Here is a 72,089-nt window from a genome sequence, read left to right as displayed (position 1 = left end):
AGCATAAAGCATCAAGTAGGAAGGGTCATTGTTGAGAGCTTAATCGAAAAAATTGATTTAATTGGTCCCAACTATGAGCGCTCTGACAAAAACAGTCTCAACTATTGTTTTTTATTGTTCAGTCCCAACTTTAGAGGATATTTTACAATACTAATCCCAACAGATAAACTTGCCAAAAAAAAATTCCCTTCTTTTTCTTTCTTCTTCCTCCTCTTTCCTCCCTCCTCCTCCTCTCCCCTGCCACCTGACCCCCTCCCCTTTCCACCCCACTACCCCATCACCTACCTCCCCTAACTGTCACCACTCTCCACCACCCTCTCTACCATACCCAAAACCCCTTTCTCTCCCTATCTTCCCATGCGTTCATCTTCATCACCCACCCCCTGCTTCATCTTCTTCGTGACTTTATCTCTTTTAGCCACATATTGCTTGGGCTCCATTGATTATCAAGGTATACAAATTGAAGTATAGTTCCTCACTCAATTAAAATCAAAACCCAAAATCCCCCTAAGAACCCCAAACCCCGTCGCTCTCTTTTTTCCCGATGTTGTTTCCTCCTACCGTCGATGTTGCCTCGGACCACTTGCTCCGCCATTGTTCGTCCAGTCGCCGGTGATGCGCGTTGATGCCGATACCGCTCTTGGTGTTTGACGTTGCTTCCCCTATTTTCTCTCCCTCGTGTTCGACTTGTTGTTGGTGTCGTGAGTGGTGTTGCTGCCACCATACCGGTTTCGTCTTCGCCAGTCGTGGATCTTCGGTGTGCTAAATCCCTTGCCTCGTCCTTCCCTCACCTCGTTTTATGGTGTTTTGCGTCTCTACTCGTTGCTGCTGCTTCGCGCGTTTTGTCGTCATTGCTGCCACCGTGTTTATGTTGTGCTGGTTGTGTGGGGTTGTGGGGTGGGAAGATATGTGGCAGAGCATGGTCGGGGAGGGGGAAGGGGAGGAAGGAGAGAAAAAGATGAGGTATTAAAACAGTAAAAAAAAAAAAGTAAAAATTGTTAAAAAAAATATTGACCTCTTAAACCGTTACTGATTAACCTGGACCATTATTGTAAAATTCACAAAAGTTGGGATTGAACAATAATAAATTGAAGTTGGGACTGTTTTTATCAGGCCGCTCATAGTTGGGACTGATTAAATCATTTTTTCCTAATTAATCAGGGTTATTCCTGTCGGAAAACTCGGTTTCTTGCTTCATCTTTTAAAATCAGATTGCTAATTAATTAGAGCTCGTTATGTGAATTCTTCATGCATGTGAAATTCATTAAATTTGATTAGGGATCAACACCAAACTAGAATTATTCATTGATAAATCAAAATAGTGATTATTATGGGAAGACACTCAAAGTAAGGATTTATAGTGAAAAATTTCATAGTTGCATCAAACTCTAACCAGCTTTAAAAAAACAAGAAAAAAACCCCTTTAACTAGCTTACTTACATGACGAAGTCAAATCAACCAAAAAACATGTAGCCAAAACAATTTCCATATATATATATATATATATATATATTTCCCTTATTCTATTCGAATAAAAAAGACAAACAATCCTAAAAAACACAAATTAAAGGAAAAAAAAATCTTATTCCAGTAATTCTAATAATTACATTAAATCCTTAAAGAAGTCAGGGTCTTGATTATCATCTCGCAATGGAAAAACCTTCCACACAAATCGTCTAGGAGAAAGTTGTAACATAGCAATCTTATCAACAAATCCAGTTAACACATAATTATTTTCCTTACAAAACTCCTTCCAACACTTTTCATCATCCACCTTATGTTGATCATACTGCTTCCATGTTTGCTTCATCAATGGTACAACTGGGACCCACCTTTTATCAAAATAATTATCCTTAACACCTCTTGATTCCATCTCCATGCAAAGTCTATCCCTAAATTCCCTTACGTCCCCAAGTCGGTCGAGTGGCGATAGAAACATGTGGTGTTCATCTCCCAGGTCTAAAACCGTCTCTAAGTCGAACGCTACCGGAAGAATTCCTCGTGGCGATGTTTTGTCGTCGAAAAACTCGTCGACGGTGGCGGAAACTTGAGTAGCAAGGTTGTAGTCGTGACAACCGCTAGGGCTTGACGTAGTGAAGAGTGTCATGCATGGGAGTTTGTGTATTTCAGGGAGTGTCATGGTTAAATAGTTGTCTGATGAATCGTCAGCAGATTTGTAGTAATTCATAGCGGAGGTTAATCTTTTACGAGCTTCCATGAGTTTGGCTTGTAGGGATTTGTCAAAGTAGAGCTGTACTCCATATATCACCTTTGATTTTGATACGTCCATGATTTAGCGTAAAAACTTCTTGTTGTTGAATATGGAAGAATTAAAGAGACTAAATTTTTTCTATGAGAAAGTTGATTATTTTGGGGGGTTATGATTTCTTGTTATCTCGTGAAGGTTATATATATACTATATAGGAAAGTCATGATATAACTTCCTAATGCTATTCGGATTAGACTTTTTTTTTATGACATAACTCGGATTTGATTTCTTGTAAGTTATGCATGGAACCACTAAAGCCAAACCTATTGATTTTAACCAATAACATATTTTGTAAGTCCTTCGGCAAACTTGGATAAGGAAAAAAAGAAGAAGAAAGGAATTAAATTGCTTTTACAAGGACATTCGTTTATAACCTGCACCACTTTAATTAACAAGTCAGTCACTTTCCTCAAACATATTTGACTTTTTTTTTATAGGAAATAACATATTTGACTATTATTATATCTTTAATTATTTAGGAGTAAAATATTGAAAAGTTGTTATTTTGAAAATATATGTCGAGGACTTTAGGTACAAATCTTAAAAAGTTTAACATAAAAAAATTTGTTTGTATATCATAGTCAACGTAAATTATATGAACATACACAAAATTAAAAGTCTTACTCTTGTTTACGTACTCTGAGTCTTTGACTTACAAGTTTTCATGATGGTTGACTAGTAATATTTTAAAATTGCACATAAGTAAAAGTTATTTAAATTAATTAAAATTGATATTTTAAAATTACACATTGAGATATAACTAACATATGATAATATTTTGATATTTGTATTTTACGATTAAAATTTTCAAAATGAGCAAGAAAGAAAGAGTCTGTTTTTGACGAACGGTCTCACGTTAGCGTTAACGCGAGACCAGTTGATGTCATACTGAAAATTAGTTTAGCGGTTGGACCTATTAGTTATGCTAACCTTAAATTATTTCTGGATGAATTAATTAAGCGGTGAAATATATTAGTTAAGCGTTGAATTACATTAGTTAAAGTATTAGTTATATCATAGAAACGAGATTATAAAGCATTTTACTAATAACTAATAACTAAAAACCATAACTATTAATCTTACAAATATAACCATTAATCCAGAACCATAACTATAACTAAGAACATGAAAACTATAACTAATAACGTGTAAATAATTACTAATAACTAAAAATCATAACTATTAACCTAACAAATATAATAATTTATCCACAACCATAAGTATAAGTAATAACATGAAAGACATAACTAAGAACCTATAAATAATTAGTAATAACTAAAATTCATAACTATTAACCTTACAAATATAACTATTTACCCAGTTGCATAACTATTTACCTGAAAATGATAGCTAATCATCAGAAAACCACAACTATTGACTTGAAAAAAAATGTAATTTCTACCTAAAAGTTGTTCTCCTTTTTTTTCATAGTTCTCACTTAGAATCTTGACACTATTCATACATAGAAAGAATCTTCTCAATTTTTTCAATTATAAGAAAAAATATAGTCATGTGGGGTAGAGGTGTCAAAAACTTGGTCGACCCATGGGTGAACTCGCATGCGACTCAGATCCAACCTGTTCCGAGCTGAGAGTGGTCGGTCGGAAAGCCGACCCATTCCGACTCAGCGTCCGCCCGTACCCCTTTGAACCCGTGGAATTGGTAATCCAACCTGAATTGGACCGACCCAGGTGGACCTGTGGCCAGTTGCACCCGTGAACAACGACCCAGACCCAACCTGTTTCCGACCCAAAACTAACTCGCACCCAACTTCACCCGTCAATGACCTAGTTAAACCCAACTTGTTTGCTTTTTCCCTTCTTAATAGCAATCCCAATCCTATTGGGCGATTGTCCTTTACTAAGCATAAGAACATCCTCATATTCTTTTCCTGTCTCTTTAGGGATGTTTCGCTCAGTCTGAGTTAGCATTTCATGCATCTCTTGCATCATTGCTTCCTCCCGGCCCCTTGCATGTGAAAGTCGTTAAACTTATCAGTTATGAGAACTATTCTCATTTCTCTTTCACTTGCAATGAAATGTTCAACATTCAATTTGTCCTTCGAAAGGACAGAGTGCAAATTACAAGTAGAATTGTTGGTGTTGATGTTGTTGCTACTAGACATAATTATTACTACAACAAATAGTAAAGCAGGATTCAATCAATGTTTATCAAGAAATAGGCAATTAAACAAATTTTAATTAACTATTGTCCTTTATCCAAATTGACAGCCCCCTTTTGAATAAAGAAATAACCAAGATCCCCCCACTACAATCAAACGGACTTTGGCCATGCCTTCAATTTATAGAAGTTGAGGTAAGTAAACACTTTACTAATTATAACTAATTACTAGTAGAATAAATGCTTATTGTTGTGGTCAAAAAGTGGCCCATTGCTGCGGTTTAGGGCGCGCAACAATCAAGGGGGCATCAATAGGTATTAATTATATTGCTGCGGTTTTAAACCGCAACATTATCTACAAATATTGCTGCGGTTTCCAGGCCAAAACTGTAGCAATATATATTTTTTTAATTGTACAACATATTGCTGCGGTTTTGACCAGAAACCGCAGCAATAGATACCGGTACAGGTAATTTTTTTATTTTTTTTTTGCATTATTCCATCAAATTTGAAAGATAAAAAGGCGGAAAGAAAATAAAACACTACTGATTGAAACTAATGACAAAAAATTATAATACAAATTCAAAAACATAAAAAATACAAAAATACAGATTGAAGTATATTATTACAATAAATTTAAGGCATATTATAAAAAAATCAAAATTATAATACCAAAACAACAGCAGATCTGAAAAAAAATTATAACAATTCTCTTAAAGTTCACCAACATAAGAATAAGAATGTAACTCCAAAAAGAATATTAAAAAATTTATACAACTATAATATGATAATACCACAAAATACTAAACCTGAAAATATTATAACAATTACTAAAATAAAACTAGTACAAAAATCAAACGAAAAGTCACGTCTTCCTCAAATCTAAACCCTTCATCGAAACACTAGTAGAATAATTATAAGGAAAAATGGATGAGAATACCCCCAACTTTGGCCCATCTGCTTTTAATACCCCCAACTATGGGTTATTCCTGTATAATCCCAACTATTGGGGAGGTCTGCCATAAATACACCAAGGTGACTTGCAAACTGTTAGCTAGGTAATTTTTTTTATTTCTATTTCCTTTCTCTTTTCAATTTCTACTCCCACCACAAATCCCACCCACCATAATTTCAGCCACACTCTCCCCCTCCCCTCCATCACGCAGCCCTCCTGCTAGCCCAACCCTCATCCCCATCGATTTCCGCGACAACCCCCTCCCTTCCCCCTCGATTTCCGCGATAACCCCCTGCCCTTACCCCTCCCATAATTCTCTCTCCTCCGTTCGCGTGTCTGCCACCAGTGCTGCTGCTCGTGCCCCGTGGGTTGTTGTTGTTTTTTATGCGTCGTTGTTGTTGTTCTTTTCTTTGTCTGTCGTGCACCGCTATATTGACGTTCTGCCATCGTGGTGGTGTTGTGTTTCTACCACCTTGGCTGGGTTGTTTTACCCCTATTCTTGTTGTTGATGTTGTTATGTTGTTGTTATTGTTAGAGTTTTGGTATGATGAGTTACTTTGGTGTGTTGTAGTCATAGGTAGTATGTGGTGGTTGTGTTGTGGTGTTGTGGTGCTATGGAAAGAACCCGAAACAGAGGAGAGAGAAGAAAATCACGTAGGAGAAGGGGTCTTTGGTGTGGCGGTTTTCGACGAGGTTTTAAAATGGGGGTGAGGGAGGGGGCAATGGTGGTGAGGAAGGTGGCAATGGGTGGTGAAGGAAGTGGCAGTGGATGGTAGTGGGGTGAGGAAGGTGGTAGTGGGTGGTGAGGGAGGTGCAGTGGGTGGTGGAGGGTGGCAGTGGGTGGTAGTGGGGTGAGGGAAGGGTGGGATTTAAAAAAATACAAAAATAAAATAATCATTGATAATAAGCCAATAAAAGCATGACACATAGCCTATTTACCAGTTAAATAGGTTTCCTTCAGGTCACTGTGTATTTGTGGCGGATCTACCCAATAGTTGGGATTATACAAGAATAACCCATAGATGGGGGTATTAAAAGCGGATGGGCCAAAGTTGGGGGTATTAAAAGCGGATGGGCCAAAGTTGGGGGTATTCTCATCCATTTTTCCTAATTATAATTCCTAAAACACAAAATTTGCGGATCTACAAAACGAAAAAAAAAAAGAAAAGGGAAAAAAAAGACGATATCGATGACGGAGCCTGATAATCCGCTGGTCCGATTTCGTCTGGTATTGCCGTTAAAAAGCAAATTAGCCTCTTCCCTTTCGCCTGGTATTGTCGTGAACGATGATATTGATTTCGACTCACGAACGAATTACCGCCGGTCCGATTTCGACGAACAAACGAACAACAGGATCTAGGATTTCGACTCACGAACGAATAGCCACCGGTCTAATAATATTAACGTAGGACCAACGACCGACTACAAACGAACAAAAAGGAAGAGGAGAGGGAGATTTGTGGGATGACGACGGGGTTCTACAGTAGAGAGAGGGGGAGATTTTCGGGAGCTTAGGTTTACACGAGAGAGGGAAGAGATAGAGGGAAGAGAGAGAGAGCGGCTGGGAGCTTAGGTTTACACGAGAGAGGGAGATTTGAGAGGGAGAGAGGCGCCCCAATTTATTTATATTTAGGGTTTGTAGGAGAGAGAGAGATTTGAGAAGGAGAGAGGCGCCCCACTTAAATTATATTTAGGGTTTCATTTAATGTTTTTTTGTTATAGATATATTGTTGCGGTTTCTCACAAGAATCGCAACAATATATTAAAATATTAATTTTTAATATAATTTTAATATATTACTGCGGTTCTTGTCATAAACCGCAGCAATATGTCTAGTCAAATGTCAACTTTTTTTCAATATTTTTTTTGTTGAAACCATATTGCTGCGGTTTCTGACAAGAACCGCAGCAATATGGTTATTTTATATTTTATTTTAACGTGATATATTGCTGCGTATGGGTAAAACCGCATCAATATCACCACAGCGATAAGCAATAATTCTACTAGTATAATTATAATTCTTGGTAGACAGGTTAACAACTCCTTGTTTACTCCTATCTCTTAGCTTTAAAACCCAAAACTTTGTCTGTTGATGATTTTGTTGAGTTAACTCAAACATTAACATGTAGGTTTCAAAAACCTACCCTACTATCCCAGCTGGAAATATGAACAACACCCTGCTCTGGCAAAATACATTATTCATGATCTAAGGCTTTATAGGTGTTGTTTGGAAAAACAATTAAACTCAATATTACTTTTGGGGACCTAAGTTTACTAATATGGTCAATCAATAGTGAACACATGAATCAATTAACCACAACCAAAATTAGAATCAAACATTATTTAAACAAAATAAATGCAAGAAAATTATAAAAGCAATAATTAAATGATCTATTATGGCCCCTATATATACTTAAGAAAATATCTAATCTTCATGAATGTTCCCTTGAATCTCCATGGATCGCCATCCTTGAAACTCCTTGGATCCTCACGCTTGATTACATAATTTGAATTAAATAAATAACGAAAATTTAAAGTTACAAAAATACAAACGATTCACAGTTCTTATTTAATTTATATTCAAATATAACGATTCACAAATCGTATCTTGCTATCCTAATTTGGACCATACTAGCTAGTCATAACATACAAAATATAATATCATACATATTATATTAAAATCACTCACAAGTCAACTAAAATCATAAAATTGCATAATTTACGTTATGCAAATCACTAAAATGAGGAAACTTTACAAAAACTTAAAAATTCACTTACAAACTACAACCTATGAAAAAATTGACTTGAAACAAAGTGTCCACTTTCTTTACAATTTATGAAGTATTGCACTTAATTCAAAAATCAACTAAAAAATTATAATATTATAAATCATAAATAAATTCAATAAAATTTCTATTTTGTTCATAGAATTTAACTTTGAAAAGTAAAAAAAAAAAAAAAAAAAAAAGAATGGTGAGAGACTTAAGTGACAGAAACTAAACCAATCAAATTTTGCAACTAAACGAATTTATAATTCGTATGTCTAATGTTGAAATTTTGACTCTTATGCCGAAGAAAATCGAGTTTCTATTTTGAAAAAAATTCAAAAAATTATAGTCCTATATATAATAGAAGAGTCATAGGCTAATTAGGAGAACTAATTCTCCTCTTATTTCCCTTTGGACCGGCCCAATTAAACAAGGAGTAATGGATTCAAATTATTGAACTTGTTCCCAAACCCTAAAAAAGCTTAACCAAACAAGGCCTTAGAGTGTAAACAAAAGAACACGTCTACATCTGTCATGGCAAACTCGGACTAAGCAACTTGGTGATCTGAATCCGTAGTTTGTAAGATGAGAATGAGTTTGGATGATAAGTTGCAAACTGTTGGTAGCATACTTGGGGTGCATTTTCCAAACCACAAAGTGAAAGTGATTTGCGGTGCTTACAATCATGATTAGGCAGGATTAAGGGGATGCATAAACCCTTAGCCTCGTGCATATGAACCCTAAAGGCTAATTCGTATACGTATCACATACGAGCTATATACGTGCCACCATATTACTAGTACTATTATATATAACATATTGTCATATAATGAAAGCAGCACGTGATAGCCTAGTGGTGTTGGCATCACCTTCGATCTCCAGAGACTCAGGAGGGATCCCCAATTCTCCCCCTTCCTTGCAAGAAACTTCATCTTACCCTAAAATAAAAGAAATATTGTCATACAGTGAAATTATTAAAGGTCGATCATCAAGTTAAAACCTCTATCTGAATAACGAATAAAAAAAAAAAGCATTTCATCATATTGACTTGATCAAATTGAACTGTCTAGGATCCTTAAGCTCAATCCTCCAATGCCCATCTTCAAGCTCTGCTTCTTCAGCATTGGCTCTCAATTCACGTAACCTTGCATCCGCTTCTTCTGTCATACCACAATAAGGTTGCAACTCCTTAGGCATTGCATCATACACTTGCCACCACCTTGCATTCACTTCATCACTTGCAAAATTATGATAATCTTCTCTGTTCCAATTACAATCATAATCTCTATAACATGTCCATGGTTTCATCCCTAAGAAGTGGATAGTGTATTGGTCCTCAGGAATAATTCGCGGTCCATCACCAAATTCCTTTGGAAAATACTTCATGAAGTTCAATTTCACAGTTAATCTATGCCACCAAGTTATGATCTCATTTAAGTACCCTTGATCTCCACCATTGTAAGACTTCAAAGTATATCGCTTACTCATAAGATTGTCAAAAAAACACTCTGATGGCTCTAGGATCATGATTCCGGAGTTAAAGAGCCACTTATTGTTAGGTGATGCTGAGAGTTGTGGGTAGTCGAAAAAATGATCAATGTTATGAAGTACAATGAAGTCAGAGTCGATGAACATAACCTTGTCATAATCGGTCAATTGCCACACTCTAAGCTTGCTATAGTTCCATTCATTGTAGGCATCTACCTTGGCGTTAGGACTTCTTATACGATCAATTCGCTTTACCTTCCAGCCCGCGGCTTCAAGGCCTTGTCTCGAATGCTTAGAGATGGTACGATCCGCAAGGAGGACTAGGTCCTTAGTGGTGTTAGTTTGGAGTATGCTTTGTGCTAGAGTTATTGCTCCACAAACGTAATATTGTGATGAGTGAAGAACCGTTACATAGGCTTCTCTTGACTTGTGGGGACTTAGTGAACTTGTTAGTTGAAGCTCATCAGGCAAATTATCAGCTTTGCTTTGAAACTGCTTACTACCTGTATCATGTTAGAAATGATGTTAGCAATCTATCAATTTATATTTGAAGTTTGCATTTTGGAAATGGTAAAATTCAGATAGAAATGATCAATTTTCTATACTTTGTATAAGTTTGTCTTGGTTTATAGTTGTTAGAGATTGATCTTTTGAAAAAGCTTCATATGATTAGATTTTAATAACAGAGACGAACTAGATAGAAAAAATAATAATTAGCGAGCTGATTAATTTTAGAAAAAACATTAGGCTATCATTTTCATGCATTTCTAACAACATCCTAAAATATGGAGGGTGGCAAATTAAATTAGTGCCGCCCACGAAGATTGATCATCCGATATGTTCGTTGCATTTTTCTAAAAAAAAAGTATAAGAAAAAGGGCCGAGAATACTTCTAGTAGGTATGAAAGTGAAAGGAATACTTCAGAGGGATGTTACTTGTTAGATATGTTTCCTTACAAAACCTTGTAATACTCTATTATGTTTCCTTACAAAACCTTGTAATACTCTATTTTTGTACGCAACGTACTTCATGTTCAACTTAGCCCTTATAAAGTAACTTAAACAATAAATACTATCTTGCGAAATGTTTTTTAAGAATAGGCATCTATAAGGAATTACTATTGAAGGTGGCCACAAGAAAATGAAATTCAACAAAAATAGGAAGTTTTAGCCTTTCAATCCAAAGTGAATTGTTAGAGCTCCTATCTCTATTATTGCCTTTACATATATCATGTCCTAGGCGAGCAAAAACTATGTTTTATTATTTGACCAATTTACTAAGAGAAAATTCCATATGAGGACCTGTCATATTAGCAATTTGTGAAATATAGGCCAAACTAAGTTGTTTCGAATTTCTGACTCCCAACAATCAGAACCATATTTGTGCAAAATAACATGAACCAAAGATTGAATCCTTTGGAATATATCGACAACTTTATTGTAATTTTATTTATTTTTTAGATAGGTAAGTTGAAATCTCTTGCAAGGAGGGGAAAATTGGGGATCTCTTTTGCAAAGATGAGACTCGATCCCACAAGGTGATGTCTATACCACTCGATTATCACTTGTTGAGTTGTTGCTCGATAACTTTATTTTATTGTATTTGTACTTATAATTATTTGACAAGAAGATTTCATGCCATATGTCCTCTCCTTATGATTCAAAATTTAGTTTGTGCTATATTTTACTCATGCAATCTTCTCCTCTTTGGAATTCTATGTGCTCAATTCCAATTTTTAGAAGCTTGCAGTTGCCTATCTCCCAATTTTGATCCTTACACTGTTACACATACTTCTGTAAAGATAGACTATATGTACTCTAAAACTATACTTCCCACTCTGCCACATCAGATTTCCACTAACTCAGACTCATTTCAGACTCTCTTTATTTTTATACTTTATCCCTAGACTATTATCAAGACTCACTTTTTTTTGTAGTAATCAGATTTTTTATATTTGAGCTAATATTTTAAAAAAAAAATTCCAATAGAATTGAGACATGTGACAAGGGGAGTCCTGAGTTTAGTTTTAGAAATCAAAACTCACTTTAAGACTCTATGGAGTCTTAGAGTAGTTTATTACACAGGATCCACAAAAGTCTCAAGTCAAGACTCCTTTCAAGACTTGCAATAAACTTACCTTAAACGTCGTATAAAGATTCAAAAATGTACTATTAGTAGAAAAATCAACCTCATATCATGACAAAGTTATCAAATTAAAGCAACCCAATAAATGTAATAACATGATATATCAAGAGAAGTTTATAGGGGATTGTCGTCGTTTTTCTTCCAACTTATTCACTGTTATGTATATATAGATACCCACACATTTAAAATTACCACATAATGACCTAAACATCTAACCAAAAACATGCATGTTCATTCCAAATTGTAATCCTAGCAATTCACCTAAATCAAAATGAACACAGAATATAATTATAGTAAGAAATAGAATAAGTAGAATCCGCACATACCTGAATCTTTAGTATACGAATGAGCAAGAGCACAACTTCCAACAGGCATGTTAATAATCTTTTTCAACTTCTCAACCTTAGGCTTATACACCCAATAATCCCCTCTATGCCATATCAAATCATCACAACTAAATATCTCTACCATAGGCTCACATTTGGTTATAAACACAGCATAAACATCACTATTATCTTTGCTACTTGTTCCATTATTATTCTCTACTATAACTTTAGCTGTTGCTAAGCTTAGTTGTAGCCTATGAACATCTCTAATCCCATCTTTCCAACGACTATTTGTCACCTCTTTCTGTTGATCACCCCCACAAGGCAAATGTGCGACCACTACATCTAGGCCAACATACTTCCCTAGCTCCGGCATTGGGATTTCAGGGCATGTTCCTTTAGGGTTCATCTCATTTATCCACCCAGGGAAGACATTCTTCCATGTGATATTAGGAGAGACGGCGTCGATGGTTATGGTTATGGTTATGGTTATAGACTCCGCAATCCCACCTAATTGTATTAGGTGGGATTGCTCTGGATCGTCGTCGAAATTGATCAAACCTACCCTCAAGGGCTCCTTAGGGTACATTGGGTGGATCCCTTGAATGACCTCAAGCCACTTTGGGAGTTTGACTTCTTGTGGAGTAGACACCAACCCCAAAGAGTTGTGTGTTCGGAGGAAGATGACATTGATGAGTTGATGAAAGGGGAAGATAGCATTAAGGAGGATTAAAGGGAAGAAGATGAGGAGGACTAAGACAAGACGAAATGTTAGGAGTCTTTGGTTTGATAAATAAGTACAAATGGAAGAAAAACTTGGTATGCTAGGCTTTGTTAAAGTGCTCATATCAAAACAAATTAAATGGCTAATTACATGTATGTTTAGTTTTTGTTTTGTATTTGCTAGCTATTAGCTAGCGAGCTAAGTACTAGTTGTATATGTTAAAATAATGTAAAAGTCAATGGAAAATTTTAAGGGTAAAAGGAATAAAATTTTATACAAGTTTGGGGATTATAAAATGTAATAGAACATTGTATAAGATGTGGGATGTTTGTGTTGTGTTTCTGCATGGTAGCACGTTGTATACATTGTAGTTGAAGTTGAAGGTCTTTGCTTTCATTGAGGGTACCCACTAATTTCAAGTCTCAATAACCTATGGTTTAGAATAGTAATTGAAGGGGGTACTCTATTCAACAACCTTAAATTAAATATTGAATTAGAGATATTAAACCCAAAACGGCCTGCAATTAATTAATAATAGATATCTAGTATTTTTTGATGAGTAAACAATAATAGATTTGATACATGGTGGTCGACCATGTTAAACTTTTACACCCATCAGATTTCTACCCTTAATTTGGATACTAAATCTAAATCACCAGAAAAACATCATACTTTTTTCCATTTTAAAATAAATAAAATATTATTTTATTTGATATTCTCTTCTCTTTATCTTTCTCCTCATCACATGTTTCCTCTTTTTTCGTTCTCTCTATCTCTTTTCTCGCTCTCATAAATCCTCGTGCCAAGTTTTAACGTTTCATTTAAAACAGAATGGAGAAAGTATATATTTTTTGTCCCTTAATTATATATTGAAAAACTAAACTAGGTAATATATATATATATATATATAATATATATATATATATAATATATATATATATAAGGGTAGGATCTGCTAAAAACAGCTCTTAATCTGAAAACTGAAAATAAGGGTAACTTTTAACACTTTTAGTTTTATATATTTCAAGGATAACTTTATTTATTATAAGAGTAACTATTACCACTTTTAGGGTAACTTTTACCATTTTTAGGGTAACTTTTACCATTTTTAGGGTAATTTTATATATATTTCAAGGGTAACTTTTAGCACTTTTAGGGTAACTTTATATGCTATAAGAGTAACTTCTTCCACATCTAAGATAAATATATATATTTCAAGGGTTAATGTACCATTTTGTTTTCCAATTACAAAAACTTGACACTTGATGTTGACAAATGACAAGTAACACCTCCGACAGAACAATAAAATCTTCACCAGAAAGTTTCGCAAGAAGTTCGGCTTCATCTTCGACTCCATTAACACACTTTCCGTACTGTGTGGAAGCTTCTTCATGGAGGAAATTCGAAATAAATGCAAAAAAAAAATCAAAATTTTTTTTTTTTAAAAATAATCTGATTACTTTACAGTTCTAATAACAATACTGTGTTTAATCAATGAAAAACAAAAAAAAATCGATTCAAAATAATCAGTGTTTTTGCTTGCTGTGCAGTTGAAGAGAAATAAAAAGTTAGAGAGATAAACAAAACTCTAACGAGAGCAAAATCTGGAGGAGGTGTGGTTAGCGTCGACGAGAGAACGACCGGAAAAAGATGAATAGAAGATGAAATACACCGGAAAATCAGGGGTAAATCGGGAAATCATGACGAAATTTCGCCGTAGTTTTTCTCTTTCTCTCCTACAAATTTTGATCAGACATGAATTTTGCTTTTTTTGTGGAGTTCTTTTTTTTTGGTTTTACTTGAGAGAGTATAGAGAGAGTAAAAGGAAGAACAATGTGAGAGGAAGGAGGAAGAAATGAGGAGAGAGAAAAAGGAAGAGATAGAGAGATGGTGACGTGTAATGAGTTATAAAGGGTGGGAGTATTGAACGGTCAAGATGGAATGTTTTCAGTTTTCAGCCTAGGAGTAGTTTTCACAAGATCCTATATATATATATATATATATATATATATATATATATATATAACGTACAATCTTATAGGGGTGGGATCCGCTGAAAAAAGCTCTTAATCTGAAAACTGAAAACAAGGGTAACTTTTAACCCCTTTAGGATAACTTTTAACACTTTTAAAGTAACTTTTTCCAGTTTTGAGGTAACTTTATTATATTAAGGGTAGTTCTATATATTTCAAGGATAATTTTGTTTATTATAAGAGTAACTATTACCATTTTTAGGGTAACTTTTACCATTTTTAGGGTAACTTTTAGCAATTTTAGGGTAATTTTATATATATATTAAGGGTAACTTTTAGCACTTTTAGGGTAACTGTATATGTTATAAGAGTAACTTCTTCCTCTTCTAAGGTAACTATAAAAAAATATCAAAACAACAATAACTCGATTTATCAACACTTTGCAATAACATTCAACGAATTTCGCAACAGCAAATGCTTGATAAAGAAAAAGCAAATTAACTATCAATAAAAATACAAGCAACTAATTTGGCATCGCCTGAACTGTTCCCATAAATTCTTCGGAAGGAAATTAAGCACTATATATTTTCTGTTCGATAAGCGATTGTCAAAAAAAGTTCACGCATGGATTCATCATCATTGATATAAACATATCTCTTCATTTTTGTCCAGTGCAGTCAAAATCTGCTACAATAATTCAAATAAATACATTAATTATGAAAAATGTGATAGATCTTTGAAAATCGCAAACAAAACATATCGAATTTGAACGAAAAATGAAGATCTCTTCGCAATTTCGATCGAAAATAATAGATTCAAAAATTCAGTTGAAGTTCTAATAATGATGATCAAAATGAGCTCAAAATTATCATAAAATTAGCAATTACTCATCAAATCACATAACTCTCAAACTATAAAACAGAGAAATTTAATCAAAACAGAGATAATTCTTCGTTTGAGAAGAGTACGGAGTTAGTAAAATCAAACCTAATAATATATGGAAATCCTAATTTTGTAGATTAGTAAAATCAAACCTAATTTGTAGCCATTAAAGTTGAAATCAAGCAAAAAGTAGGAAATAAAGCCCTAGTAAAAAAAATCAACTAAAACATCAATGTCGAAAATTTGCACATACAAATACAGTAAACATTTGACATAAAATTTGTGAATTAAAGTATAAATCGGGTTCGAAAAACAAGAATTTGTGAATTGAAGTAAACATTCGAAAAACATTTGACATTACCTCCTTTGTCTTTGGCGGCATTCCAAGATAGGAGAGAGAAAATTAAGCTTCAAATTGAGGAGAGAAATTAAAGCAGCAAATTAGTTGCGAATATGGAAGCTCAAGCTCGTCAAACTGAAGCGAGAGGAGACGAGAGAGAATTTCATTAGAAGTTTGTGATCCGACGCCATTGTTGACGCTATTGAGTTATATTTGTGAGAAAGGATTTGAATGGAGAGGTCAGATATGGAAGTTGAGATGAGGAGAGAGAAAATCGCCGGTGAGAGGTAGAAATGAGGGGTAAGAGAGAGAAAGGATTTGAATGGAGAGGTCAGATTTGAATGGAGAGGTAGAAATGAGGGGTGAGAGGTAGAAATCGCCGATGACCAAGCTAAGGAGAATGAAACGTGATCTGACGGTTAATAAAACCAAGCGAAATCGGACGGTCAAGATTGGATGTTTTCAGTTTTCAGCCTAAGAGTGGTTTTCACAAGATCCACTTCCCAATCTTATATCCTTATAAAAAGAAACTTAAAATAATCAGGAAAATTTGTCAAAAAATACCTTTTACGAGTTCAGTTTTGCGAAAAAAAAACCCTTATAGGGGCATTTTTTGCGAAAACAAACCAAAAAGTTAATTATTTTTGCAAAAGATAAAATCTAAGACCATTTTCCGGTGTTTACCCTTATCTTTCTGCCGTTGACCCTAGCAATTTTCCTTCTTCCTCCATAATCACCACCTAGCCACCACTACCAACACCTGCCGCTAGTGTTCCTGATTGTCTGTTGGTTGTTGCTCCGCAAAAGTATTGAGGTTGTTGAGGTTTGGGATTTGAAAATATTTTATTTATTGATATTGTACACAAGTTTAAATTATTTCCCGCTTTGGGGTTGTCCTTTTTTCAAAGGAAACTCTGCCGATTTTTCTAGTGAAATTTATTATAATAGAATCAGAGAATCAATGCTTGTTGTAATAGTTGATTTGAATTGAATAGACTTGGGAATTGAGTTCCACACACTCTCCGATATAGTTCGGTGAGATGGTAATAGTACGGATTAGCTCGACCAAGGTCTCTTCTGATGTGCTTAATCTGCTATAAGTTGGTCGTAAAAACTCGAGTTGTTACAACACATCATCATTGAAGGAGACAATCTCATGGTCATCAATTTAGTCAAAGGCGCTTGAGACTCCCCTTGGCAAATTTCACACATCATACTGGACATCCACACTCTTCTACAACAATTCTCTTCTTGGGAAATCTGCCACATCTTTCAAGAGGCAAACAGGACAGCAGACTGGATTGCTAATGTCAATCATTTAGTAGATTCTCAGTTCTTAATAGAATATTGTACACATTCTACTCTACATAATATCCTTGTAACAGATAAGGTAGGAGCTTCCCTCGTGCGGAGGGTCTCTTAACCTTTTTTTTCTTACCTTTATAAAACAAATTGACTTTGATGGAAAAGAAAAGGTCAAAGAGGTTCCTTCATAAACAAAATGATTTCTAAGTTTGGCAAAACTATTTACAAACACAACAAAGAAAAATGGTAACACAACGTAACAACCTATAAATCACCGCTTCTTTTGCAAAAAGAATTCAAATGACGTGAAATAAATGTCAAAATGACATGAGAGTCATGTCATTATTTGTATTTAAGTCATTCTTGTTGGAGTTTATGTCATTATGCATGTTACAAAATTAGTTATGGTGTAACATATACCCAAGACATTCTCAAATGGTAAAGCTACTCTTTTCAGGAATATATCTTCCCCAAAACAAAACCTCTCTAAACTTTGAACATAAATTATCAAAAAGAAAATAAAAAAGTTCCAACTTCATAGAAACCTCATCTCAAGAAAGTAATATTAAGATGGGGCCGGGGACACTATAATATGGCACATAGCAATACCCTTTGTAATTTCTATTTACACTTTACAAAGTCTTTTTGTATTCCCTCTTGCAATCAAGAGAGCGTTTTTACAATATGTGCTCTTAAAACTTATAGTGAAATTAAAGATAATACTGAGGAAGCAATGTAGTTAACATCTCCCTCCTTAAAGTGGATTGTTTTTCCTCTTTCTAACTAGTGTATTAAGCTGCATATAAACTACTATTTGTGATAGAAAAAAATCATCATAAAAATCTAAATTCACAAAAAGAAAAAGACTAACAACAAGTGGGAAATGAGGATCATATGCATGAACATAATCCACATCTCAAATTAAAGAGACTCCATTAAATCATATTGTCTAGGATCCTTAAGCTCAATCTTCCAATGTCCATCAGAAAGATCTGCCTTTTGAGCATTTGCTTTTCTATTGCGAACACCTCTATCCTGCCTCCTTGTCATCCCACAATATTTTTGCAACTTATTAGGCATTGCATCATACACTTGCCACCACCTTGCATGTGCATCATCACTTGCAAAGAGATGATAATCTTGTCTATCCCAATTACAATCATAATCTCTATAACATAGCCATGGCTTTGTCCCTAGGAAATGGACCGTGTATCGATCCTCAGGAACTAGCCTATCTCCACCTTCTTTGTCAAAAAACTTCAAGAAGTTTATCTTAAGTGTTAGCCTATGCCACCATGTTAAGACTTCATTCAAATACCCTTGATCACCACCATTGTAGGACTTAAGGGTGTAACGCTTACTCATAAGATTGTCGAAGAAGCACTCGGATGGTTCTAGGAGCATGATTCCGGAGTTAAAGAGCCAATTGTCATTAGGTGCAGCCGAGAGTTGTGGGAATTCGAAAAAATGATCAATGTTGTGAAGTACAATGAAATCAGAATCGATAAACATGAGTTTGTCATACTCGGTTAATTGCCATATCCTAAGCTTGCTATAATTCCACTTGTTATAGGCATCAATCTTGGCACTAGGACTCTTGATTCGATCAATTCGCTTAATCTTCCAACCCGCGGCTTGAAGGCCTAAGATTGAATGATAGGAAATGGTGTGGTCCGCGAGGAGAATTAGGTCCTTGGTGGTGTTAGTTTGGAGAATGCTTTGTGCTAGAGCTATGGCTCCACAAACATAGTCTTCGGATGAGTGAAGGACCGTTACATAGGCTTCTTTACGTGTATAAGTGCTTGGTGATCTTGTCAAAAGTTGAAGTTCATGAGGTAATTCATTTGTGTTGGCTTGCAATTGTCTACTACCTGTGCATGTTAATTAACATAACCATAAGTAAGTTGGTGAAAATCCAAGGACCCTTGGGTCCAATGGTATCGCTTCTTATCTATCCCACATGGGAGACCAAGGTTCGAATCTTGGTGGAAGCAAATTTCAATATTGTTGGGGAGGGGGGAGGAGGGTTGGGGATTGTTGGGCCTCTAGGTGAGTGGCCCTGTGCGAGGGCAGCCCAGAGGTAATTCATCTTACCACGAGTCCCCGAATGGGGACCAAAAAAAAAGAGTAAGTTGGTGAAAATATTGATATAGCTAGTAATACCAAAATTGTTAAATCATTCATGTATAAAGTAAAGTGTTTAGAAACCCAAAAAAAAAAAACTACATCAATTTTAGATCTTGTAATTTTTGGTTGGTGGGATCGAAGAATATAATTAAGAGACTTTTTCTAGGTGAGTTTTATATAATTGTTATGAGTTCTTACGCCAATGATTTAAATAAAAGTTGAAGTACAATAGCTCCAAATTGATATGGTCTTTTCATATCTTTTGGTAAACTATGTTTAGTTTATTTAATAGGAGTTTGGTATGGTCGAATCTGTAGCAAGCATATAACAAGTAAGCCAGACAATGACTTTCAAGCCAAAAATGTTCTTTTAGTCATAAACCGTGCATGCACACATAACCCTAACCACATCTTACAATTAACATAATGGCCGGCTAGCTAATTTATGACATTGAACATTTCTTGATATTATTTATAATAAATTTATAGTGGAAGAGACTATCTATAGTTGAGATCATTGTATAATAAGTAAAAGCTGAGATCTTTTAAATTAAATTAATCATAGTTGAGACTCATAATTATTATCTATATAAATATATTAAAAGGCGTTCTTAAACAAATAATTGTGTCATGTGGCGCTCTTCCTAGAGAGTTTCAGTTCATGTAATCTATGTACATTAAAAAAAATTAGAAATGCATAGTACAGGTTTTGATCCATGACCTCAAGTTCATATACTAAAGTTTTAACCACTATACCAAGTTGTATTTAGTGTTATCATTTTAAAGTATACAATTGATAAATTTGAAATTTTTTCTTACTCGGGGCATAACACGGACCTAATAGCTAATTTTATGTAGATAAGTGCATGGATTTGAGGCAAAGTGTATTCCATTATTGATATAGCTAGACATTTGTTTTTGTCTAAGCCTTGAACATTTAGCAACATTACTAATTATTACTACGATGGATGAAGGATATAATTCACAAATTTGGAAACGATCCTACGATGAAGTGAACAAATACGTTCTCTTGCAAAACGAGACTGAATAAACCAATAATATGGCTTAATTAATTTATAAACACTTTGCTTAGTCTTTCTTCAAGAACTAACAAATTTTATTTTTAGATGCACTTATAATAATGTATTAAGAAAAAAGCATCTTATATAATAAACAATATTTAGGTCCTTGTCTAATTGTAAAGACAAATACTAATTGTCATGTGTCATGAAAAACAAGTTATTCATATTTCAATTATTTAAAAAAAAAAAAAATTGTCAAAATACTTCATTGATGCTCTAAAAGTCAATCTTGAGGGCTTGAAAATTAATTTTGTTTTCCTATCCATAACCCATAGGGAGTGGTAATTAGATGAGTCATATTGACAAATTGTGGATAATCAACACAATATGTTCTTAGATTAATTTTAGAATTTGGTATACTCCTCTTTTGTGAAATATATAAGGAACTCTAGGTTTTCAAGTTTTCTGTCTATCAAAATTTTCAGTTAAAAGTTTGATAAATATTATTCAAAAATAATTTCAAATATCAATCTATAAAAAAATTGAAAGTCATGGCAAATTCTCTCAAAAATTATGACGTCTTAAAATTTGAATTGGAACCTAGCTATGTTACTCACACCGATTGAGTGTCTACTCGGATACGGGTATCCAAGTGTCCAAAGCGGCTATTTCGTAAAAAAAAAAAAGTCAAGTTTTTGGTTTAAAATGAAGTATCCAACTAAAGTGTCGTGGCGAAACGACACGACAACCCGTTTTTGATGTAAATGAAGGTGTCGGAGTAATACTGGAACCCAGATCATCATGAATCCTGAGAGTTTTAAAGGCATCAAGATTCAACTATTCACCCAAACTATAACCACTAAACATACTTGTATAATCTCACACCAAAAAGAAGAAAAACAAACATGCATGCTACCAAAAATGAAAAACCAACAATCCACCTGACTCAAGAAAGTGGCAAAATATACTAAATAAAACCTCACCTGAATTTCCAACATAAGGATGAGCAAGGGCACAACTTCCCACAGGCATCCTAATCATCTCCTTTAACTTTTCTACATTAGGCTTATACACCCAATAATCCCCTTTATGCCATACCAAATCATCACACCTAAATAACTCCATCATAGGCTCACATTTTGCAATAAACACAGCATAAACATCCTTATTCTCTTGGCTAATTCCATTCTCTACAACAAGACGAGCAGTTGCCAAGCTTATTTGCAACCTATCCACATCTCTCATTCCTGCTTTCCTAACATTCCCATGAATATCTATTTCTTCCTCAACTTCCTTGCATGGCAACTGAGCCACCACCACATCTAGCCCAGAGTACTTCCCTGGCTCTGGCATAGGGATCTCTGGGCACGAACCTCGAGGTTTCGTCTCATCTACCCACTCTGGGAAGAGATCTTCCCAGGTGATATTAGATGAGACTACTGACTCAAAATTTATGATTACAGACTCTGCAGTCCCACCTAGTTTCAGGTGGGACTCTTCTTGATCCTCGAAGTTCACCAAACCTATCTTAAGGGTTTCATGAGGCCATAAATGGGTCTCATGAATGACCTTAAGCCATCTAGGAGGTTTGATTTTGTTTGGGTTAAAGAAAGTGGGATGAGTTTGAAGATGAACAACATCATCAAGATGTTGAGGATTGGGAAAGAATGCGCTACTGAGGAAGAGGAGAGGGAAGAAGATGATGAAGAGAAGGAATAAAATTATGAATCTTCGTTTTGAACTAGTACTAATGGAAGGAGTTGTAGGTTGACCTAGCTTGGTGAAAGCCATTTCAAGATGAAATATGGATGGATTTCTCTTTGGCACGTATAGTTTAGGATTAGCTAGAAAGCTAGTTTCTAACTACTTATATGTGTAGTCAAGTGTTTTTTATTTCTTTTTCTAATGTATGTACTTTTATAGGAACATAGTAGGGTATACTCCTTTCGGTCTTTATTAATTTACCTCTTTCTTTTACACAGTATTTTAGAAGAAATAATATTGTGGGTCATAGAAAAAAAAAGGTATTATTTTATATTAAAGTTGAATATATATGTTATGAAACATTAGTGGTTCCATTCCGAAAATAGAAACAAAAGGAAGAGGTAAACAAATAAGAGATACTCCCTCTGTTTTTTTTTATCATTCCTACTTTGACTTTGCACGTTTGCCAATTCACGTTTTAAAACTTAAATATCTTTCATTATATATTAGTAAAAATTATAACGATTGAATATTAATAAAGTACTAATTGAGACGAATCAAACAAGACCCCACATGACTTTGTTTTTTCTTATAAATTGAGAACATTTGAGAAGATTCTCTCTATACATGAATAGTGTCAAGATTCTAAGTGAGAAAGATAAAAAAAAACAGAGGGAGTAATGAGTATCTCAAAAAGAAACATGGATAAACTAATAAACATCAGAGGAGTAGAATGGTGTATGCAAGTTTATGGCTTGATATATCGTGGTATAGTGACATTGTGCACGGCTGCACGTTGTTTACGCTAGTAGTTGAAGGTTTTTATTTATTTGAAAATAGTTTTACTAAAAGCAGGTGAATAAGATAATGAAAATTTATATATTATTTGAGGTGATTTTTTTAATTGAAAGTATCCACAACAACCTCCAACTGATTAGTGAAAGGGAGATATGAACCCCCCTAATCAAGATATGATCGATTAATTTTTGTTCTATTCCTATATCTTAAGTCTACATTCCAAGGGTTTGACCACACACATAGAGGTTATACCAAAAAAACCGCGTTTTAATAATATTTGCGGAAGTAATGATTAACATGAATTTTTTTTTTTTTTTTTGAGGGGAAAATGATTAACATGAATTAGCAAAAGTTATTAGCAATGTTTTATAAAGGAAGGAACAAAATTATATTTATTTATTTCCCTTTTAATTTGACATTAGATTATTTATGCAACGATTAGGCATTTTCCCTCTCTATTTTATGTCAAATTGTTGCAAATAATAAGAAACGGGGGTAGTATAATAAATTAGGAATTTTTGAATTGTTGACTTTTTTTGTAATGCTTTTTTATTATCTTTTTTTACTTTTTTAAGTAATAGGTAGCTCCTTTTTCTATTTTTACTTTTTTATTTTCTAATTAAAGTAAGTAGTTACTTCTTCTTTTTTTTTTCTTTTTTTTGGTGTCCTACCCCTATTGACACATAGAATAAAGATGAATTATGATGTAGCTTATGTTTAGTTGAAATTAGCAGAAATTTATTGTACGATTTTTTCACAAGGTACCCCTGAGGTTTCACGAAATACACCAGGTACCCTCGTTATTTCGGAAATGCACCAAATAAATACCCTTGTGATTTGCATAAAATGCACCAAGTACCCTTACTGACTAACAGCGTTAAGTTTCCGTTAACTTTATTTATCATTTTGTCATTATTAACCCCTAATCCTAAACCCTAACCCGGCCTAAACTCTAACCCTAAACCCTAACTGTAATATTAACCCCTTAACCCTCCCCGACCACCCTACCACCCAGCCCTCCTCCCCCACCCCAACATTCATCCCCTCCTGCCCTACCCCCCGCAGCAGCCCCCCTCGTCCCCCACAACCCCAGTCCCTAGCAGCCCCCTCCTCCCCCACCCCCGCCGCATCCCCTCCTCACCCACCCCCATCATCCTAGTCCCCAATTAACAGCCCTCTCCTCCCCCACCCCCGCCGCATCCCCTCCTCCCCCACCCCACCCCCGCAGTCGCCCCCACCTCCTCCAACTCTGTATTCCCCCATCCCCATAAAAAATACACCATCAGACCCGCAACAATTAAAGAGAAAGAAAAAGTGATTGGGGGTCGTTGGTTGAAATCGACAGGGTGGGGAATTCGACAGAGATCGACGAGGGTGGGGGGGGGGAATTCGACGGGATGGGGGAACTGGGGTGGGGGCTGCTGCGAGGGGTGGAGGAACGGGGTGGGGCTGCTACGGGGGTAGGGTGGGGAAATCGACGGGGGAGGGGCTGTGGGGTGGGGTGGGGGTCGTGGGTTGCTGCGGGGGGTGGGAAACGAGGGTGGGGGCTGTTGCGGGGGTGGCGTGGGGAAATCAATGGGGGGTTGCGGGAGTGGGGTAGGGTGGTGAGATGTTGTAGGGGTGGGGGTTGGGGAAGGGAGGTGGTAGTGGGGTTAGGGTTTGAAGTTAGGGAGTTAAGGTTAGGTTAGGGTTTGAAGTTAGGGGTTAGTTTTAGGGTAGGGTTAGAAGTTAGAGTTTAGTTAGTTAATTAGGGTTAATTAGGGTTTCATTAGGATTAGAGGGGTTAATTAACCCTAAAAGCTAACGAAAACTTAATATTGTTAGTCAGTAAGGGTACTTGGTGCATTTTATGCAAATTACAAGGGAATTTGGTGCGTTTTCGAAACAACGAGCGGATACCTGGTGCATTTCGTGAAACCTCAGGGATACCGGCCTGGTAAAAAAACCGTTTATTGTATAATTAAGAATTCCCTCTTAGTTTTCATTAAAATAAATAAATGAGAAATTTACTCAAACTTGAATTTAAAAGTTCCACGCACTTAAAGTTTATATGACTCTATACAAAAATAATTTCAACTTATCCAAGTAATTTCATAATTAAGTTTATCAAACTTTCTTCAAATCAGTTCAAATATAAGTAAGTCATTAACATATAGACAAATTATCATTCCTTTATTGTTGTCATTAATTTTTTTATGCGCAAATTGTTCCAACTAGTTTACCTATAGTCATTACTCAGAGACAATTACATCAACAAAGTTTTTTATTGACATCGCAAAAATTTGCATTAATTAAGAAATGAAATTATATTACAACCTAACACTATCACAACTTAACATGAAACAGAGCACCAACAAACACTAAGGAGAGCTTCACTGGCTCTTAAATATATATGCTACTAATAAAACCAACTTAGCTTGTTGATCTTGTCCAAATGAACCTTAGCTTGGGCGATTTGTGGTGGGTTTTGGTTATTTGTCTTGGAGAAAAAAGACTTGATATAAAGAGAGGGAGCCTATCGAGATGTTAAACCCATCTAACCACATTTCATCTTGTAGAATCCTATGTTCACAAGATAGTAAATTCCAAGGTCTTTGAGCATAAATGTAATCATGTGGTTTTATTGATTGAACTAACCAAGAAGTCACATCCTTTGGTGACTTCTGACCTTGCTGCGAACGTTTCCAAATTTTTGTCTTGTAAGGCTGAAACTTGAAATGCATGGAGGTTGGAACTTGTCCCAAATCAAATTGGAGGGTCTCCCACAAGATGTATTTTTAAGTGTGATGACTCCAAACATCATCACATGAACTTGGGGCAAATTATATTAATTAATTAATTCACCCAGCTTTTGGATCCGAAGATCCAACCCTACAATCCTAAAACCAAAATAACGAACCACAACAGATTTAAGTTAGTTCTAATCAAACTTGATACCGCCTCTTATCTCACCCAACACTCGGACTCATAGAGATACAAGAACTAACAAAGATTTGATGTTGTTGCTTTGATTCTTCATTACGCACATACAAATATTGAATTGAACATCATCTTTTTTGTCCTCTTATAATAATATCTTCGGTTGTTTTATAAACACCCCTCCTTCAATTTACTACTTTTATATTTAAGAGTGTGTGCTCTTCAACTAAACTCATCTCAACTGAACATATGAAATCCAATTAGCCTTTGGTTATTTAACATTATCTTTGCACTTGATTGAACCTCATCAACCTTAATTAATTAAACATGCTCAACCTAAAGGTGAAGATAGTGAATCCTAAAATGTAAATCACAAGATGACTAATCGTCACAAACATACAAGAGCAATCAATAATGGTGATTAGCATATGTATCAAAATAAATGATGCCAAAAACTTGTTTAAAGCCTTCAATCACAAGCCTTGCATTACACTTTTCAAAGATTCTATTAATTTTCTTCATTTTTAAAACTGACTTACAATTATCAAGCAATTAGGGGTATTCACAAGTCTAAAATTGAACCACACTGAACCCAAATCATCGTATTAGAACACCAAAAATTTTATTGTTGGTGGGCTGAGAATCAGAACGAAACAATTCCAATCAAGACCGATCCATGCTTAAATTCTCATGTCGAATCTAGGCTTGAATTCTCAAATCCAATCCCGTTTGTAGGTATTTTGTTAGAATTTATGTTGTAAAAGACCATATCTAAAAAATTCTCTTCCAAGTGCTTATACTAGCCACTAAAACATCCATAAAGTCGAACACTGAAGAAATAAAGACTGGAAATTTGAAGTAATGTTTTTTTTTCAAAGAGTTATTGAGCTTTAAGATAAATAAACAAAAAAAAAGTTTAAAAAATAATTAATTCTCCGACTTGGCTACATATGGCCTTTCATGTAAATCATAACGATCAATAACTAGCTAGCGTCAATTAAACATTTACAATTGGAGAAAAAAAATACAAAGTATATTAGCTAGGAGAAAATCAAATATATATATTTGAAGATGGAAGGAAGATGAATTAAATCTCAACAAAATAAATGAAGATAATGAATGAAGACTCAAAACCAAATAAATACTCATGTGACTTTCACTTAAAGAATATATTGTATATTTTATCGAGTTTTTTTATTAAAAAAAAAATCAACACACTATTCTTTTTGTAATAAAACGTTCATGCAACTTTCACTTTAAAAAAATCGCTAAATGACATGAAATTCTTGTTGTTTTAATAATTAATGAATGAACAGGTTACGTTAAATCAGTTTATCATCATCTTTAAAATTTTCGGTGTTACTTTAATTATAACTAGATGTTCTATATGCAAAATCTAATTTATAATGAATGACTTATGAGTTTTGAGTCATTTCCAGTGTCTTCAATAGTAGATTTGTTTATCAATTGGGGTTGGTGTGAGTGGTTAATGGTGAATCGTTTCTTAATCAAGGTCTCGGATTCGAGTCTTAGGTATGGAAAAAAACTTAATTGAAAGAGATGTTGCCTTTCAAGATACTCATGCACATTCACGTGAAAGCAAGCCCGGCTAATGAGGTGTTCAACCTGTTCTACAGAACAGGGCCTCTTGTTTTCTGGGGCCCCAAAATGGAGGGGGAAAAAAAAACTGCAAATGATTCAACTAGTTTCCAATTTTTAAGTAAACTTTTGAAAACTCCGCTCTTCAATTTCATGTTAGTCCTGCACATTTACCAAATATTAATTGCTTTCATCTCAGTGTCCAAAAATAACTCCCTTTGAATGATTCAACTAGAGGTTGTGTGTATATTGTTTGGGGAAATGAAAAAACTCCAGTAATGCTCTTTAATTACTATTGTTATCCATAATTTAAAGAACCACTAAATTAAATTACTTCATTCTAACTCTCTAGTTTCAGAAAATGTCCCTAATAAGGAGATAAGGATGTTTGTTTAATGGGAGAGCTTAATTCCAGTATATAAAGCCACTTGCTTTGCTGCTAGACAAAGAAGATGAAGATATTATATACATTTTGCAGGATGGTTTCACTTTAGCTAGAGAGAGAAGAAAGTATATCATTAAAAATCTAACTTCCATAAATCCATAGGTAAGTAAATTAAGTTCCTTATTTTGTAATTTAATTTAGTGGTTCTATTTGCATCTTCCAATATCCAAAATCTGTCCCATCAAACTTCTCAATTCTAATTTTGAATCCTCCATTGTTAATTATTCTAGATCTAGACAATAATCAAACCTAGCTCTGATACCAATTGTAAGTTCTATTTACTATCAATCTAGAAATAATTGCAAACAATAATAGAATATCAAATAATAAAGCAGGAAAGAACACACCAGAAATTTTACGTGGAAACCCAAGAACTGGGAGAGAAACCACGAATCTGCACTAGGAATCGATGAATATTCAAGAAAGATTACAAAAAAGCGCTCAAGAACTCTCTCTATAGCTTTTTCTCTCTCTAATCTGTGAATAATGATGAATAATCCATTAATCGTAATTAGGGCACCTATTTATACCCTCATTATGAAAAACCGGAAAAATAATGCGTCGCACTTTTCCCCGCAAAACCGCGAGTCGCGGAACTGGCCGCGAGTTGCGGTGCCTGACGCGAGTCGCGGTTCTGGCCGCGAGTCGCGGTTCTGGCCGCGAGTCGCGGTTCTGGCCGCGAGTCGCGGTCAGCTCTCGCAGTTTTGCCAGTTCTGCGTAAATCAGTCATAACTTCCTCGTTTCTCACCGGAATTGGACATATGACCTATCATTGAAAAGCTCTCGGAACAAGCTATCACCTCCAATTTGAATCACCTCAAAATCATATATAGATTGAAAGATATGTGCGTTCAAAGTCAGCCTTATGTCCCAAATGACATTTTTCTTCTACGCAACCGCATCTCCACACACATACACCTCCATGAGCTTCATATCATGCCATATACCCAACACGATCTCCAAACCATCATATTATTATTTTTTATTAGTAACTGATAACATCTGCAACATAAGGAAGACTTAAATAACATATTTGAGTATGGAGGTATTATCACTAGTCTAAACAAAAACTAATAAGAATAGTAGAGGAAAATAGAATCAGATAAAATAAATTGACAAAAATTTAGAAGTTTGCAAATTAATAACTATCATCAATGTTAAAAGGCATACGCACCTAAGGATTGCATCTACCAACTCCATATATCCGCCTAAGATTAGATAAGTAAGGTAAAAATAAGATAAAAGTCATAAAACTATTTCTAGAACCAAAATTATCCTTTTATGCATCAATCTGATTTATATTGCCTCTCTTTTTGACTCTAACATTGACCTTCACCTGGAGCAAATGGGAATCATTGGGATGTCCTTCTATAATACCCTCAGGGGGTGTTTGTTTAGGGGAATTACGGGGTGGGAATGGGATATTTTATCCCCATGGGTAGATATCCCATGTTTGTTTGAGGGGATATCTAAATTCTCATGTGAAGGGGAATGGGATTAAACCCCTCTTATCCCACCAAAATAAGACATGGGAGGGGGCAGGTATTAAGGATGGGGATTATTTCTAGTTATGTTAAAAGACGAATTTGCCTTTCATTAAAATATACTTCACCAATAATATTGTTTGCTCTTCTTTTACTATCCTTCATTAAAATGGGTAAATTTGTAATTTAGCAATATATTCCCTACTTAAGTACCTCATACCAAACATGGGATAATAATATTCCCAACATAATCCCACTAACATACCAAACAAGGGATTGGGATATATTTAATGAATTCCCACCTTCTAACTCCCATTCCCAATCCCATCCTCTAATCCCCAAACTCCCAATCCCTCATACCAAACGCCCCGTCAGATTCACCAAACTTAGTAACAAACCAACTCATGGAGCCCGTCACAATGGGTTTTCCTTCACTGTTCTTCAAAAAAAACCTCAAGGATTAGATAACCACCTACAGGAATTACACCCCTTAGCATAGCAAATAACGGAAAATGAGAGGAAAAGGAAAACTAATTTTCATGGAAAATATTTTACACACCTACCAAACGGAGCATGAATCCAACTGATTGTAACTGAATTGAAAATAAGATGAGAGAACAGGCTAGGAATAATAATCCTATTTAATGATAATATTTAGAATTCTAACAGATCATCGATGTACAATACGCTATTACTAGTCTCATATGCATATTTATGTTAATGTATAAGTTCTTACTTTTTAATTGTTTGAAATTGCTTTAGTTAGATTAGTTTCATTTTCAATCAAAAATATCTCTTTTAAGCATATTATTTTGGAAAATATTTTATGTGTACATTATATCTTATTATAAATTAAACAATCTTAAGTTTCCTTATTAGTTATTACACATAAATATAGATCAAGAAAGAATTGAATATTTTATAGTTAGCATTTTTTAATAAGTAAAGGGTAGAACAATAATTTTACAAGACGACACCGTAGCTCATCACTTTGCTTATATAATAGAGATAAACTCGTCAATTTATGTTACATTTTCGGGTGTTGTGCATAAAAAAAATGAGTTTTGCTATTTGACGCCCTAAATTTTTTTACTAACGCCCTAAATACATTGTATTTTTATACGGTATTTAGTACTTTACCTTTTCTGTTCCTTACTCGCATATAGGCTCCGTTTGGTAGGGTGTAAAACATTTTCAGTGTAAAATGATTTTCATGGAAAACAATTTACAATGGAAAACACAATTCCAAAATTAGTTTTCCGTTGTTTGGTTTCATGTAAAGAAAATGATGAAATGAAAGGAAAACGAAAGGGAAAGTAAGGAGGTAGTGAGAAAAGTGTACAAGAGAGATAAGGAAAACAGTTTTTCCTTCATTTTGAAAGGAAAATGGTTTTCCATCATTGGGACAGTAATTTTACCCCAGCGGAAAACGGTTTTACACTCTTTTGCCAACCAAACAATGTAAAACTAAAAAGGAAGAAAAACCGTTTTTCGAAAAAACGTTTTACGCCCTACCAAACGGAGCAATAGTCTTAAACTACATAGGTATATAGCCTATAATCTATATGCGACTATGCGAGTAACACTCCAAAAACGCTCACGGTGCCGGTGCCCAACTCATAAGCAAATTGAATTCCTTTAGAACCTCTGGAATCTGGAACCTCTCATATGTGGTACGCAAAGCTCGAATTGCAGAAGCTCGTTCCAGGTTGTTGTTTTGTTCCTTAGATGAATCTACTTGTTTTGTTGCGGATTTTGGTGTGGAATTGCGATTTTTGAGATCTACTTCATGTGATTATTCATGCGATTGGTTTTATGCTATTTGTTTCATGAATTCAACTTATTTTTTCTTTCTCATACATGCTATCTCATGTTTTTAGTGATAATTTACATGTTATAAACTTATGACTCGAGTTTCTGGTTTAACTTCTTATCTCATCTTTGTTTCATGGAAGTAAATGATAAGAAAATTTATGTTACAATGTGTAGATGGGCACATTTGTGTACACTTGTTCTTGTTTAATTTCATGAGATTAATTTTTCAAGTGTTGTGGCTGGAAATCAGTAATGAATGACCTATCATCCCCGGGCCCAGGGCGGCCGCCCCTCTTGCCCTGGCTCAGAAAATCAATTCCTAGAAACTGGAACTTCGTATAGGAACTAATTCTTATTTAGATGAAATGAGACCGTGATGTAACTCTTGTTCAGCTGCACACTCTTGAAAGTTGACCTTTTTCCATAGATGTGAAATTATTATCTATAATATTTTCAGACTAAATTGTGATAACCTCCAATTGAGCAATGTGGAGAATATATCGTATGTTCCTCTCTATTTTTGAGTGTGTTTACTGATAGTCTCAAGTTACATCTGCATCATGCTAAACTTAGTCATTCTTTTTATTTGTAAGTTTGGAGTTATATGTATAATTTCCCAATTAGAGGCTTTAACTACTAGCTTGATATAATATTATAATGTACCATGCTTAGCTCCACCGCAATATGACTATATGAGCCTCTGTGCTCCTCCCTACTTTTTTTTACCTTTCAAAATTTTGTTTGCATCAACGATTTCTGATGGATGTTGCAGAAGTTGGTGCTAAGCTTTGATCTTTCAAAGAATATACTTTATTAGCGTTGGCAGCTAATAGAAAATGGAAATTGTTGAATCCATTGATGATCTATCATTGCAAGATCCACCGGAAGCGGAATTTTCATCTGCTGACCTCAAGTGGACCAAGTTTGGTACTGCTGAGCACCATGATGATGTAGCTAAAATTCCTTATGATCGAGTTGATGATTTTATCATTGGAGAGTGTTCTAATGTGGAGTTCCCAACTCGATTTCATATTGAGAGAGGACGGAAACGAAGGAGAGGAAGCTTAAAGGAGTATAAAAGTGATGATTATTTGGAATATAAACTGTAAGTACTCGTTATGGAGATATTGGTGTTCATTTGGTCCTGAAAATTATGATTTTATAAAACTGATGATATTTTTCTCCCCCCTAAACTGCAGATATTGGTGTTCATTTGGTCCTGAAAATTATGGAGAGGGTGGTGACATATTACCCAGTCGGCGATATCGTCTAAATACCCGTAATCGTGCTGCCAGACCACAGTCTATGAGAGGTTGTACATGTCATTTTGTAGTGAAACGCCTGTATGCATGCCCAACACTTGCACTCATCATTTATAATGAGAGGCGTCATGTGAACAAGTCTGGTTTTCCCTGCCATGGTGCTCTTGATAGAGATGCCATAGGCCCTGGTGCTAAGAAAATTCCATACGTTGGCACTGAGATGCAGCAGCAAGCAATGTCGATGATTTACCTTGGCATTCCTGAAGAGAATGTAGTGCAGAAACACCTTGAAGGGATTCAACGTTACTGTAATGCAGATGCAAAACTTAGCAAGATGGCCTCTCAATATGTTCAAAAGCTGGGAATGGTTATCAAAAGATCCACTCACGAATTAGACCTGGATGACCAAGCTAGTGTCCGGCTGTGGGTTGAGCGAAATAAAAAGTCTGTTTTCTTCTATCAGGATTCATCTGACGGCGATCCATTAATTTTGGGAATTCAAACTGAGTGGCAGGTGCAACAGATGATACGATTTGGGCATCGCAGCATCATTGCAGCAGATTCAACCTTTGGGTTAAAGAAGCTTAGAGTAAGAATATATATATTTGCTGTTGTTGAATCGTTATCTTGAGCCCCATCGATTTTTTTTTTGCATATCTAAGTACTGTTTCCATAAATAACTGGTTTTTATCATGGTACTTATCTATGCTATTGCTTGTATGCAGTACCCTTTGTGCACGCTTCTTGTGTTTGATTCAAGACAGCATGCGCTCCCTGTGGCATGGATTATTACTCGTAGCTTTGCTAAGCCAGATACTTCAAAGTGGATGAAAGCACTAGTTGATCGAATACGTGCTGTAGATACTGGATGGAAGGTCAGTGGTTATGTGATAGATGATGCAGCGGCAGAATTGGAGCCTATAAGGCAGGCTACTCATACAGTCATACTATACATCTGTTTGCAAAAAAATCTATACTGTTTATTAATCTACTGCTTAATTCGAGTGCAGGGATATGTTCTGCTGTCCTGTGTTGTTTTCCCTTTGGCGTGTACGTAGGGCATGGCTTAGAAATATAGTGAAAAAATGCAGTGAACTTGAAGTTCAAAGGAAGATTTTTAAACATCTAGGTGATGTCGTGAGCAGCATATGGAAGGGATTGGATTCTGCAGTTGCTATTGAAAAGTTCATGCAAGATTTCAGTGATCAAACTGCATTTATGCAGTATTTCAAAGATTGCTGGTTGCCTAAGATTGGTTAGATCTGCTTTTATTTTTCTAATTATAAATATGAAAATTGTAACTACTTTATTGAGCTTAATCTAGGGTTCTTGCTTTTGTTAGAGATGTGGCTGTCAATAATGCGGACTGTCCCACTTGCAAGCCAGGAAGCTGCTGGTGCTATTGAAGCCTACCATATCAAATTGAAAACCAAAGTTTTTGATGATTCACACCTTGGTGCATTTCAAAGAGTTGATTGGTTAGTGCACAAATTGACCGCTGAGCTGCACTCTAGTTACTGGTTGGACCGATATTCTGATGAACATGATACTTTTAAAGATGTGAAGGAAATGTACCTAGCTTCAACTTCATGGCACCGTGCACTGCAAATCTCTGATACAGCTGTTTACTTTCATGAAAATCATGACTTTTTTGCAGAGATCCAAAGTCAGAAGGACAATACTGTATCGCATATAGTCTGGAATCCTGGATCAGAATTTGCTTTCTGTAATTGTGCCTGGGCTTTGCAGGGTAACCTTTGCAAACATGTTATAAAAGTCAATATGATGTATGAAACTCGGCAGGGCTCGGCTTCCATGTCCTTCCATTCATTTAGAGAGCTATTGACAAGTTTATTGAGGAAGCCCATGGATGATTCAATTGAATTGGACAAGGCGATGGCGTGGACTCATCAAATGCTAAATCAAGTACAGAGTCTAGTTGAACTTACTAGTGCAAACAATATTGGCACTCTTGTGAAGAGTCTGCCCTTAAAATGGATATCCAAAAAAGCTAGAACAACTGCTCAGAGACCATTAGCAACCTCAGCTCCTGTATCCAGCTCTGCTAATACAAAGAGTAATGTTACTGGACAACGGGGTCAGAAGAAACGAAAGAGACTCTCGACACTCAGATGAGAAACAATGGAGCCAATATGTGAAAATTTTGTGGTGGTTGCCGTTGAGAAAAAGCAATGCTGCATATTATCATCTCAAAGGAAGGTGACAGTGCAACATCAGTGCATCGTTATACTCCACCTTGATTCATGATTGCTCCATTAGGTTTGCTGATCCTTATTGAGTTGATCTCCATACCATCAATCATCTTGAAGTTCAAAGATAGTGATGACTAGATTGAGGCTTGCAAAGCAGGTACATGTGTATCTCATACCTTTTAAGTATATGAAGATATTGGTGATGGCAATGTGGCAGTGCTGAGAGTTGGTTACTGGTCACTTGACTGCCTGTGTATACTGATCATAATTTTGGCTCTACAGATTTTAGGGGAATTTATGTTGCAATTTATAATTTTGGCAATTTATAGGCGTCTATCTCTGAATTTTGTCATAAAGAGTTGGAGTATATAATTGTTTCTATAATTATCAATCTTAGGAAATTGTTTCTTTGTCATTGTTGAACTAGAACGTCTATACATTATGCATGAAGGTGCTTGTAATGTAAAAATCATACTTTTTTATTTTGACATCGGAGAAATTTGCATTAATAAAAATCGGGATTACAGCCTAGGAAAAGACCACAAGGACGATAAACTAAAACAAATTATCAACTATAGTACATTAGTACTATGATGCAGCGGATAATAGCTTAGTGATATTAACATCATCTCCGATTCAAGTGGTATTCGGATCAACTTTCGCTCCTTGCAAGAGGGATCCCTAATTATCTCATCCTTGCAAGAGATATAACCTTTTGAAGTTAACTCTTATGCACAAACACTTACAAACAAATGGAGTTACGTTTATGAACAGATGAAGTGAATCTTATGACCAAATAGAGTTACTTGTATGATTATGTGGTTACTTTCAACAATAAAAGGTATCACTCCTATAAAGAATTGTGGTTGCTCTTATAAGCAAATGTCGTTACTTTTGTGAACCTTTAGGGTTACTCGTATGATTAAATGAGGTTACTTGTATGATTTATTGAAGTTACTTGTACAAATAAATGAGGTTACTAATATGAATTAGTTGGATTACTCATAAAATTAAATGGGGTTACTCATAGATTAAATGACATTACTAGTAGGAAGTAATTGGGTTACTTAAATGATAAAAATGGAGCTACTCATATAATAAAATGGGGTTACTTTTGTGAATAATTGTGAGGAAGATGGATGAGTAACCCCAATTGACACCATCTTATTGTTAAAAGTAACCACGTACTCATACAAGTAATTCATTTGGTCATAAGAGTAACTCCTTCTATTCATAAGAGTAACTCTATTTGTTTATAGGTGTTTGTGCATATATTAACTTCAAAAGGTCATATCTCATGTACACTTAATATTTTGGGAAGATTTAAGTTGGAGATGAAATTTGACTCGATAGTTTTCCAACGCCTGGTCAAAAGCTCGATTCCGATGAGAAACGAGTGAGATATGACCATTTGAAAATGAGCTGACGGACTGATAGTGTGTCGCGACTCGCGCGCGGCCACGCGCGCGTGGCCACACCTGTAATTTCGCGTGTGGCCGGCCACACACAAGACGCGCTCTTGAAAAATAAGATAAGATCAAATCAGATAAGATTTTATAAGATAAAATAAATTGAATAGAAGAGACCTTCCTTTACTTACAAAGGGTAACCCCTCAAGTAAGCCGGAGGATAAAATCTAGACCACAAGGAGGCAGGAGTTGTCCACAGCTCCATCAGACACAATCCTATTTAACTTATCAAGTAAAACTGCAGTTTGAAACATGTTCTCTTAGTAATTTTTCAAATTGTCTTTGCTCTACCCATACTTGTTTCCATCTCCCTAGGGGAATAACCAAGTTCGGATGTAAAATGGAGGTGGGAGGAGTAGCTTAACTAGGCTGGGGTTGCACCTGAATACCTGATATAGAGGCCTGACTAGACTTGCATGTACATGTGTAAAGATTGTGATACAAAGGAAATTTTGTAGAAAAGTGCCTCGTGAAAGCACTTATTTGTCAGAAATTATCTTATTAGAATGTTGTGACAAACTATCTTTTAGAGCAAAAGTGTTGTAGGAAATTACATTTACTCGGATTTTAACAGTTGACCACTTTTATTAGTCTTAAACGTTTTTCTTTTGTGGCTTTTTCCCTTCCTTTTCCTTCAACTTTGATCCAATATCTCATTCTTTTTTTGAAATTTGGTGTTAACATTTGCTTGTTTGGCAAATTCAATGTGAAAATGGACGGGAACAAAAGCACTAAAAGAAAAGTTTAATACCAAAAGAATATAGTCAACGGCCGGAATTCAACCAAAAGGTAGCTTTAAGAACATTTTTATTTCAAATGGCATTTTCTTACTACATTTCTATTAGGTAATTTTTCACAAAAAACTTATATTTATAAGGTAGTTTTTGGTAAATTTTACTAACATAAAATGAATTATTAGTAATCGAGCTATAATGCCTAGACAATATGAATAGATTATTACCTTATCACCGATAGACTATATCTTGAAACATGCATAGTACACATCTATATATATACAAATATATTAAAAGGCGTGTGTGACAAATACACGCCATATAGCACCTTCACGCAATGTATACACGCCACGTGTCACATCTATTACTCCACTAGAATTGTTCAATGTGTACACAAGTGATAAGTCATGTCAATAACAAAAGTAAAATTAGCTTGCAACAAGATTTGAACCCATGACCTCTTTCAATTATATATGATACAATTACCATCTCAACCAACTTTTAATTATGTTTTGAGTGTCCACATTATTATATTTATACCTTTTAAATGTTGAGTTTTCCTTGATATATTTTAATGGGAATGAGAAAAAATACATATCAAATTTGTAAAATAGTACAAACCCGGAGCAATGCCCGGGCGCAAATACTAGTTATATTTCTATAATTAGGAAATTGGCTAGAAATAGTAATTCACATCACAAGTGTTGTGTGAAATATAATCTAAACTAAGAAAATTGTTCCTCACATTGTCAACTATCATCAATTTTTTGCAAAATAAGAGGAACATGGACAACGAAATATTTCAGGAATATACCAACTATTTTCTTAATTTGGATTATATTTGTTAATAATTTGGTTCATAGCAAAATTTCCCATTAATTTCAAAAAAAAAATGTAGGTAGTAATTTCCCATCAATGGCACAATTATTTTCACCTAACACTTTTCCCTTACCCTTTTTCGGCCTTCTCAATTACTCCAATAAGAATAGATAAAAAGAACCCAAAAGCAATTTTTTCTAGAGTTAATTCGTTTGTCATGACCAAGATATGTCCAATAAAAGGAGGAATAATCATTTGTCATTATTCCATTATATTCTCCCTTTTATCTTTAAGGAAAGCATAAAGTTCAAAGAAAAAAAAAAGAGAGATAAGGATGATGAAATTTCAATTTTTGAAATAGAATCAAATCCATACCTTTTGAATTACTTCAAGAATCAAAATTACCCTTTTTCTTTTCTTTTTTTTGGGTACCTCAACATTCTTTCAAATTTTGATTTTTTTTTATGGGTACTTTCAACACCAAAACCACAAATTTAGAGCTTTACACTACTCTAGGATTAGATAAATCACCAATTAAAGAAGATGAACCTGAAAAACCTCCTCAAGTTATCTCATTCATAGCTTCTATTCTTGAAAAAACCATTCAAAAAAATGGGAAACTATTAAAGAGATCATCAAGAAGTAAAGATAATGTTACTATCTACCATGGTATCAAAGCTCCTACGTTGAGCATACGCCAGTATATTGAGCGCGTATTTAAGTACTCAAAATGCAGCCCTTCTTGCTTTGTTGTAGCCTATATTTATATGGATAAATTCATTCAAGCTACAAAATGTTACCTTACTTCGCTCAATGTTCATCGCCTTCTCATTGCTTGTGTTCTTGTGGCTACCAAGTTTATTGAAGACGTGTAAGTATATCTACTACCAGTATTGCATGAATTATGATATTGTTTTTTTGTTTGCATTCATCATGGCTTGAGAAACAGTATACTCTCTAATCCCTTTCTTTGTCGGAATCACTTTCGAAGACAGGAAAGTCAAACTAGGAACAGTAAAAGAGAACGGGGAGAGAGTAGTATTATTTGACGGAATTGAACTTGTTCTTGTGTTGAATTAATAAAAGTGGTTTTTTTTTTCTGTTGATTAAGATTAATTTATGCTAATTGGTTATTAGCTGTTCATTTTTTTATTATCATTAGGAAATTAAGTTAGCCCAAGGTTTAATTCCTACACGGCTACTAGCACATACCCCAGCATAACGCTGGGGGTAAGGATCGAACCCCTGACCTCAAGGACCAAGGGGGAGCGCTCTACCCACTTGAGTTAGCTCATATCCTTTGGTTAGCTGTTCATGATACTTAGAAAGTATTTTTTTTGCATTCACCAAAAAAACACTATTTTTTGCTAATTTTAATGATTTTTACTTCCTGATCAACGTTATAATTAATGATGTTTACTGGTCAAATTGGAATGCTTAATTGATATATATGAGTGTGTTGTGTGTACTATATATGTGTATATACATAAGACATGGCCTAACTGGCCCTTCATCATCACTTGTAAGTTGTAATAGGTGAAGCATAATGAAGGTACGAAACTTTAATGATCCCAAAAGATCCATGAACCTCAAATTTTACAATTGATAGTACAATACATCAGTCTTGAAACTTTTTACTTTGTTTTTACGGCTCCATTTGGTAGGACGTAAAACGTATTTCCGAAATATTGTTTTCCTCTATTTTCAGTTTTAAATTGTTTGGTTGACAAAAGAGTGTAAAACCAATTTACCTCGGCGTAAAATTACTTTCTCAATGATGGAAAACCATTTTTCTTTCGAAATGAAGGAAAAATTGTTTTCCTTATTTCTCTTTTACACTCCTCTCACTGTCTCTTTACTTTCTCTTTCATTTCATCCTTTTCTTCCATGAAACCAAACATCGGAAAACTAATTTTTGAAATTGTGTTTTCCATTTGTTTTCCATGAAAATTATTTTATACTGAAAATGTGTTTTACGCCCTACCAAACGGAGCCTAGGTGCATGAATATCTGACTAGGGAAAGAAAATGGGGGAATTGGCGTCACGGATCCGAAGTTTAAGATCCAAGGTTTAATTTATCTCTTAGTGATTCCAAGTTTATGAGTATCCTTTCCATATTGGTCCGGAGTGACATATTACCTGATTTACTAGTTAACTTGTGCACCTTTTTTTCAGGTCCAAATCATCATTCTTCACTCCCCTCCTTCAGGGCCTAATAGAGCACACTTTAATTTTTTGTACTTGTTAAATTGATCAACTTTAAAATCATGAAATGGGACTAAAAACAGGAACTTTACCTTCAAGCTTGAGATTATTCATCAATAAATCAAATTTGAATGACACATTTACCTTAATACAGTTCATACAACAATGCATACTTTGCGAAAGTTGGAGGTGTGAGCATAGCAGAGATGAACAAGCTAGAGATGAAGCTACTACGCAGCCTTGACTACAGGCTTCACGTCACACTGGAGTTGTTCGATCAATATTGTCTACAGTTGGAGAAGGCAGGTGGTGGGAGCGAGAGAGTCGAACGAGCAACCCAAAGCTGTGGCTTCAAAGGTAGCTGGCTGAAGAAAGACGAGACCAAATGCAACCCGAAATTTGGTGGATATACCTGTGGAGCCATATAGTTGTAAACTTTTAGCCACTAGTGTCCCAAACATAATGGGATTCTAGAGAGAAAGCAGTTTGATGATCTCAAATTCTCAATCTACACAGATAAAAACATTCTATTTCTTCACTCCAATTCCAATTGAATACCATATGCGAAAAACCATTGATTGATAAACCGTATATGAATAAAGCTACTTTTTCCGTAACAGAAAGAATACAACAATTGGATATTATTTGTGAGATATAAAATTCAATTGTTGTATTCTTTATGTTACAAAGTATATCAAATGGAGGGAATGGTGATAGATTTAGCATTTGTTTTGAAAGTTGCGAGCTTGTCAACCACCAAACATTCTTTTGTTATAAAATTTCACAACCATCCATTACCATTTTAAAGCATGCTATTAGGTCCTGATGAAAACATTTTCTCCAAAAAAAGTGGAAGAACCATAATAGTTGGTGATCTAGTTCCAAAAAAAACGCATTTACCATCATTTCCACCATTCAAATAGTTACCGCCGAGGCATCGACCAAAAAGCCTGTAAATGTCTGTGCCATCAAATAGATATTAGTTTGCAATATATCAATGAATGTTGAATATGTTAAAAGTCCATTCAAGTCAAATTCAGGACAGGATCAAAATTGATTTGGAATACAGTAAATTCCTACCTATATAGAGTTATTTGGGTGTACAACCTAGTTTTGCCAGGTCCAGAAAGGATCCATTTAGTGTTCTGTGGAAAAGTGCTACGTTTCTGGTGGCCCACACCAGAAAATATAACATTTCTCGCACCAATCAACTTTACGTTGAACCATGCAAACAAAGTATATTCTTGGCAAAAGTAATTATTGCACAGATTGTGCACTCAACTAAAATTAGATCACTATACACTACCATAAAAACAATCCAAAATACAAAACCTGAAATCTATCAAAGATTTTGAACTACAAAAGGACAATGGGTGTGGGTCTCTAAATATCCGGCAAAGGGCACCCATACTAGGCCCAAAGACGGTGGTAGCAAGGCAAATAGATATTTCACACGCACTTCTCTATCCGTCTTCTCAGTTGGAACTGTTCCTCCTTGCTGCGTAGACACGATAAGCAGCCAATCCGGCAATGACAACTGCTCCGACTGTAAGAAAACCAATCAAGCAAACCTTATAAGGAACAAATAAATTTGAAACGTTGAATCATGGCAGAATTAATAGTCTAGCTGAACACTATAAGTCCATGGCCAAATGCAGTAGAATAGATCTTACTTAAAATAAAGGCTCTGGAGAACTACCTGAAGCAAACATAAGGGAACGGTTGACAAGACGATGGTATTGCTTTCTGCTTCTTCCAACTTCAGTCTCAGGAATGCTCAAATGAGGACGCTCTGCCGAACTCACAATTCTGCGGAATATGTTATTGAAGTCCCCCAATTTGGCACTAATAGGCACTGGGGCTTCGGTTCCCATGTCTTGGCTAACCTGTAAACAAACTAGCTTGAGTTTTGTTTCCAGAGCCATGGTTAAAAGCAGACAAAACACTCCTGCTTGTCCAATTTGTGCAAAATGTAGAACAATGCAGACCCTAGGTGAAGCTAATGCAAGCATGTTCCCAAATAATATGCCCCCCCAACTCACATCACACCTCCTTCTATTGAATTCAAACATAAAAGTTCAGCAGGTTAACAGCTCCTACCGACATTATATGACATCAAGGATTTGAACCTCATAAAAAAATTAGAGCAGAGCCTTCCTCCACCATGAACCAAGACCAAATTACAGCCACCCACAGAACCAAAAATGCCGATGTAACCACATATTTGTACATGTCAAACCATATCACAACCAATCCAAACACCAAAGTTAGCCATTACTATTCACAAAGTATTCTACTTATTTTCGTTGTTTGATGTACGAGAACCAAATAATTTGGATCACTCTCTTGTAAACAAATTATGTCAAAGCAAGCAACTTAATGGACAACTTCATCAAGCACTAGCACTGTAAAATTTGTCCAAAACGTGAAGCCAGCTAATGAGAACTACTGAACCAACATACCACCCGGTTAGAATGTCTGTGTGGGACTGTGGGTGCGTGTATGCATTTGCTTTTCAAGTTGCTTGTTTTAATTTGAAATTACTTGAAGACAAACCAAGACCGTAAATACACACATAAATCCACAATTGATTACAACTAACATAACGTTGCTAGTTGGTCTTGCTCTTTGTTTTTGCTTTAGCAGTTTCAAAACGGAAAGCAGGTCTGAGTTTGTCCGAATGAGGATTTGTCTGAGCTACTCCCCCCGTTCTAAGCAAATTGCAGATTTTCCCATTATAGATATCCGAAATAAGATGCATTTTCTTTTTCTAACTTTCTCTCTCTAGTCTATACTCACCTATGAATCTCTATTCACATTAACATTCTTGGTCTCCTTGCTAAAAAGCAGCCATGCAGATAATTTATCAATGAAAGGAGTGCTTCATCACAACAAATGTAACTTTCCTAGAGGATCTCGCTTTTTTATTTCGTTCTCTCTGTGATTTTAACAGAAAGCAGGTCATACAGTCCCCGTATCAATCTTTCTTTGCTACAACGGCACCACATGAATTTTGGGAAAGCCAGTTCGCAAAATCAATTTGTTGTAATTACAAGATGTACATGGGAGGTCACTGATATTTTTCTGTCCTACAAAAATTGGTCAAATGAGAAAGCTGACTATGAAGGAAATACATAGTTTGAGTGAATACGCCTGTCATCCTATATGCTTCCATCCTGTTCACTGCAGCTGGTACTTTATTACTAGTTTTCACTAGCAGATAAGAGTTCCATAAACAGCATATAAAGAGTTCAGCACCATATAAATAGGAAGGAAAAATAAAAGGGGCTTAAACTCCACCTACTCTTCATCACAGTCTACTGTACCAAAGGCTCTTGCTTCAAGATATGGATATTCTATCCCAGAAAAGATCTTTCCCAGAGTAAAACAACATACATGCAAACAGCTGCGCAACAATTAATACAACACGAAAGACAACAAATAGATAACGTACGAGACAGAGAAAGAAAATTACCCGAGTAGAATCCTGGATAGCCATAGGATATGGATCCAGATCATCTTTAGCGGCCACAATAAGGGAAGGGACCTCAAACCCAGTATCTTCGCCATGGCCTGCAACCTCGACAAGCAATTCAGCTGTCTTTTTCCATGATAGTTCATCAGAACTGTGATATAATGCCTCTCATTAGCACGGTAATCACAATGGTTACAAAGTTGCTAGTGATATACATGCTTACAGATGTGGCAATGACCAATAAGTGGTATCAAAATCAATAAAAATTGGAGGATATATGCATGGCAGTAGAAATGCATTTAATATGTACATTTATACAAGATATTTCATGTGACATTGCACAAATTCATGCCATTCTCTCTCTTTGTGACCTTTGTCCCAAACATGATGCAAGTGTGATTTAAGTGTCTACAAAGATGAGGTTTAACTATTTACAGCAACACAATAATCTACCAGGATTAACGCTTCAGGTCAACATATGCATAGGCATAAATCAATGTATCAGAGACACAGCATACAAGTATATTAGTGATGCATAGTCTCATCGACTCCATTACCTCCATCGAAATGAATGGCAATGAATTAAGATTCAGCTTAGTCTTATCAGCTTCCTACTTAAGCGAGCAGCAAATTAAGCATGAATTATTCAGCTAAAAAACAATATAAACAGGACATGACCAACAGTCCAATAATTAAGGACCTCAACAATATTTCAGGTGGTGATTGTCCACAACAGCTATGGAAGCCCATTTAACGAATAAAAATATGTTGACACTGATGAAAGTAGCGTATGAATGTCCATAAACACAACTAGATGCAGATAGAATCTGGTTGGCCCACATGATAGGGCTCCAGTAGTCAGTCACAGACAGTGGAACTGTCAAATTGAAAAATGGTGACCACAGACCACACATAAAATTATAAGACATTAGCTTTAAACAGCAGTCCCACAAGAGAACATGATAAGATATTTGCCGAGAGCAGCAGTAGATCTCCATCGATATTAATACTTACACAAGCATAAGAAGCAATTACATGCATGATACAGTGTCACAAGAGAGCTTAAATTATTATAAGCAGTCATAACAAAAGGCTATTTAGAAGTAGATATAATATTCCCTCGAAACGAAATGCACTAACCTGTCATATACAAAAATTGCTATGTCGCAAGCAGCTAAAGAATCTTTGGCTGAAAGAACTTTCTTAACTTTATCTTCAGGTATCTCTCTCAAAACAAGGAACTTCTTGCTTCCCTGCCAGAAAAGACCAGAGAATTAAGTATGACAGATATACATATTATTTGCTGTAATTTTTTCTTCCTTTCCATTTCTTCAGGTTCTTTTCCCCTGTGGCTATAAATCAGATCAAAAGCTGTTACTTGGGTAAAACGCCAAACCAGCCATGTATAATGAAAAACCAAGTAGGACTGTTCACCTCAGTACAAGTTATTGAGTTCCCTCGTCAAACTAGATCTTCAGCTATCGATTAAGTATTTATCAGTCACAAGAATATACAGAACCATATGAACATCTCAAAGAACATGACAAGTGAACCAAGTAAGAGGGTGAAAAAATAGAGCTTGTTGATCTTAATTTTCAGACAAGGAATAATTCTGCAAATTTGAGGAAAAGTTTAACAGGCAAATATCACCAAGGAAGCTGCCAAGCCTACACTCCTATGCCAGGAGAAGTAAGAAAACTACAATCTTTTACCAGTGCTAGATTATTAAAACAAATCATATTGGTGTATCAAAGATTTCATTAAAAACACCACACAAAAAAATCATTTTTTTATATCAAAGATTTCATTTTCAAGAACCACATGAAAATATTTCTTAATGAAACAGAAACTGATGAAATAAAGACGCGCCCTTGCATGTGTTACTGCCCACACCTATCACATGACCTCATGTAACAGTATAAAAGTCAGTATATAATACACAGCTCCTAATTGCTCCAAGCAGTTAATTTCTCAACTCATTTAGAAAGGTTTGCATGAGTAGCTGAATATTAGCCCCTCTACCTTTTATTAGTTTACCCACTTTCATTTTTGGGTTGTCCTTTATTAGTTTGTCCACATCTTTGTTTATGTTTTTGGAATGGTCGCACCTATTGTTTATTAACATTTGTACCTTCTCACTCTACTTCTCTTGGCCCACAACATTGACCTCAATACAATATGTCAATAAATTAACACTTTCTATTTCCTTCTATGACCCACATACATATTTCTCCTAAATCTTTGTGCCCAAAGAAGAGGGTAATTAATAAAAACCTGAGGGAGTAATCATCAATAACAAAAATTGAGGATACTTCCTTCGCATCAGCATCACAAAATCAACAACAGGTACAAAATCACCACTCTTTTAGTCTATTCAACCATCAGAATCTAAAGTTTAAGTGTTATACATGGCAAAGACCAAGGCATAGTGTAAGAGAATAGGTATTGGAGAAGCCATTCATGTGAAAGTCGTGGTTTCCTACATCTAGCTCCCAAACTCCTGTATCAAATAGTGTAGCCATCCTCTAAGTAAGGAGAATCGGCAATTAATCACCTCTGAAGTAGTGTGATTAAGGGGTTGGGAACCTCAACCAAAACATAAACAAAGGCCGGTCTAAGTAATTTTTACACCAGCATCAAGTTCATTCTTCAAAAATCAGATCCTGTGAATAGCCTAATGCCGAAGAGAATTTAGTTCAAAAACAAACCAGATACCTATTTACCATCGGGCATCTATGCAATACTCTTGGTGGAAACATTTTCATCAGCTAATCATCCTCTCAAGGCCTATAAACCTTATTTCATGCAAAACAATGCTCACAAGAAAGAACAATCCCCTAAAACCACAGAAGCTCCTGCAACCTTGTACTAAGGAAACAAATACATGAGCCCAAAGGGAGAGAAGACTGTTCAAAGAAGATGCCTATCTCAAACTCAAATCACCAAACTTCAACTAGTGATGCACATCTTCATTAATTGCAAATCTTATAATCTCTTTGGTATATTATGTGATTTAATTCTCAACTCACTCTCAAGCTCAACTTCACTCCAGCATTTGTGTGATTACAATCTTCACCTCCCTAAACAAAAGCAAAAATTGATGATGCCAAAATCGATTTAAGAGAATCAGACACCATGCAAAAATATCTTAACATTCCTCTCCATGCAGTACATTTTATACATAGACAACTATATGTCCAAAAGAACTCCGTAAGACTATCTAATAAGTCAAAGAATAAACCCTTCAAGAATTATATGTGAATAACTAATAAATTACAAGAGTGTGACCCCTTTCCTCTCTAAGGCAAGTTCTATCGTATAACCTCGAAGAGAAAAAGCCACAAAAAGTCTCCAACATGGCAAATTCATCGACTTTCTAAAGAGTTCCACTATTTACTTATAAAACCGAAAGGAAACCTTGTGAATATTGATGATCAGGTTAAATTCTAACCAAATCTAGCAGAGTTACAAAAACTACAGGAGCATATCAATATTACCATTCCTCCATAAACCTTTTTGACATTCTCAATAGGTTGTACACAAAACATAGGATAAATACACTGAATTTAAGAACCTAGAGATCAGCATCAGCATATAGCAGGCCAAGAAAGTATCTTCCAAAAGTATGTGCTCAATGTTGCAATATACATACCTAATTCATGGATCTTTACTCCTTGTGACTTTATTGGTTCTTTATACCTACACCATCTACAGAAGCCCAAAATCAACTAGACAGGACTCCAACAATGTGAAAATGACAACCCTCTCTAAGTGGTACTTCCCCAAGAATCTACGAAACGTTCAATTTCACTTACATTTAATAAATCTCCACTCCCAAGCCCAAGTCCCCCTCCCACAACCTAGAAAAAAAACATGATCTACAATCTAAATGGAAGAAAATGGAAATCCAAACAAAGGAAGGTACAAGGAAAACTGGCTTCAATAGCACCAACTAAAGCTCTTGTGCAGCGAACACCCTCTATGCAAGGTGTTCACAGCAGTACTTACCCTCAACCAATATTTTCGGAATCCTCATGTCAAGACTTACAAAAAGAATTCTTTCAACCAAAATGCGAATTAGGAGGATTATACGCTAGATGATACGAATCCTAGGCTTGCAGCGCATTCTCGAAGAGCTAATTCTTGCAAAGAGAAGAGCCTGTTCAGCTGGCTGCACGAATCCAGCTAGACACATAGTTATAGATGCTATGAAATTTTCTTGAAAACATCTGGTTTTGCATCTACTTTGCTTGTGGCATTGTAGAAAAGGAACATTCTTCCTTTTTCTTCAAACACTTGTTATGTCCCTCGGTCCCTCCCTATCACAACAACCACTACTCAAAACGCTCAGCCACCTTCCAAGCCAGTGACAAGGAAGGATTTTAGTAGAGGACAAGGAAGGGAACAGTGGGCAGGAACAATGAGCCTCTTCCCCTTTTCCACCCTATAGGCAAGCCTGGTTCGAAGCAATGGAGTAATTTTATGACGTATAATAGGAACATAAGTGGAAATGTACTGCAAAGGAGTCAGTATGAGGAAGGTACTGCTCACCGAGGATCCTTCTACGACATTTACAGCATATCGCTCCTCAGTGCTTGCATCATTAGTATCAGAGAAGGGCCTGCGTTTGGACAATTACTACACATGAGAGAACAGATATACCTTCAAACCTCCATTCACAATTCATATCACACATAACATAAACAATATCCTGTCATTGTTTTTTTGACAACTGACATAGAGCAACGAATGAAAGAGAAACAACTCTAACCCCACAACTTAAAGTTAACATCATGAATCCAAGTATAAATAACAACACAGACCTTCCAAGAAAAGCATCCAGCAAGGCTGATTTACCGGCCTTCTTTGGTCCAAAAACAAAGCACTGATAAACATTTCTCTCAGATTGCCGCTTCTTGCGATCTGTACGCCGCCTCCTAGTCAGACGAATGGCAGAAGAAGCATCTCCACCATACATAATATACTTCAGATACTCCACGCTCTTAGCTGGCTCCAGAAGCGTCATAAGAGCCCACTGCATGTTACAATTGATATGGGGTTATTACACATCTTAAATGCTATCCTATGGCTGGACAGCTGACACCGAGAAAAATATCATGCTTGTAAGCAGAGAAATGGCAGACACAGTGCATCCTGTACCAGCAACCACCTGATAGGTTGTTGCAACAGGATGATCAAATATCCGTGCAATGTCCCATGATAACTGACACAGAGAAAAACTATCATGCTTTTACTTTCTCCTAAGGGATCAACACTGAAAAAGGTTCAAGCAAACAGGCATATGGGCGAGCCAGCCATAGATTTTATTACTGCTCGAAGCATGTCAACAAAGACAATTCAACGGAAGTAGCTGACAGCATCAACCGGTTATATTCAGGCTAGGATCAACCGACTTGACAGGTTGGTCGAATTGGATCATTGCAGGTTTGGTTATTTTCAAGCATTGTTCAACATCAGGTCGACCCAATAGGTAAAAGGATTTTATGACACCATTTTTTATTGTAATATATATAACCCTGCTCATTGAATCAAACAAAATGAAAATCCCAAATAAGATCTCATAATATTAAAAAAAAAAAGGTCATTTTCTTTACCAAATTTGGAGAAGATGAGAAAACAAATAGACCAAGTACAATAGTATGGCAACAAGAGACCCTCCATTTACGAGAAAGGAGATAATGAAATCCCCACGTCCCAAGCTTTTTTGACTTAGTTTTAGTAGCTAAATTGATTAAGGTAGTCGGTACCGTGGATGATGATCTCTGGATGCCTAAGGAGGTATGGCTAGACCTGATAGCAAGGAGTGAGTGAGAATTCAGAAAGTTAGCTAGTTAGTTTTAGAATATTAGTCAATTTAAGGCTTCTCTGGCCTGTCAAAAAAATTGTTGATTCTGATGGCTCTTTTCCATTAAAAAAAATGGAAAAAAAAAGGTCCTCGACCGGAAAGGTCAGGTTGGGTCAGAACCAGTTTTGACACAGTAATCTCGTGTTGTTCAGGTGTAGCCGTGTAGGTAAAGACAGTATTCTGGTCATGAAATTTTGTCCACAACCCACTATTTTCGGGTTTGTTCCCATTCAGGTCGAGGTGTTTGATGAGAATGCACACCAGTAACCCATACCAAAAATCTCATAGTTTGCAATTCTAGCAACTCTCAAAAAGAAATGGAACTACAAAAACTCAATGAAAACAGACATGCATGATAGTTAGCAACCCTAGACTTTCTTTCAAATGACTCCACTCAAAGTAAGATGGTTTGGAGGAACACTTGAATATACCTTTGACAGAAATCCATCTATTGTCAAACCTCCCAATGCAGTTGTTGGCGCAGCATCCTTGTATGGACTTTCACTCCAAGGACTACATCATCAGAAACAAAAAATTCAGTCTAATATACAGTGCAAGAAAGATACATCCACAAACGACAAATATAGGTATGAAGGCCATACCAATCTGGTGCGGTAGAAAATAGATCGTCCACATCTGGGGGGCGGATAGCACCATCCTACAATTAGAGCAAAATAAATCAGAATTAAAAAAATACAAAAGGTAAATATCACCTAACTAATAAAAGTTGTTTGCAAAGTGAGCAGATGCAGGAGCAAGAGGACTTCAAATGAAAAGTAAGCCAGCTGATACTTCCTTCATTTAGAAATAATTGCAACATTTCAAGTTTTCACGCTTGCCAATGCATGGTTTCAAATATAAATCACTTTAAATTATCAATAAGTAAAAATGATAACAAGTTGATATTAAAATAATATACATTGAGACGAAAGTACGAAACTAACAAGATCCATAGGGCTATGACATGTTTTTCCTAAAATATAAATCACAAAAGACAGGAAAAGTATAAGATGTGAAAAGTAAACACTATACAAATGGTGCAACTATTTCTAAATGGAGGAAGTATAAGATAATGACAAAATAACAGTGACAAACAGACAATAGGCAGATACAATCATAATATTGCACTGACAATAAATCAGTGTTACTCCGACACCTTGATTTACCTCAAAACGGGGTGTCGTGTCGTGTCCGACACGACATTTTACTTGGATACTTCATTTTAAACTAAAAACTTGACTTTTCTACAAAATGCCGAGTCGGATACTTGGACACCCGTATTCGAGTAGACAATCAATACATGTCTGAGTAAAATAGCAATAAATCACTATATACGTAGGCAGACAAGAGAACAGATCTCCTACAAGTTGCAATCAAAATGCTTCAAGGACTATAGCACAGCAGCAAATAACAAAGCATCGCATGATCTACAGAAATTCCACATCTGTCACAAGGAAATGGCCTTAGATACAGGTTAGCTCAACCCATTGATGAAGAGAAAACAATAGACTTACATTATCGTTGTCATACATACTGAATATTCCTTTCAAGACTTCAACAGCATCATTTGTCAACTCAACACTCTGCATAATTTACCATCAATAAGCACCTTAGTGATGTCAAAGGCTTAAAATCTTAAATGGTCTAACCCATCAATGGCATCATGTAATGAATCACAAGATACAAAAAAAGAAAAGCAAAAAAGATATGGCATAAACCCAAGAAGTTCCAATTTATGAGCAAAATCAACAAAACATGTGATACATTTTAGAATAAGCATTCTAAAAAGGTCTGAAAAGAAGGGCATAAATAATCCCGGGAATTCTCTTACAAATATGAAAAAAGAGTCCCAATAATTTCTTATTTATCTGTAGATCCTTCCATGCTCTCATCTACCCTTGCTCAGACAACCTCATTCTCAGGACAAGGAAAAGGGCTGAAACATGTTGATAATAGACTTTTTCTGATATATGGGCATACCTAAAACAAGGCATAGCCCTTTTAAACTTAACTAATTTACCGCAACATTCCAAATTGTGCAACTAATGCAAAAACAACATGAACTGCCTTCAATTACGCAGCAGCGTGGCATGCTTCAATTAACTCAGCCCACGCAGCTCTATAAGATTATCAAGTAATATATATCTATTATTTGCTAGTGTAATTATACGACCTAAATCATGGCACCAACATGAGCACCTTGTCAAGATGCAACGATGATGACAGTGAAAGGAAAGGGGAATAGATGAGGGGAAAGGGGGGGAGAGAGATCAAATATGACTGTACGGGTATAATATGCAGCTATTAGCCAACACAAAGATGAAAAAGTGAGCTGACCTGGTCTGGCGCTCGTTTGAATGAAGGTGGAAGAAAATCATCATCTAGCCTGATTTCATTATTATATCCAAATTTTCTCAGGACAGTCCATGTTGTCTCCAGCCGCCCTTTTTCTATGAAAAGTGCATGAAGGAATAGAAACCCTCTCAAAGTGAGACCACGATCATTGACTCCTTCAGGCAATTTTTCTTCCACAACCCTCTTAACACCAATAATTTCAGAAGGTTGGAGAGGAGCATTGAAGCACTTGACCTGTTTACAGAAGATATACATGGTCACATGCAAAGTCACAGTCACAGAATATCTGGACATAATCAAAAATACTTTAATAGAAAGTTCCAATACTACATCACAAGAACCAAAGTATTTTATCTGACCTAACTAGAGATTTATGAAGTTGTAGCCAATGTATCTACAGACCTGGAAATCATTCAACTCTGCATCACTTAGTGCACCATCCTTGTCATGGTCACACAAGATAAATATGCGTTTCAGCGCCCTGACACATTGAGGCCTCAATGTTTGAGTTTCCTGATCAAATAATGGTGCTGTAGGGTGAAGTACAGCTTTTTGGGCATAGTAAAAAACCTCTGGGATCTGCAGCAGGTCATGTCCACATAAATATTCAATAAAAAGACTGATATACAAAAATCTGTAATGAAACATACAGCTCAGCATCATATAGACTATTCACCTACTCCCCAAGATACAGAAGGACAAAAAGACGAAGGACCACCAAGAGCAAATCAAACTTTCAAATTTAGATCAACTTGCAGGGAAAGAAGTAATTCTTTTATGAGGAGTAACATGAGATTAATTCTTCTTCAACTTTCTGATTGGACCTCTTTCTGCTGAATTTGTCAATGGCATAAGATTTAGGGGAAAGCTTGCAATAATAAAGATCACCAGTATTAAACATACAAGCACAGAGATGGCAAGACATAGATAGACAAACAGAAAAGGAAATCGAGGCAAAATGATAAATCATGTTTACCTGTATATGTCTGGACGCAGAACATTCTATGCAAGTCTCAATCTCTCGAAATTGCTGCATAATTGGAGACATAACCTGCTCCAGACTAACTTGCTGTTGCTCATCCCTCAAATCCAACTTACAGCCCACAACTATAACAGGAACTCTCACCTGCTCAAAAATAGTTAGTAACACTGAATTCAAGTCGACGAGGACTTCATTGAGCTTCACATGCACATGATATCAGAGTAATCCCAGCAAAAACAAACACAGACTTCCCATGTAGATCTCACATGTAAGTCATGTGACAAATCACAAATGTACGTTCCACATCCTAAGCATTACAAAATACAAAGTCATTTTTATGGTAGTATACAAAAGCTCTCTGAAGCATTGTCCCAACTTAATCAAAAAACCCCATTACACTGCCTCCATCATAGGTCTTTTCTTTAATTTGTATCTTTTTATATAGTTATGCTAAAAGCTAGTTAAAAGCAGAAGCTACATGGAATGCATACATCTTGGTGTGTTTCAACACAAAAGGAGCTCATTTGGCACAAAGGATAGCCCACTTTCATCGTAGTTCTGTATTCCAAGGGGTGGGGACTAGTTATTTAAAGGCAAAGCATATGTAAGGGGACATTTGACCCAGCAGGTGAACATGACAGAGCCTAATAGCTATACTAATTAAACGTTACTTCATACCAAGGAGGTAGACCTTCAGATATATTCACCAAAACTAGGTTGCACTTACGAAATGCATCATATTCCATCTTGTATACCCCTAAAGACAGTGAGTGCATTGCAACAATGACAACGAGTCACCAGGAAGCATAAAGCAACACAGACAACAACAATATTCTCAAATTCTTGAATAGACATCCCATTGAAACAACAAGCATTTCAGTATCAATCCACACTTAATGGTGGAAAAAAAATTCCACAATTCTCATCAAAGCAATCAACCAATCACATTAAAAATAGCCAATAGCAAGCTCAAGTATGTAAAACACCTCTAATCGACGAAGCTCCGGAAGCCAATACGTACTCAAACGATCAAGAGACTCAGGACGATCACATGCATAAGTAAGCACAACAGCATCTGCTCGCCTCATCTCCTCTCCAACCTTATTCCTCTGCTCAACACTAATCAAAAAAAACAACAACTCCTCATTACCAAAATCAAATCAAATAAATCCACATTTCATCTACAATGTAATCAACACAACACAAATGCATTCTAACGACTAACACGACAATGGAATGCAATAAAATAGAGATAACAAGAAGTACAAAATTCAGAAAATCATACTGTTATACCTAGAAGAAGTATCAATGATGGTAATGGGAACACGGTCAGGGAACATATCGTCGGGGAGACGAGACGGGGGTAAAACAGGTGGAACATTGGTAGGAAAGGTTTCGGAAACAGCTGTTACGATTAAGCTTGATTTTCCGGTGGCACGGTCTCCGGCAACAACGATTCGTATTCCATTTTTAGTGCCACTTGAAGATCTTGCCATCTAATCTGTTGTTGATTTGTATCACCTGAACATAAAACCAAAAAAAAAAAACACAAAGAAATAAATTGATATTAGTGCTTGGTAATTAATAGTGAAAAAGAGGATGAAGGATTTTGAGGGAAGAAGTGCTAACGATTGAGTTTAAGAGCTGAAGAGTGAAGAAAGACGTGCTGGGAGATTTGCAGAATGATAGAGAGAGAGAGAGAGATGAGGAGGAAAGGAACCCTAGTTATATGTGTGTTTTTGTTGATGATGAGTCGACTTGGAGAACAAGCTGTGGGGGCAAGGGGAAGATGGAAGAATTAGCTTGTGTTAATGGCTCATTGTGGTCTAATTATCAAGGGTTAATCATCAAGGCTTTGGGGGTTGTTAGGTTCGGTTGGGTTCGGTTAGATTAACACTTTTTGATTTTAAATTTGTATTTTATGAGTGTGGAGTATGGTCTCGCTTTATTAAGGGAAATATTAATGTGTTATAGTGTAAGATTGCGACTTGCAAGTATAAGTTTAGAGCTGAGTATTGGGATGGGATGGGATGGGATGGGACGAAATGTATTACATTTGTGGTTTATCAGTGTTAATGGTTGCTGCACTAAAAAAAAAAGTGTTGAATAAGTTGATTGACGAAATTGGAGAGAGTAGTTTGATGGATTTTGTAATTGATGTGCGTCATCTTCTGGGGGTGTCAATATCTTGGTTGCCATAATATTATCCCATTTTGATATAAATTTTAGAGAATTGTTGATGGAGAGTTGTATTATTTTTCGTATATAGATATGAATGGTGGATCATTGCAAGGAAATAGATGTAAGAAAAGACAAATTCGTTGTTGTAGTTTTATAAAGAATAATCCTTGCTCATGCAAAAGTAACTTCAGAGGACTCTGCACAACAATTTTAATTTTGTAAATATGAGTGGATGAGTTTCTCATAAGACAAGGAAATTAGTGTCGGAGTCGCTTTGATAATTAGCCGAACTATGTACCGACGTACCTATAAGTTGGCAATAATTTAAAAAGTTCTTGATGCTTTATTTATCGAGGGAAAGTCGATGAAAGATTTTTGTTTCAAGATCACACAAAGCAATTTTGTCTTTTTTCATGCACCCAAACCAAGAAGGTGAATATTATAACTTTCGCTTTATATTTGTTGAGATAGGATAGGTAAGCGACTATTGATCTATCATTAGGGTGATTAAGCCAAATCTAAATCTCGAGAAGCATCAAACCTCCTTAATTTTGGCACAATTAAAAAATAAGCGGTTAGTATTGGTACAATACATTCAAATCTTTTTAAAGAATCGTGGTATACCCCCCCTCCTCCAACACATACACACACTTGAGGATATCATTCACATAGTTTCTCTTTGGCGATTGTCTGACTTATAAATCCTCATACCTTACGATTTACCCCCTACCCTCTCCCATTAGGCCACTTAACTCAAACTCATAAATCCAAAGGTTTTGTGTTTAATCGTAAGGTTGCTTTCATTATGGGTGTCAACAGATCGGGTTGGGTCACATTCAAGTTGACTCGACTTCTATTTCGGGTCAATTACCTCTAACTCAAACTGATTTTAATTTAATTAAGGTAAAAAATCATAACTCGAACCTGACCTGCTAGGTTTCGAGTTGATCAAAACCAACCTAATATGACTTGCTTTATATTTTATAATTGCAATAATTAAACATTATAAGCTCAAAGCTTTGCAAATCCTAACTTCAAATGCCAATTAAATTCAAACTTCAAAGCCATAAATTACTCAACGACTTCAAATTAAATAATGGTCTTGGCCTTATACGAGTTATAGTTAGGAAATAGGTGTCATAAAACTCCAGTTAATTTCAGGTTTACTCAACGCGAACCTAACCCAAATTCTAAATAAGTCCCAAGATGTAGGTTTAAGAATCACCATAGTTTTTTTTAAGGTGGGAATTAAAGCTTTCTGAAGTCAGCGTATGTAGTTGTCGGTGCTGATGCTGGGGGGCTCTATCCAATATTTTTTGTAAAAATTCTCTTAACCCCTTCCTCACTCTTGTTTAAGAAGAAAAAAAAAGACATACTATACATAAATGGTTATAATATGATATCATAATATATACTTAATAATGCAAAATAAAACTTTTCCGATCACTATTTCTCACTATCCTTCCTTAAACTCATCCAAGGCATCTTTCTTAAAACCTAGTGATTGACGATTGTAACTACGAAAATAAAACTCATCCTATCCTAGATGAAAGTTCCATCAACCCTATTTCCATACCCACCCCATTCTTAGTCTCAAATAAATTTTCCTGATAACTATTTCTCACTATTCTTCCTTCGAAAGATGTTACAAATAAAAAATCACGTTAATTGAAAGTTGGATTAGAGAGAATTACTTCATCAATTATGCAACTAACACTATAAAACTACTACTTTTATTCTTTAAACTAGATTTTAGGCCCGGACTATTCCCCTGGGTAAGAAAAAATTTCATTTATTAGTATAATAATTTATAATTATAACACTAAATACAACTTAGCCTAGTGGTTAAAACTTTAGTATATGTATTTGAGGTTTCGGGATCAAACCCTATACTGTGCAATTTCTTAATTTTTTTATTGTACATGGATTATATGAACTAAAACTCCCTAGGGAGAGCGCCACATGACACAATGTCTTGTTTTCGCACGCCTTTTAATATATTTGTATAGATGTTTTGCATCATGTTACTTGGCCTGCTCCCATATAATGGAGGTTGAGGTTGTCTTTGAATGGATTATGTTAGGCTGGTTTGTGTCGTCATGGATTCGACACACCTATATATAAGGAGAGCACGCGTTAAGCAGAGTAAATTATACATTAAGTCAAGTCGAGCAGGAATCTTAATCATGATCAACTTACTCGATTAGCATCCTCGACGTGACCTTTTGACTACGAAACTTATAATATAAAATTAAGAAGTTGAAACTGTGGCTTTCGCCTAAAAAAAATCTAAGTAATGAAGTTTTCTCAAACCACACAAGCTATTTAATTAAACCTAAAAAAAAATAGAAGTATGTGAATTGTTATTTATGGCATGTTCTCCCCAACTTATTTTCAGTTCAATTCAATTCAGTTCAGCTCTATACAATACTTTTACTCTCACATATCACTATTTATTTCAATTCAGTTTAGTTCCATTAAGTTCAGTTCAATTTAATTCAGTTCCATTAAGTTCATTTCATTTCATTTCAATTCAATTCAATTCAATTCAATTCAGTTCAACTATTTTATACCGAAAAGAGCAAACCCTTACAGCTTAGTGTCTTAATTTTACCGTCACCGTAGTATTTGGACAATATAGATAATTTTTGTTTAGGGGAAGACGAAAGAAAACGTCAAGCAGAAGGATTAAAAATTTAAAATAAATAAAATAAAGAGTCGAAACTCCAAAAGCGTGAGGTGAGGTGAGGTGAGGTGAGGTGGGACTTGGGAGGACTGACTGTGTATGTCTGTGAAAGTTCCTCAGATCTCGAATAACGCCTTTCATCACTCATCAAGATCATCATCATCATCATCATCATCAACAACAACAAAACAATAACAACAACAACAATACCAACAACAACAACGAAAATCTGCGCTAAAATCAATCCGCAAAGATGATGTCCGGCAATTACACTACCATTGACAATCAAAACGTTTCCGGATCTGTTCCTGTAAATTTTCTTCCCACTTTTTTATAATTTTCAGTGACAATTTCTACATTATCACCTTTTTCTTTTCAGATCTCTGTTTAATTTCTCTCTCCTCTGTAATTTGTAGGCAGTTGGTGATTCCGGCCATATTCCCGTTAAATTCGCCGGTAAGTTTTTTCTAATTCATAATTTTTGATTTCGAATTGTTTACTTTTATATTATCCTCTTAATTGTTGTGTTGGATGTTAGAATCGAGTCTTCAGACATTTCCTCCATCAGAAACGTCAGGGAAGATCGCTAGTGGTGGTTCACGACCTCCTCGAGATGCTGATGGTAAATTCGAGCTTTTCGATTGAATTTTCAGTTTGATTTTGTAGCTCTATTTTCACTTGCCTCATTTGTTTTAGGTCTGGAATTTGGTACGAATTACTTGTTGAAATTATTAAAAGATTGCACAAAGATGGGAGCTATGTAGCATTTGGATTTTTTTTTTCTTTTCCTGACTAGAAGTGCATTTCTATTGTGAAGAAAAGAAATCTGATAGATCAACTTAGCCGAAACGTAGAGCACTAATAGCTTAGCTGAAAACATGATAATCCTGAAATGCTGGCACGAATTATGGAACAAAGCTCATTAGGAAAGTGATCGTTTTGTTGGTTGCATTATTTTGCAAATAGGTCTACATTGGTTTGAGAGATTGCATCTTGTAGCTGTTTACTAGGCGCTTAGACGTTTATAGTTTTCAGAGAGATCTTGGTTTATAGGGCCAACTCCGATTCGCTCATTTTAGAGCATTTATAAATTACAAATTTACAATGGTATATACTTTATGAAGTATTTGGGGGAATGGAAGCTCTCTATTCTTTTGTAATGTTTGTAAACCCCTTCGGCCTTCCCCTATAAATTATAATCCCTAGTTTCCTACCTGCCTATTATTAACCTTTGAAGAGTTTAACCTTCATGGGGAGGAGTTTCATATTAGTCTACCCCACGACTATTGTCAAGCAAGCTTCTTTCATTTGATAGATTTATTTTCAGCCATGAAGCGAGTTTGTTGGTCTTCGGTTTTAGAGTGTAGCAAAATAGGATGTTTTATTAGAAGGTTTTTGTTTTGTCCTTACTCCCCTCTTGTAAACTTCTCCTTGGCTCACATTGGGAGTTTCTTTTCAAGGAGAGTTTGATGGTCGGGGAAGTTAAATGTGAACAATTTGTGGTTATGTTGACGATCAACAATTATAGTTCCGGTGTTTATGTGGTACCTTGGTCTATGAAGGCAAAAGTTTCCTAGTAGGTTGAAGGGATTGTGATGTTATATATACTCTTTGTACGAAGCATTTGGCCTTCTACTACTTTTGGTGTTTCTCAAATAGCCACCGACATTTCTAGCTTATATGATGACAATGGTTAATTGATAGCATATGACACAGATAATTAGTTACTTGGACTCTTCATTCAAACTTGAATATTCTATGGGTACACATCATATTGAATATATAATATGCAACAGTTCTATTGAATTGACAGTAACCATTTCGTCAAGTCTAGGTTTATTTGGTCTATCAATGAAGCTTCGCAGATTTAAATTGTTTCATATTTCTCTTAAGATGAACTATGATGAATAGTTTTGTCACGTGGGAGACAAATGTGGTTTAGTGTTTTTCTTTATTGAGCATCTTTCTCTATGTAGATGTCTGATATGAGGCTCAGTCAGTATATATATTTTGGTAAAGAAAGGTGCCTTAGAATTTGGAGTGAAAGTTGTGTGCTCTTTTACTCTTCCACTGTAAGGAAATCAATTCAAAATTTACCAGACAATATATTAGGTAGGGTAGGTCACTGGTGTGGGTTGGTCGCTGAAGCTAGAGGTACACTTTTAACGTTGTGCTTCGTCTTCCTTTTGTGGAGAAGAAAGAAGTATAAGACTTGTAAGGCTAGCAAGTAGCAACATAGTTGAGAAGTCATCTTCTAGCTTAGTTTTTAAACGTGCGAGGTGCATCGAGTGTAGCTCTAGTCATTGGAGGTACTTATTTTATGCAAAAAGGCTTATAAATTATTTAACTCTACAAAAGAAAAAACATAATTATTTAAAACACATGCTTATAGACCAACATAAGCAATGGATACCACTAGCATCCCATTGAATAAGATAAACATAGTAGGTCGATACTCTTTACCACTAAATGTTAAAAGGAAATGCTAAAAGCAATAATGCTTAGTCAAATTAAACAAACTAGAGTATGGAACCTATTTTATGATGTAGCTCTCCGAGCTAGTTAATGATAAATTAAACCTCTTATCATGTCATCATCATTAAGACCTCTGTTACCCGGACTCGGCGAATTTTGCCAAATACCGGTGTCAGTACGAAACGACACCGACGCCTGTACGAAATACGTGTCGGATCCGGCAAAGTTCACTCGGACACGACGACTCTAAACCCTAGATTCTCAAACCCTAGAGTTCGAAGAGGAGAAAAGAAGAAAAGAAGAAGAGGAGAAGAGGAAAAGGCGATATACCTTGACTCGACGACCGGAGCTTCAAACTCGCCGCCGGAGCTTCAAACTCGTCGGTAAGTGTTTGTCTCTTTAGTCTTCACTTCTCTTCCTTCTCTTCTTCTCTCTCTTCAATCTTGTGTTCTGTACTTCTGTCTCTTTAGTCTTCATCTTTTCTTTTTCTTTTTGTCACAAGTTCACGTGACTTTGTCCCTTTTCTTTTCTTTTTTCTTTTTTATTTTCCTTCTCTCCTTTCCTTCTTTTGTTCTACTTTCTTTTCTTAAAACATTTTTTTCTTCTTAGCCTATGGCTAAGTTGTTCTATTTATAATATATTAATATTATTAGCTGATTAATATAATTGGTTGATTAATTATTAAATTTTATATTATAAAATATTATTTTCGCGTACCCATACCCGTGTCCAAATTTCGGACAAAGTCCCCATGTCCTGATTTTTTGGAATTGCCACACCCGACACTCGGATCCGTACCCTTGTCCGACCCTCCTAGCTCCCTCCCCTCCCCTCCTCCCCAAATATTCACTTTTTCGTTCTCTTCTTCATCATGATCATAAACCAATAACCACCATGACTTTACATGGTGGACAATGGACTAGAAGTTATGCTATTGACTTGCCCAACCCTTTGCAACCATCTTTTCTTAATCTTGTTGTTATAGTGAGATAGCTGGAATCATGGGAGTTTGGATCCCTACCAACAAATTTACTTTCGTTCTCTCATATTTTCATCTTTGGACTCATCATCATCCATCTTCTTAGGGAACCCCTCAACGATTTCATCAATTTATTCTCAGAGGTTGTAATTTTTGGCGTCTTGTAATTTGCATTGGTGTTTTATAGCTTCATTCTATGTCACAACCAATGGAGCTCGGTTTCTCTTCTTGACTTTGCTCTTGGAAATTGGAATTCAAATTTGCTCGATATGGAGTCTAAATTAGATTTGGTCCCTTGGATTTCGACACTTTTTTTTTAATGATTTATATAGAAAAAAGATCGTAGATTACATTGTAGCAAATGAAACAATTGAATCGCAAAAGGAGATGACTAGTATTGGCATATTGTTATTTAAGTTTCTTACTCACTTTAATGAATGCATTATGTATCACTAGTTCACTACTAGGATCACATTTTGCTCTCCAACTTGTTACATCATGTCATCAAGCATTTGATACGATAAATCGACATCTTTCACCATTTGGGTTTGATTTTATAAACATGGAGCCCCTTGGAGAGCTTAGTGATGTAAGTCAAAATATACCCTCCAAACTGTTGGATGATGGTTCTAAACTTTAGGAATATAGAACACTCACTTTGGACAAAGAAACACTCGAAACAATGGATAGTTGCCAAACCACAAGGACTAACTTAATGGCTTGGGGGTTCTAGGCCACACATAAGTCTCACTCAATTTCTCTTAGGCTTATCACTCAAGACTCACTCAAAGCAATAAGGGTTAGCAAACACGTGAGACAAACTCAAAGTATAAACTATAAACACTAGGTTTTTTTTATAATCAATCAAAACTGATTTCTATTCATCATATGCTCTCCTTATATAGAGGTATGGAGCAGCAAGAAGACAGCCAAAAATCTCCTTGAAACTGTCCATATGTGAACAACCACAAAGGAGTTACAAACTCCTTAAATCAATCCCCTAATGATGCTCATTTAATGAGCTGTTACAAGCATCTCCTAATCAGAAAATATTGAACTCATTAGGCTCCTAAATACACCCTAAATAGCTGGCCCAATGGAGATACTTTAAGAGTAATCTCTTGGCTTTATTACAAGCTAAAGTTAAACAACAAAAGCAAATAAAACACTCTTGCCCATAACAGAACTATGGGCTGCTCATATCACGCCTATGTCATGCTAAGCTTTGTTATTGTTGCTGTATTTAGACTTCAATCATTAACCTATGTAACACTTATGACAAATTTGGGCTTGAAATCAACACCAAAACACCATTTGCAACCTTGGATTGTAAGATGATCCAAATCCAATAATTTGAAAGATCATCTAATTTTAATATCTTGGATTGTCTTGATGCACATGTATCATTCTCTCTTTGAATGAAATTCGACCACGAATTTGGCCAATTCTCGAAGGCATAAACTGATCAAAAGAAATGAGAACCTTATCAAATAGCGTATGTTGCACCATGAAACCCAAAAACATATCAAAAGAAGTTCTTGAAACATCATCTTGAACCTCGACTTGATCATGATCAATAATGCACTCATCAACCCCAACAGGGGCGGATCTAGGGGGTGGCCTACACGGGCCTCGGCCCACCCCATGATCCAAAATAATTATAAGTAAACTATCTGGGATAGTAAAGCAAATAGGTATGGTGGAGCAGATGGTTTTCAAAGAAATTAATCAACAAGTTCGGCCCACCCTATATAGAAATCCTAGATCCGCCACTGAACCCCAAAATATGATTTAACCATTCCGGAGGAGTAATAAAAATAGTATCAAATGTTTCACAAAAACTTTCTTTTGTAAGTATACCCGTATCTGCACCTAGTTTTTCGTCATCTCTTCCTTTTCAATTTCCTCTTGAATATCTTATAAATGATAAAAAAGCCTCTTATCATGTTATCATCATTAAGACTAGATTAACACCCCTCCAATCTTCAGTTTTTCGTCTTCTTCTTCATCATGATCATAAACCAATAACCACTATGACTTTACAAGGTGGACAATGAACTAGAACTTACGCTATTGACTTGCCCACCCTTTTGTAACCATCCTTTCTTAATCTTGTTGCTATAGCACGTTAGCTAGAAATTAGAATCATGGGTGTCTGAAGCCCTACCAACAAATTTACTCCGGTTAACTCATATTTTCATCTTTAGACTATCATCATCCATCTTCTTAGGGAACCCCTCAATGGTTTCATCAATTTATTACCGGAGGTCGTAATTTTTGGTGTATTCCAATTTGCATTGATGTTTTAAAGCATCATTGTGTGTCAAATCCAATGGAGCTTGGTTCCTCTTCCTGACTTTGCCCTTGGAACTTGAAATATTTTCAATACCCTCTAACATATCCGATCAACACAATTTGTTCGATATGTAGTATAAATTAGATTTGGTCCCTTTTGACATTTTTTTTTTTTTGAAGATTTATATAGAAAGAAAAGAACTTAGATTACGTTGTAGCAAATGAAACAATTGAATTGGAAAAGAAGATGACTAATACTGGCATATTGTTATTATAAGATTCTTATTCACATTAATGTAAGTGAATGCATTATGTATCACTACTAGGATCACATTTTGGTCTCCAACTTGTTACATCATGTCATCAAGCATTTGATACGACAAATCAACATCTTTCACCATTTGGGTTTGATTTTGTAAACATGGAGCCCCTTGGAGAGCTTAGAATAACTCATAATGGCTCTAAGAAGGACTTGCTTGCAATTTTTTATATCTTCCAAGAAACTAGCCCAAAGGTTGGAGAAATAATATACACTTAGCGAATCCAAGCTAGTTCGATCAACTAGGCTACTTCGCTTAACCAAAAGCCAGAAAACGTAAGCTATACTCATATTGTGTGTGAGAGACACATTTGCTTGAAATGAAATTTTAGTGTGCTAGCAAGTGCCTGAATTGCTTGGTGATTTGTCACTGCCAATTCGCGGGCTCTTAAAAGAAAACAGTATCCTTCAATCTAGTGGGACCCGTTCCAGCAACAAGGGTTGTAGCTAACCATTGGGAGGACTTGTATCTAGGAAATGATATTGCTAAGAAATTGAGGTGGCAAGCCAAGACCGAACATTTTTTAGCTTACCAATGGATATGCTCTTACAAGAAAGTTCAGAATATCTTTATGGACAACAAAGTTGCTCTGTCCATAAGATATTGAACAATCTTTCTGTTTCGAATGATTCATAGCCAAGAGTGTTACGAGGTGTTTGCAGCTTACCGTCAAAGAAAGGTAAAGGTGTTGGCGGCTTACCGTCAAAGAAAAAAAAGGTTTTGGCTGTTTGAAGCTGACAAGTCTGATAAACGTTGCTTCGACAGGGGATTTTTGATGTGACCTGGCTTGCACCTCCATGTGTCTCACATTTACACTCGCTCTTTTGAAAAAAGATAGCAGGCTAAGACACTTTTGCTGTGTCTCACTTGCCATTATATTATGGCTCTGTCATTTTTATTATTATCTCACACATTTCCGAGTTTCTAACTCTTTCTTCTACTTTCGTGGTGTTATATTATGAAAGTGGATGTATGGGGGAGGAAATGCTATTAGTATATCTCTGAGTTAAAATAAGATGCGAGATAGCCTTATGCAAGTTATAACATGACTACATGAGGGGGCCACCCATGTTAGGTTAGAGGGCATTGCTTGTTTAGTTTAGGGGACTTAGTAGTTTGTTCTATAATACGTGGTTTGAACTATGCTTCTCGAACTTAGATACTGGTTAGAGCAAATACAAAGGCTACTTGCCTCTTTGACGAGATGCTCAATTGTGGCATAAAGAGCTTTATAAACAACTAACCTGCTCGCTATAATGTCTGACCACGAATTAGAAACTAGGCGAGCAAGAGCCTTAACTTGTTACCTCGATTTGTAGAATTGGTGTTTTTAGTTTTATTTGTAGCTCTGAAGACTTGTATTATCTCTTTTCATTTAGTCCAATGATCATTTCATCTACAATCTGCATTGTTTAAAGCCCATTGCCCCTTGGCCCCCTCCTTCCTCACTTTTCTTCTGTGGAAATTGTCTGTCCAACGAGCAATAAGTTCTGTGTAGCTTCTTTCTTGTTTGCTGCTTTTTCTGTTTGTGCTAAAGTCTGTGAAGGGGTGATAGGTTATTTGTAAAAGTTTCTTGCACAGAGTAACTCTTTGTGTTATTTGGCAGATACTTTCTCCAAACCAGGTGGTGGTTCTGATGCACCTCAATCAAGTGGTTGGTTCGGAATATTCAGTATTGCTGCTTACAAACCATATTTTGACGTTGATACTTCTGATGTCTTGGAGAGAATTAAAGAATCACTCTTTCCATGGAAAGGGACTTTCACAGAACTAATCTCCAACAGCCCAGATTTGTAAGTTCGATCATTGTTATTAACTAAGAATTTCTGGGACTTAGTTGGATATTAATCTAAATTAGGTAGTTTTGTGTTGCTGCTTCAGTTTCACTTGAATGAGTTAATAATATTGCTTTATTTTGGAAATTGAGCTTTGCAATACCCTTTTGAAAATTTCCGCCCTCACATAAGAAAATCTAGAGATTTTATCTTCTAAAGTGAATGTTCTCTGTGGAGGAGGAGGATAAATGTTGTTTAAAGGACTGCATTGCTAGAGCAACTTATGTTGAATTTCAAAGCCTGGTATTTTTATCGCAATAGAAGCTCTTTGAGTGCTATTATTCATTAGAAGCTCTTTCACATGATAACGTAAATCACCAGTCTTACTGACTGGGTGTGGTGTTCTCATAGAGAAGAAAGCGGATAGGAAGTACTTTTAGCAGCATTTTTGCATTTGTTTACTTCTGTACCTACTAGTTTAGGCCAAATAATGACCAATCGACAATTACATTTAGATAGAGGGAGAGATCTTAAATGCTAGTATGTGCACTAGAATGGTATCCTTAGACTTAGGGCGTGGCAATCAAACTTTGCATATTTTTTATTGACATATGCATATTGTAAGTAGTATCAGTTATTACATCATCAATTCCTTTATTTATTAGTGTAAGACTGTAAGTACATCGATTTTCCTATGCATCTGTTTTGTTAGTAGCAAATAGAAGTGTGAGAATGTTAATCATTTAGAACGAATCACTGAGAACATTTACTAATTGCTGAATATTGAACAGGTATGGACCATTTTGGATATGCACTACGTTAATATTCATTGCTGCAGCCATTGGTACATTTGTTACATATTTGTCAAACAAGATACAAAGCAAAGAATATAATTATGACATAAGCCTGGTGACATGGTCTGCTGGTTTGTTCTACGGTTATGTGACAATTGTTCCTCTGGGCCTCTATTTGGTCCTGAAGTATTTTTCGGCACCATCTGGCTTTGTCCAATTGCTCTGCTTGTATGGTTATTCCTTGTTTGTGTTTGTTCCTGCACTGGTAAGTTTTTTTTGGCTTTACTCTGGTAGTATACTTTTGTAAATATAAGTATAGTGAACTCTACATTTGAACAAGTTTTCTTGATATATATGGGAGTTGTCATGATAAAAGTGTAGAACACCTGATTTGCAATTGCCTCTCCAGATCAGTTATACATTAGCTGCTACTATTAATTTGGGGTCAGTATTTTTGGATTTCTAGAGGACAGCCATAGCTACTGTTTGTCGGTTTGTCTTGTCCTGTGGGAATGGGGTCACAGCTATGATGCCCGTACTTGGATACTTGTGTCAGTTATGGGTTTGTGTCTAAGTCTCAGACCCGATTTATTATTGAAAAGTTACTTGTGTGAGTTCAGAGCTGAAGTGTCGACTCTCTATACACATGTTGGAGATGTGACATGAGTATATGAAGTCAAATGAAGAGTCTAACATAAGGTCAAAAGGGTAATCTTTTCATCATAAGAGGTCGCTCTGCACACAAGTTGTCTTAGTTTATTCAAAAAGGCATTTGCTAATTGAATCTGATCAATGATGGTGTGCTTTGAATGCAGTGTTTGTCCGTTGTGCCCTTGGATATATTTAGATGGGTGATCGCAGGTGTGGCCGGGTTTATGTCTGCAAGTTTTGTTGCCCTCAATCTGAAAGCACACATTGAGTCAGCTGGTGAAAGGTGGTTCCTGATCGTCGTTGCAATATTTCTGTTGCAAGTAGCTTTGGCGATTGCTCTAAAAATCTACCTTTTTACAGCTGCAATTTAGAAGCTGGAGAATCATTTACGATATAGAGAAGTCTTTCTGATGAATATGATGTAATTTTACCATCATGGAAAATTTTGGGCAGCAATTCAGCTGTCAGTCAATGTTAACTAAGAGATGTTCATTGTAAAAACTCAAAACCTATTGTATTGATTCATTTCTAGCGACATATGTTAGGAAGACGTTGCAGTTAATTTGGGTTTCTTTACGTTTGGTTCATACTGCTTGCTGTGAATTTCGAACTCAAAGTGACGAGTCCGTTTAAATCTTGAATTTATGCCCTTAGCTCAGGAAACAGAATTTGTTCTTAGATTAGATCGTCCAAATATATACTCATTTTGGTCAGGGGCAATCAATTTTTTCTTTCACCAAGGTCTTTGGCACTTTGACAGCAGTAAACGTAAATCATAAACGCATTAAACATGCAGATAAATGAACACTCAGTAGTCAGTACAGGAAAAACCAAGGAGAAGCTGAATGAGAAATCTAAATACGAGACTGTGGCGATTACCGACAAACCTAAGTGGCTTATCGACACTTTGGTAGTAAACAAATGAAACGACTTGAATAATGGACAAATCTTGTTATCTTTCAAGTTTCAACAGTTCATTTTTTATTTATTTAGTGCAGAGTATTCAGTTCCCGAATCTTTGAGATCGTACGATCAATAAATTATGGAAAATAATATATATAGTCGCGTATGAAAAATTAAAAATGAAAACTTTAAGGAATAAATAATATTAATTGTATTTAATTGATGTGTGATTGTGTCAAAACTCATCAAATATATTTAAGACATATATATATTTAGTGCTTATTAACAAAAAATACAATAATTATGATATATAAATTGAGTTTAAAATACTTTTGTAATCGGCAAAGTGACAATTTATTAATATAAGTAAAATCAGTTGATTATCAAAATTGAATTTTCAAGACTACTTATTGAAGAAAATGAACGGAGTATTTTTTTATTATGCTAACATTTATATTAAATTTACAAAAATACTACTAATTTCTTAATTTCATAATACATGATGTCCAGAATATATTTAAGGTCCTTGAGTAATGATTTTTCCTTCCTAAGTTATATGTGCATGTTTTTTCCTACTTATTTAAAATTGGTATAAATAATCGTTCATGTTTTAATTTGAATATTTGAGGATACTAATACATACATACATATATATATATATACATACATATATATATATATACATACATATATATATATATACATACATATATATATATATACATATATATATATATATATATACATACATATATATATATATATACATACATATATATATATATATATATATTTAAGTTGAGGAAGTAGTTAATGAATTAATTGCAACTCTTTACAAGATTTATACTCCCCCGTCCAATAATATAATGCTTAGATTTCTTTTTGGGTGTCTCAAAATGGTGTGCCTATTTTTTTTTTTTTTTATCAATTTTATTGGACTAAATTATCATCAATTTCTACACAAACTGTCCAGAATACCCTTACCTTTCTTTCAAAATATGCGTCCCTCTTTATTGATTTACACCATCCCAATAAACATTTCTTGCTTCTTGATTTTTCAAAGAAAAAAGACTATAAAGTACTAGTTCCGAAGACAAAAATACCAAAAAAGTAATCAACTAATCTATACAAATATATTAAAAGGCGCGCCAGATCAAGAAAATGTGCCACGTGGCGCTCTCCCTAGGGAGTTTTAGTTCATGTAATCCATGTAAAATAAAAAAATTAAGAAATTGTATTGTATAGGGTTTGATCCCGAGACCTCAAGTACATATACTAAAGTTTTAACCACTAGGCTAAGTTATATTTAGTGTTATTATCATAAAATATTAATAAAGGAAATTTTTTCTTACCCGATACATAGCCCGGACCTGATAACTAGTTTTTTTTAAAAAAAATTGTACTACTACCTTCATTCCCCTTAATTAATATAAAAAAGGAAGAAATAAACACTATATTATACACGAATGGAGTATAAAACAAAAACTTTCAATACGAAAAGTGTCACCATCAATTGGCTATAGCAAATTCATGTGGTGGACCTTCACTCTTCCACTCTTTGTCACTAAAATCAACCATTAATACACGTTGTGCACAATGTTTTTGTATCGTTTGATAGGAGTTATGCACAATGGTAGGACTTAGGAGTATAATTAATGAATGTACATTACCCCTTCTCATAAGCACAAACAATTAGTGTTTTCATAAAAAAAAAAACACAAAACAAAAAATTAGCATTTTAGGTTCTACATACACACATTTTTTTTTCGGTGCAAAAGAGGGATAACCCATTTATTAATTAAAAGGAAAAAACAAACTAAGGAATAAGTCTTGCGGAAGCAACCCCACTAAGATCCTCACGCAGGAGGTGAGTGATAGAGCGAGGGGGTGTTTCAAAGTACACACATCTCTCGTTCAAATATACCCCTAAATTAGCAAGAGCATCCGCAACCTTATTACCTTCACGATAACAATGAACCAAACTAATATTACAACCAAATGAGTCGACTAGACGACGACAGTTATTGAGAATGTGAATACATTCCCCTCCTTGAAGAGCTGGATTTTGTAGTCCTTCCAAGCAAGCTTTATTGTCCATTTGAATAATTAGCTTATGTACTCCTAACCTCACAACCATTTCTAGCCCCAGTTCAAGAGCTAACGTTTCAGCTTTATAAGCCCTGCAAGATCCAAAATATGCCGCAAAACCCTTGACAAAGCAGCCCCTACTGTCACGGATTACTCCCCCTCCCCCAGCTTTGTCTGATGAACTCCTCGCAGCACCATCAGTATTTAAAGTCATCCAGTACATGGGTGGTGCTATCCACCTTACATAAATTTCGGTCCTGGCCTGCCCCCTCCTACAATCGTGAGCAAGGAGGTTCTCCTTACAATAAAAAGCACGCCAATTCTCTTCCATTCGGGCCCTCAGAAAACTGCCAGTGTCAGTAGGAATGTCCTCACTTTTACCAAAAGTAAATAGGTTCCTCCATCTCCAGTTCCACCAAATGGTAGTAACAAACCATGAAGCCCAATCCGTGGGGAAATGAGCCTCCTTGTCGAGAATGTTGGACATGATCCATTGTTCCAAATTACCCTCAAAGAAGCGTGGGTTATCAGCTGGGCCCCCAACACTCGCCCAAATAATTCTCGCTGCTGGGCAGTCTCGTAACATGTGGAGGAGAGTTTCATCTTCATTAAAGATACAACGATGGCAGCGTGGATCATCTGTGAGGTGTCGTTTGAGCCAGTTTGCATTGCATAGAATCCGGTCATGCAAAGTTAGCCATAGGAAAGTTCTCATACGTTGTTGCGCAGGTACTTTCCAAACGTGGATCCACTTAGGATTTTCCAAAGGAATATCCTCCCTCATTAATTCCGTAGCATGCTTGATTGAAAAACCTCCCGATTTGGTACCCTTCCAATACCGCAAATCACCCGCTTCCGGGTTGTCAATAAGCTAATGGGATTCAATTTTTTTAATGATATCCGAAGGTAGTAAGTTGGCAAAGGCATCCCAGCGCCAACCATGACCTGAAATCCACATCTCCTCCACAGTAGCCCCCTCAAGGTCACTAGGTATGGGAGATGTAGCTAGACTGCGCAAAGGAACCTCAGAGGCCCAGCAATGATCCCAGAATAACGTCGTTAACCCATTGCCAATCGCCACCGCAGACCCTTTATGTAACCACGAGGCATTCTCGGTAATTCCCCGCCAAACGTTAGACATATTGGGTTTAGGTTGGAACATGTCAATATCACATCGACCTTTACAATATTTGTGCCGGAGAACTCTTGACCATAAGGAATGGGGCTCGGATAGAACTCTCCAGCCAAGCTTTGTTAAGAAGGCCGAGTTGGTCTGACGTGCTGACTGAATCCCAACACCCCCTTCCTTGCGTGGGCGTTGTAAAGTCTCCCATGACAATAAGTGCAGTTTCCTATGCTCATCATCACCTCCCCATACAAATCTACGAACTTTTTTGTCTATAGAGTCACAAATAGATCTGGGTAGCTTGGTTGTTTGCATAGAATACGTTGCCAACGTCGAAAGAGTAGATTTAGCTAATGTTATTCTGCCTGCCAAGGAGAGATATTTAGCCTTCCACCCAGTGAGTCTGCGATCAATTTTTTGACAAAGATGAGCATACGTCTCGCGTCGTTACGCGGCTGGTAAGAGTTGGCATGCCTAAATACATACCCAAGTCTTCCGTAGCAGCCATCCCAAGCGATGCACTAATTTCTCGCTGCTGGAGATATACTCCAACTGTTTTCTTTTGTTGTTCCTAATTGGAATCGGAGAAGAAATCAATACAATCTAAAAATGGACAATATTTCACTTTTTGAATAAAATTAAATTGATTAAAAATAAAGATCTAGCCCTTTGAATCTATTTATATTTTACTTTTTGAATAAAATTAATTTGATTAAAAACAAAAGTTTGAGGGATAAAAGAGTAAAAGATGACTATTGAATAGTGTGAACACATTTATTGTAGTTTAAAACCAATGGGTATTTAAGTCATCAAATTGCACTATATTAAGGAAAAATTAATTCTAATAATCCAACCTTTTGGCCATTCACTCAAAATAATCCGACCTTTGGATTATTATTTAATAATCTAACCTTTGACCTTTTTTAATTTTTAATTCACCTAAGTGACTGGAAATCGAAGAAAATGTCAACATTTGCAATGTTGACCATTGGGTTTTAATTTCCCTCCCAAAATGCTCAACCACCATAGTCAGACTCTCAAACTCCTCTTTCTCTCTCTTCTATCTCTGTCAGATTAAAATCGGTGGGAATTCTTCCATTTTTGCACCTTCAACTGGAGCGAATTACATAGCGACATTGGTGAAGTGGAAGCTGGAGCAACAGAAGAAAGGGAGTTCAATTTCGAACCCAAAAATCACATTTTTCGGGTAATTCTTGTAACCCCAT

The 72,089-nt window shown here is 35.7% G+C and overlaps 6 protein-coding genes across 7 annotated transcripts; 3 read left to right on the top strand and 3 right to left on the bottom strand.

Annotated features, from left to right (window-relative positions):
• Positions 1–8,739: 8,739 nt before the first annotated feature.
• Positions 8,740–12,948, bottom strand: LOC104890904 (putative UDP-glucuronate:xylan alpha-glucuronosyltransferase 4). Its single transcript, XM_057393786.1, has 2 exons — positions 12,074–12,948; positions 8,740–10,104 (listed from the first exon to the last, which is right to left on the bottom strand). Exons 1-2 carry the CDS (start codon positions 12,918–12,920, stop codon positions 9,152–9,154), a joined length of 1,800 nt encoding a protein of 599 aa, XP_057249769.1. The 5' UTR covers positions 12,921–12,948; the 3' UTR covers positions 8,740–9,151.
• A 4,990-nt stretch (positions 12,949–17,938) lies between these two features.
• On the bottom strand, positions 17,939–22,316 carry LOC104890845 (putative UDP-glucuronate:xylan alpha-glucuronosyltransferase 4). Its single transcript, XM_010676455.4, has 2 exons — positions 21,429–22,316; positions 17,939–19,168 (listed from the first exon to the last, which is right to left on the bottom strand). The coding sequence occupies exons 1-2, from the start codon at positions 22,234–22,236 to the stop codon at positions 18,219–18,221; spliced, it is 1,758 nt and encodes a 585-aa protein (XP_010674757.1). The 5' UTR covers positions 22,237–22,316; the 3' UTR covers positions 17,939–18,218.
• Positions 22,317–30,972: 8,656 nt separating this feature from the next.
• On the top strand, positions 30,973–35,099 carry LOC104890846 (hypothetical protein). Of its 2 annotated transcripts, XM_010676456.4 has the most exons (6): positions 30,973–31,102; positions 31,982–32,314; positions 32,409–33,060; positions 33,197–33,396; positions 33,482–33,726; positions 33,814–35,099. In XM_010676456.4, exons 2-6 carry the CDS (start codon positions 32,046–32,048, stop codon positions 34,605–34,607), a joined length of 2,160 nt encoding a protein of 719 aa, XP_010674758.1. In that variant the 5' UTR covers positions 30,973–31,102; positions 31,982–32,045; the 3' UTR covers positions 34,608–35,099. The 2 variants fall into 2 exon arrangements, with proteins under 2 accessions (XP_010674758.1, XP_057250340.1); XM_057394357.1 differs by having other exon boundaries at positions 30,973–32,314.
• A 2,850-nt stretch (positions 35,100–37,949) lies between these two features.
• LOC104890847 (cyclin-P3-1) lies at positions 37,950–40,450 on the top strand. The gene is made up of 2 exons (XM_010676458.4): positions 37,950–38,577; positions 40,067–40,450. The coding sequence occupies exons 1-2, from the start codon at positions 38,171–38,173 to the stop codon at positions 40,338–40,340; spliced, it is 681 nt and encodes a 226-aa protein (XP_010674760.1). The 5' UTR covers positions 37,950–38,170; the 3' UTR covers positions 40,341–40,450.
• Positions 40,451–40,956: 506 nt separating this feature from the next.
• Positions 40,957–54,384, bottom strand: LOC104890848 (mitochondrial Rho GTPase 1). Its single transcript, XM_010676459.4, has 15 exons — positions 54,220–54,384; positions 53,884–54,111; positions 53,577–53,709; positions 52,585–52,734; positions 52,011–52,187; positions 51,591–51,842; positions 50,768–50,836; positions 49,856–49,911; positions 49,685–49,766; positions 48,211–48,422; positions 47,939–48,008; positions 44,528–44,640; positions 43,388–43,538; positions 41,612–41,798; positions 40,957–41,458 (listed from the first exon to the last, which is right to left on the bottom strand). Exons 2-15 carry the CDS (start codon positions 54,084–54,086, stop codon positions 41,388–41,390), a joined length of 1,926 nt encoding a protein of 641 aa, XP_010674761.1. The 5' UTR covers positions 54,087–54,111; positions 54,220–54,384; the 3' UTR covers positions 40,957–41,387.
• A 3,085-nt stretch (positions 54,385–57,469) lies between these two features.
• Positions 57,470–67,308, top strand: LOC104890849 (uncharacterized). Its single transcript, XM_010676460.4, has 6 exons — positions 57,470–57,767; positions 57,874–57,913; positions 57,996–58,079; positions 65,133–65,319; positions 66,093–66,360; positions 66,911–67,308. The coding sequence occupies exons 1-6, from the start codon at positions 57,711–57,713 to the stop codon at positions 67,115–67,117; spliced, it is 843 nt and encodes a 280-aa protein (XP_010674762.1). The 5' UTR covers positions 57,470–57,710; the 3' UTR covers positions 67,118–67,308.
• Positions 67,309–72,089: the final 4,781 nt, after the last annotated feature.

Source organism: Beta vulgaris, chromosome 4 (genome assembly GCF_026745355.1).
Source record: "Beta vulgaris subsp. vulgaris cultivar EL10 chromosome 4, EL10.2, whole genome shotgun sequence".
Lineage (NCBI taxonomy): Eukaryota > Viridiplantae > Streptophyta > Magnoliopsida > Caryophyllales > Amaranthaceae > Beta > Beta vulgaris.
The sequence above is the reverse complement of the archived record's forward strand: the minus strand, read 5'-3'. Positions and strand labels throughout refer to the sequence as shown.

Excerpts from the sequence above, each read along its gene's own strand:
- LOC104890904 (XM_057393786.1), bottom strand. The coding sequence starts at position 12,920 with ATGAGCACTTTAACAAAGCCTAGCATACCAAGTTTTTCTTCCATTTGT. Across the intron at positions 10,105-12,073 it reads TTCGTATACTAAAGATTCAG|GTAGTAAGCAGTTTCAAAGC; the intron begins GTATGTGCGGAT and ends AACATGATACAG.
- LOC104890845 (XM_010676455.4), bottom strand. The coding sequence starts at position 22,236 with ATGGCTTTCACCAAGCTAGGTCAACCTACAACTCCTTCCATTAGTACT. Across the intron at positions 19,169-21,428 it reads TCCTTATGTTGGAAATTCAG|GTAGTAGACAATTGCAAGCC; the intron begins GTGAGGTTTTAT and ends TAACATGCACAG.
- LOC104890846 (XM_010676456.4), top strand. The coding sequence starts at position 32,046 with ATGGAAATTGTTGAATCCATTGATGATCTATCATTGCAAGATCCACCG. Across the intron at positions 33,397-33,481 it reads GCAGAATTGGAGCCTATAAG|GGATATGTTCTGCTGTCCTG; the intron begins GCAGGCTACTCA and ends ATTCGAGTGCAG. Across the intron at positions 33,727-33,813 it reads TTGCTGGTTGCCTAAGATTG|AGATGTGGCTGTCAATAATG; the intron begins GTTAGATCTGCT and ends TGCTTTTGTTAG.
- LOC104890847 (XM_010676458.4), top strand. The coding sequence starts at position 38,171 with ATGGGTACTTTCAACACCAAAACCACAAATTTAGAGCTTTACACTACT. Across the intron at positions 38,578-40,066 it reads ACCAAGTTTATTGAAGACGT|TTCATACAACAATGCATACT; the intron begins GTAAGTATATCT and ends ACCTTAATACAG.
- LOC104890848 (XM_010676459.4), bottom strand. The coding sequence starts at position 54,086 with ATGGCAAGATCTTCAAGTGGCACTAAAAATGGAATACGAATCGTTGTT. Across the intron at positions 53,710-53,883 it reads ATCATTGATACTTCTTCTAG|TGTTGAGCAGAGGAATAAGG; the intron begins GTATAACAGTAT and ends TTTTTTGATTAG. Across the intron at positions 52,735-53,576 it reads CGGAGCTTCGTCGATTAGAG|GTGAGAGTTCCTGTTATAGT; the intron begins GTGTTTTACATA and ends ATTTTTGAGCAG.
- LOC104890849 (XM_010676460.4), top strand. The coding sequence starts at position 57,711 with ATGATGTCCGGCAATTACACTACCATTGACAATCAAAACGTTTCCGGA. Across the intron at positions 58,080-65,132 it reads ACCTCCTCGAGATGCTGATG|ATACTTTCTCCAAACCAGGT; the intron begins GTAAATTCGAGC and ends GTTATTTGGCAG. Across the intron at positions 65,320-66,092 it reads ATCTCCAACAGCCCAGATTT|GTATGGACCATTTTGGATAT; the intron begins GTAAGTTCGATC and ends AATATTGAACAG.